Here is a 72,089-nt window from a genome sequence, read left to right as displayed (position 1 = left end):
TTTTCTGGTATCAAAATGATACTAACAGGGTCTTGTAGGCAATTGATAAGGCTTTAATTTTTAATTATAAAATTAAATTGAAGTGACCTTGAAATGCATTTGACCTTGAATTAAAACGTAAAAATTTAAATAGCAAAAAACACGTCACCTTCGATTCGGGTAATTTTTACATATTATGTCCGTCACAATGTTCCTAACCATCTGTGAAAAAATTGGAGTGGGCCATTCATAACTCTCGCGGCAAACGCCGTTTTCATGCATCAACATCACGCAACCGCGCGTGACCTTGAAAGAGAGTCAAGACATGCTTGCTTGTGTACACTTTCTGAAATGAATGATTGCTGATTAGTGATATCCCAAACTCTGCGAGAATGGAAATACATAGTCATCGTAGTCAAACATTCATGTTCCATAGTAAAAGTATCTGAGGCAAACGGTATTTTGCGGTGAATTTTGAGCCGTATGGAAATGCATCATGAAGCCAAAAATTCAACGAAAACATTATCACGCAACGATATCTTCACGTCTTTTTATCTTCACTATACAAAAGAATATACATTTTTGAGTATGTATGGGGAATTTCTAGTTAATCCAATAATAAATATGGCAGTTAGAGACCTGCTAAGAGTAACATGTCGCGGGCTGAGGCGGGATCGGCCGACGCGGGAAACGCAGCAATCACAATTTTGTGTTTACACGTTCATATTTCAATTGTTTACCAACCGATTTTCAAAATTCTTACACCATAATATTGCCTGTACATTTCTTAGTCTTCTCACAAAATTTGACGCGAATCGAACGTAATCAGCGGTAAGGAGCGCGATGTAAAGACGGAACCGTTCCGTTCCGTCCCGGCACAGTCTACAATTCAGGCGGCGGCTAGCGGTCGGCGCCGGCTGCCGAGGACAGGATGTTCACTTTACACCGCTATTACTAGACCAGTTGTGAACCGATTTTCTTCTTGCTTGCACGATGAGATGTGCAATTCAATTTTGGACAGGTAGCTATAATTAATTTCGCATTAATACTATGAGATATTGGCGAAAAACAGGAGGGGTGGGGCGAAGTTCACTCTTCCCCCTCCACTGCGCGTGCTAACATACGTTTGCATATGTGCCATTTTCTTCAAAACTTATGAATGGCCCACTCTAATTTTTTCAGAGGTTGTTAAGAATATGGTAGGCAATAAAATATATGAAAATTAGCCAAATCGAAGGTGACGCGTTTTTTGCTATTTCAATTTTTGTGCTTAAGAATAGAGTTAAGCAAATTTCAAGGTCATATATTTAAGTGGGTGCAATTCTAAACAAATGCTTAAGAAATTACCTAAACAGTAAGGTTTATTTCATTCAAATCAAACAAGTACAACCAAAGTTATGGTCGTTCAAAAATATAAAGATGCAACATTTTGTAAAAATTCGATGCCCTATATTTAGAAGACCTGTGGTCAGAATGTGCAAAAAAACATCAATGTAATGTTCGGGGCGACACAGGAACTCGCTCACAAATTTATAATGAAATCGCTGATGGTAAGGTGCAAAACAGCCGATTTTTGTTCGATTTGACGTGGAATGCCCCTCATGGTAATAGGAAGCAACACTGTCCATAATATGCTCATAAAAGGCCGTGTTATTGTAGATGGGTGTGCTTCAAATGGTCCTCACTTACCTAGACATGTAACGTCTCATCTCGATGTGTCCGCAAACACGAGTATTGAAAAATGAAATATTTATGTGGGCGAGTGGGCGATAAAGTATTTAGGACATACCTAATCCGACTTGAATTTTAATGCCGACTTTGTCATTAAATATAGTTGTTGAAAAATTTCCTAGCACCCCAAGACACCGTGGGATGGAAGTCTTTTGATATTATTGCACTGCTCGTCGTGCACCTTTTTTTATTATCTGAGTTGAACGGCACATTTAAATGTTATGTGATGCTTATTTGGCATCTCGGGTTAGGTGAGATGCGTTATTGTCAATAGGAATGTGAATAAGTGTTAAAGGGGTGACCCCACTCCAGTGGAAAGTATTCGGGGAGGTGGGGCAGGGATGGGGAGGGGCTGTTCCCGGACCACGGCCTTGGTCGGGGCCGGTCATTGAGCACCCCTTCCCCTTCACCCCGTCTCCCGCGCCGGAAATGCCCCACTGGCCGTTGAAAAGCGCGCGCCGGGTAACGAGTAGCGGGATTCGTACGATGCACAGCAGCTGGCCACGAGCCGGCCGGGCTGAGAGTGGGACAGGGACGGGCTAGAGATGAAACAGGAGGACGAGAATGGGACAGGAACAAGGACAAGGATGAAAGACAGGACAATGATCAGGATGAAAGAATAGGCATGAAAAAAGAATAGGCAATGATGAAAAAGGACGGGATCGGGGATATGGACAGGGAGGGAGAGGAAGAGAAAGAAATGGGGCAAGACAGGACAAAATGAGACTTGTCGATACGAGATTTATTTGTTGTATTTGTGCAATAAATGAAAAAGTCAGTAAAAAAAGACACAGGAAGCGACGGGAAAAGATGAGACAGGATGAGCCAGGGCGAGGCGATGACGGTATAGGAAGGGACAGGGGAGGGATAGGGGATGGGACACTGGACAGCACAGGAACGGAACTAAGGACGAGCCAGCAACGAAACAAGGGTGGGACAGGATAAAGACGAGACATGACCGGCACAGGGACGGGACAGCTAAGGACAGGGAAGGGACATGGGAAAGGGACAGGAACGGAACAGGGACGGGACGATACTAGGTCGAGATAGGGACGGGACAGAGACTGGACAGAGACGGGACAGGGCATAAGGACAAGAGCAAGACAATGGCAATGCTATTGAGGAAAGACTGAATGGTGCGGAATCAGGAACGGGACAGGAATGGGATTTGGACAGGACAGGACTGAGTCTTCAAAATGAGTTTAAAGCAGAACGAACGAACTGATCTTTCCATAAAAATTGCTCATCATTTTCTTCCCATTCCTTTTAACCTAATTTTAAACCGACGGCTTTTGTTGCCTTGTCGCATATATTTACATAGCGATAAGCAAAAACGATGCGTATTTTACGGCATCAAAAACAAACTTCTGCGTTTTGCATGCAGATGAAGACAATTGGACAATTATCCCATCATTGCACCTTACTTCCACCTCCACTCTTCTTGCAGTGTGGTCTGCACTCTGCATGCCAGTTTTAACCTTATATTCTGGTCAGTTTGCCCTAAACTAACTCCTACCAGTCGCCCCCGTCTACCTACACACCTACAGTTACCATCTCTCGTCAGTTTGATCCTGTCTGACCACAGATAGTCCAGTTCACCCTGGTCTTTACAGTCTGATCAGCCCGCCCAAGTCTAACCTTTCAGTAGAGCCTGTTCGCCAGGGTTTGGCCCTGTCAACACCGGAGCCTTTCCCGCTGGCACCCGTTTCACAAGACGCTCCGTCCAGTATTAAATATCACGGCAATCGAGGCGGCCATCAGACCAATGTTTTCGGTGGACCGATCCGACCGAAGCGGAATTTATTCGACATTGGCAAGCATTTTTCACACTGACATGACTTCGAGTTGGATTGCTGGAAACCAAAAGGCCGTTGCTATGCTGATGGGCATCAGCGCGATGTTAGTACATTGGCCCCATAGGCATTGATGCTCCTTTTACGCGATAGGTAGAGGAAAATATGCAAGTGCTAAGTAGCTAACTGCTGTAACGTTAGGTGCCTTTACACCCGCGGGCCCGGGAGGGGGGTTTCGTCCCCCCTGGCGAATATTTGCGATAGCTCCCGAACGCTTAGGGATAGGAAAGCAAAACTTTCAGTGCCTTTTCCCCCATCAATATAACATCCTCTACAAAAAAAAAATTGAACTTACCCCTTCATGAAGTCACAGGGTCAATTTTTTAGACCACTTCACGGGAAACTTCGGCGACAGAGACGTTAAGTTCAAATAGCTGTCAAAAATAGAGTTTTAGAGATAAAAACAAATTACGAGCACGGTTGTGTAGCGTTTGACCTAGTGCAAAATGCCAAAACAATTTTGGTGACATGTGGTAAAAGGTCCGGTCAACGACAGCGAGCTGGGATATTAGTTTTTTTTGCAAATAACTTCAACAACTATGGTCCCAAATGGTCCTAGAGCTACGACAGTAGTACCACCGCATTCGTCTTGTCAAGCCGCGTCGAATGACATATTTTTTCTTAAGAAAGGGTGAAGTTTAATGTTGAGCGCATGTGACCTCGAATGGCCTTTGGTTGACCTCGACACATGAAAGGTCGTATATGATGGATTCGTAGCCGCTGATCACGAATATTACATTTATTTTGCGGTTAACGATACCCTCTTGCATCTGCCAGTGTTTATTTAGGAAATATATACGACGAAAATGTTTGATTATGGTCTATTGTAATTTTTAAGCGTCATGCTTTTGGTACGATGATTTTTGTTATTTCTCAAATCGCTTGCGAAAAAGTTTTCTACAATAAAAGCAGCCAAAGTCCTATTAAAATTTACATTTGAAAAGCATGCGCATGGCGGTACAAGACATATTGGAAGACCGGCTGCCTTCTTTCAGAATTAGATCAAAATCGGGTGATTGTTCTTGCAGACTGAAGCCGCCACCAATCCACTCGGAGACTTTCATGAGCCGATGTTGATCCGTGATTCCTTCACAATACAATTAATAAGAGAGAGATGATGTGCAACTTCACTGATAATTCTTTACATCCACTAAGGCCGCTCGGGTCGCAGCACGCGCCCTCAGGCGATTTGTGACGTCACTAGGTCACGTGACCGGCGCCGGAGGCGGTGCCAGCAGTCGGGTCGAGGCGAGCCGCTGTGCCGGGTCGGTTCCAGCGAGGGTCAGGGAGGTCACTATTGCACCGGCAGCGTTCAGGGTGGGGTCGGCACGGGTCAGTGCGAGGGCGGCAAACGTTTGATGTTGCCGGACAGTGTTGCCGGGTGGTGTTGTCGCGGAGCAGAACGCTCGCTGTCCGGGGAAGCGGCGGCGCTTTTCGCAGTAGTGCGGATCGATGAGAACTGCGCCAGTCGAGCTGAGAGCTGTGAGCTGAGCTGCATGGAGCGGCGCGGGCTGGACGAAAATAATCAGCGGATTAGCTTCGACAGGTGAGTACCCATTGTTGCCATTTTTAGAATGATGCATAAATGAAATAATTCCTTGCCTAGTTACTATTGTTACGGATTATTTACGGGCCTATAAGTTATATTTATGTTGCTCGTTGCAGTGGCGGCGGAACACCGTCACTTAAGGGGGACACTGCCGACTTTTGGTCCCATTCTTTCCATGCAACGCCCATGGGGCTAATGTTAAAATGCCAACAACAAAGGGGCACGGTGCCCCCCCCCCGTTCCGCCGCCTATGGCTCGTTGTTTATAAGATAGGTATGTGTTTGCTTTCTGCGCAACGTAGGTATTCTGAATTCTGAGGTTCCGCAATGCCCATTTAATTTCCGCGCACTGTATGCACGTCAAATTGTTTATGCTCTGACGTTTGAAATTGTTTTTTTTTTATTAACCAAGGCTACCAAATAAGTGTCAAAATGAGCCGTCTTGAGAGATGTGCAAAACCATGAGATACCATTTCAGTAGGTGGAACTATGGTCATGAGTACCCAAATATAGGAACGTTCCCATTTTTGGGAACGGAGTTCCCAAATATGGGAACGGGCGTTCCCATTTATGAGAACGGAAGGTAATTTTTTGGCCGTTCGCCCACTAAAACTCATTAGTGCATCACGTCTCAAAAAAGTGCACGCTAATTTAAGTTGAAGTATCTACTAAGTCTCTATAAAATATCTTTAATCTGACCATTGAACAAGGAAATTGACCGTCGAATGATATTTTTAATGATTTTTTGAAATGTCGGAATGGTGAAAACATGGGTTACACTACATTTAACATGCAATTTTAAGGAAAATGAAGCGTTTTTTACATTTTGAGGTCAAGTATAATAATTTTCGCCTGGTTATGAAGTTTCATACTAGCGACATCCGATGCTGACACATGGAAGCGAACACGTGGACAGTCCCGAGGTAATATCAATATTGTTGACATTTGGTGTCGAGGCGGACGACCGCGAAGAACGTGCGTGATTTTACCGAACTGGAACTACTGTTGTAAACTCAGTTTAAGTGGTCGAAAATTATTCAGCTGTATTTTATCAGCCCGGAAAGACATATTTTATTTGGATGCTAGCTGTTTAGCGTTGTTTTATAAGGAGCGTCATGAGCGTGGTTTTTGTCTTCCGTGTTTCTAAGCATGATCGTTTTGGGGGAATTTCTCTTATATAGGTCACTCTGTGTGGCTTATTTATAATTTCTATGCTGATTTCGATCATTCCTCGTGCCCATCCTACCAGGCCTCTTGCCACTTACACTCATTAAGAAAGGAAAAAACTAGATTTTCACTGGGACTAGGTGTTTTGAGGGTGTAACATATTCAGCGTTCCCATTTTTGGATACTTCCTTGTACTCGTCAACTATCGGTGATAAACAGACAGGTGCTTGACATGTCTCCACCCTCGGCACGGACGGTGGATATAGGTATGGAAGACCTTGTTGAACATCGCTGAGCGTTGTGAATTACGTAATCCTGCAGAGGGGGGCGTGCCCGCTGCGAGATCGACGGGAATAAAAGCGCAGAAGACCGGGCGAAACATGCGACGGTCTTACCGGAAAGGTCATCTGATGATTGTTGCGTTAACAATAATTTGCGGCGTTGGACGTGATGCTTGTTAATGAAAAGAGCCCCTGAAAGGCGTCGGTGAAATCGTTCCCAATTTTGGGTACGCCGTTCCCATAATAAGGAACGCTTGCAGCGCCAGTGTACGAGAGCGTTCCCAAATTTGGGCTCGCGGTCCGGATGATGGACTGCTTTAGAAATAGGGGAACGATTTGAAACTACGAAGGGCCTTACAATATCAAACTCTTTCCCAACAATATTGAGACAAATATCAGGCGGTTCACGATCGTTTTATATTTTTTTGGACGTCATTTCGCGGTTCTTTTTCTTGTTTTAAATAATGCCTACATGGCGTTCCCATATTTGGGTTTATCGTTCCCAAACATGGGAACGAAAATGCGTTCCCGAAAATGGGTACGCTTGACCATAGTTCCGCCTACTGATTTCTGTGACTTTAAGTTCTGTGTTCGATTTATTCAATTCGTCTGACGAATGTCCTTACGTTGCCATTCCTAAGTAAATATTACCGTTTTACAATCAATGCTTAACAGCTTTGCAAAATACTGCAATTGATTCATCGGGATGCAAACTTTTAAACGCTTTATCTACTTTGATTATTTGTTGTCACAACGCGACGCCTAAATTAGTGCAAGCCCTCGAATGTGACATCAAGAGCAAGACCCCAAACTGATTGTTTTCGAAATATTATCTGCTACCTACCGTTACTCGATCACTTGATCCGTCTTTCCTCCAGATAGGTTGGGTAACAATTGAGCGGCGCAAAGCTCCGGCTGTGCTCCGTGTTGCTGAACTGTTGGTAACGCACTCGCTAAGCCGTCCCCCAACTGTCTGTAATCCGTGACATTTTATGTGGGTGGATTTGGTAGTCGGTTTATCAAGATAAGTGCGATATTGAAACTGGACTGATCTGACTCATGTGCAGTGTGCGTACACGTTATGCAGTATTTTGTTCTTTGGCAAGGACAGTGATGACTATGGGCCTTGGACAATGGAGACACCTACAAGTCACGTCACAAGGAAACCCATCATTCATCATCCCGGTGGCTCGTTTGTTTCTCGATTTTCTCAGTTGCTATCTCGAGCCTGTCTCGAGTCTCTGTATTTCTCGAGTCTCTCTCAAGACTCTCTCTCTCTCTCTCTCTCTCTCTCTCTCTCTCTCTCTCTCTCTCTCTCTCTCTCTCTCTCTCTCTCTCTCTCTCTCTCTCTCTCTCTCTCTCTCTCTCTCTCTCTCTCTCTCTCTCTCTCTCTCTCTCTCTCTCTCTCTCTCTCTCTCTCTCTCTCTCTCTCTCTCTCTCTCTCTCTCTCTCTCTCTCTCTCTCTCTCTCTCTCTCTCTCTCTCTCTCTCTCTCTCTCTCTCTCTCTCTCTCTCTCTCTCTCTCTCTCTCTCTCTCTCTCTCTCTCTCTCTCTCTCTCTCTCTCTCTCTCTCTCTCTCTCTCTCTCTCTCTCTCTCTCTCTCTCTCTCTCTCTCTCTCTCTCTCTCTCTCTCTCTCTCTCTCTCTCTCTCTCTCTCTCTCTCTCTCTCTCTCTCTCTCTCTCTCTCTCTCTCTCTCTCTCTCTCTCTCTCTCTCTCTCTCTCTCTCTCTCTCTCTCTCTCTCTCTCTCTCTCTCTCTCTCTCTCTCCCTATATCCCCTATAGTGCATGTATGCAGACTCTGACGGGGCACCGAATAATACCTGCCTGTGAATACGTGGCAATGGTGAAGGTAGGGGAGAGGTAGGGCGGCGGGGACGCTGGGTACCCGAAGGTCGCTGACTCCTCCCGACAGGGGAGAGGGACGGAGGGAGGGAGAGGACAGAGGGGTGGGGAGGGTCATGGTAGAGCCGAATAATGGCTGCTGGGAAGGAAACGGGGCCTGGAGAACTCCATTCCCCTCACTCGCAGACCACCGCACCCTGCACGTTTTGTTGTGGTGCTGCAAAGGCTGCCAATGTCAAGCAGTGCTTCTCCAACAAAATGCTTCCCTCTTCGCACGTCTCTCGCTTTTCTTCTCTTCGATTTTGTATAAGATGCCCGTAAATCATCTGAAATATAAGTAAACATTTTCGTAAAATAAAGTTTTAGGAGCCAGGCTGTTTTTTATCTTCCGAGAAAAACAAAGATCATATTTCATTTAATTTGGTAGCTCGTAACGTTACGCCTCATGCTCACTCACTTGAGAAACATAACCAGTCCACACGCATTTATGGATATTCATGATAGTATATACGCAGCCGTTCACCAAACCATCTCAACTTGAATTTATCAGTTACGTTTTAGGAGGGTATTCCATGACCCATGGGCAGATTCACCAGCTTTGGCGTCTCTACAAACCGTCTCTTTTTATGCTATCCGAGAAAGGCCTTATTGGGCCGCCTGAATTGGCGAGAGTTTGATCATCAAACGCACGGCCGTCGGCTGCACATCGTTGTCCACTGTCCAGCTCTGAATACGATGGTCATCGGCCTTCTGCATCAGTCTTCTGTGACATCACTCTCATTCGTGGCGTTATTACCATCTCCCCGTCCACTACTGATCGTTCCTCGTTCGTGACGTTGGTTTGCTGCCTACTGACGCAGCCCCACGGCGTCCAAAGCTGGCCGGCAGTCCTGTTTTCCCGCATTTCCCGGCCTCCCTCCCCCTCCCCACCTGTCCTTGTTATGCGTCCCTGCGTGGTGCCCCTCTCCCTCCCTCCCCACGCACAGCAGTGGGTCAGCTGGTATGGAGGACGCTCCCCTTCCCTCTCGCTCCCCCCTCTGCCCACGCACCCTCCCTCGCTCTGCCTTCGCACCCCTCCTCGGCGCACTGCGTGTAAACAACTAGGCGCAACGACCCCTCGGTTCGGCCGTCCATGGGAGCAGCCGCCGGCAGTGCGTACTACCGCCCGCGTGGGCTCGGTGCGTACGAGCCGGTGGGGTCACTGACCTGGCGGGCGCCGGCGCCGGCCGGTAGCGCCCTCTGTGGCGCCCGAGAGCAGAGGACGCCCCGGTGTCAGAGAGCTGCTGGAGAGCCTCGGAGGACCGCCGAGAGAGGAATGAGGAATGAGGGGAGATGGGGACTAGACTGTGGAGGACAGAAGTCACAGTTTGAGGACGTGGCGGCAGCGTCACGATGTGATTGACGGTGACTAAGCTCACCGGAAGTTGGGGAGGCAGGATATGAGGGCGTGTGAACGTGGAGAGCCTGTAGTTTATCCACGATAGAGAAACTTTAAGGAACTTTCTGAACTCTGAAGATAGTTAAACGTCACGAGCAAAAAGCAGACGAAGCCTTCCTGGACATGCGTCCGGTTTTGTGACTCTGTTCCCCTTTGAAAGCAGCTTGAAATCGACCGGGCCTTTACCTACTTTCGTTACGGAATTATCCCTGCCGACTGCAGAGCCTGCATGGATCAAGCCAGAAAAGGTGACCCATCGCCCACTTGAGTAATATCGGGTGCGTGCGCCGTGCAGTCTTAGCATCTCTATCACTATCTTTCCAAAATGTCAAATTGACATCTAAGTGCTAGTTTTCTCCGAATGTAGGGGCTCCGGTTAAATGGCAAACGTCATAAAATGTTACATGAGTTGACTGCGTTGCGAATGCAACGCATTGAAATTTCGTTGATAAGAAATAGATGTTAATACACAAGGAAATGAGGATTGTAAGAGTCCACAAGCTATGGCGTGCAACTGATGCCCATAGGCACCTTCCTTAGTGCGTATGGTACCGTATCCATTACTTACCTACACATACTTTCGAAACGTTTCAACGCTTGTGGAGCTAACTGAGTCCCCGAGTTTAGTGGAAGCTGGTGTCCTGTTCTTTGAGAGGCTGAGAGAAGTTAGGTTACTATTAGGAGCAGTGAGCAGGGGCCCTAGTCTTTTATATGATCAATTAATCTGGTAAATATCTCTTTTTATTTCAAGCGCACAACTGGCGCCAAAAGAAAAGGCTAACAATGCCAAAAACTTTTTTTCTTTATATTGTGGTTTGGTCTTGGGGCTATCAAACAGGGACAACAGAGAATTTCATCCTCACAATTTGATGACGTTCCTGCGTACATGCCTCCAGGCACTCATGGTGTGACGTCTGTTCTTCACCGTGTGATCGAATTGATCGGATATCGATATTGAGCTTCTGGCTGGCTGCTACTGGCCGGCCAGTATTCGGCGTGTGTTCACCATTCCAGCTCGCTGGAGCGGCGCCTACCGGGCCATTTCTACCAGTAGCTGGCCCTGAACAGCACATGACTATAACTCAGATATGACATGCCTATGTCGTGTTAGACAATGGCAAAGCAATGTGTTAAGTATGCAATATTCAGCGGGGTCACGGAACTCTTGCCCGTTTTGCGGCGGTGCTCGCTCGGCTCTGAATCGGCAAGTGCTTCTGTGAGGGCCACTGAAGGGCAGCGCTCGGAGTCGAGGCTGGTTTGGTGTACCCCTCCCCCTCCCCTCTCAGCACTTCCCTCGGAATGTCGTACACTACGAGTGCGCAGAGTGCGTAATCTCCGTGTCAACGGCAGCAGGCCGAGAGGTGTCGGGGGTCGTTCACCCCGACGCAAAAATGTCGACCGACTGGAAATGCGCAACTTGTTTCGAAATCACGCCCACCGGAAGGAGCAGTGACTTCGGAGGAATTTATTGGTGGTCGCCGACCTCAGACGAGAGGCGGTAGCGCTTGCTTATTTACCAATTGCCGTTTTTGTTTTTCGGGCCAAAGGTCTGCTTTTATGATTTTATTTCTGTGTGTATAAAATATAAATACATTTGATTGTTCCCCATAAATGCAAATTTGAGAATGGATGATTATGTGCTGCTAGTACTGCTCACTTTCTTCTATAAATGCCATTCAAATGATATAATGTTAAATAAGCAACATCTTTGCATGTCACGAAATTTCGAGCTTTCAGAAAACGTTTAACAAATTTCGAGACTTTGATTTGAGGACCTATAAAAGGTCCTCAAATCCACAAAGCTTGGTTGTAGAGAGAGAAAAAAGAACGGAAAATTCCAGACATGTTATGGGAGAGGCGTCTATGCACTTATTCGGTCATGTTTCACGATTACCGCCCTTCTATCATTCAAACCGCTGCACCTCAACCCAATGCTCCGATGTTGGCCTGAGGCTTTTTGTTTTTCCTTTATTCGTGTATGGCGGATCGAAGCCTCCTTGCCACGCATCGAGCAGTGAGGGGGAGGCGGAGGGGAGGTCGGTTCCTACTGCGCCGTGCCGAGCCGACGAGGGGCAGCCCCGAACGACGACCCTGGCCGGCCGGCCGGTCCCGCGGCGGCACGCCGCCGCTGCCGCCACCCGTCCCGGCCCCGTCCAAAATGGCGGCCGCCGGGGAGGACCGCGCGCCGCCGCCGCACAGCCGATCGGTCTATGGGTGGTGGGGAGGGAATTGAGGGAAACTGGGGCAAACTGTATATACCAGACAGAGCCGCTGGTGGGGATTCGGGTGGCCAGGGAATGGGAACGGGCTGGGAGATTGGGGCGGTAAGGAAAATGAAAAGAGCAATTGACTGTGGGGACGGGTGGAGAGCTCGAATTTGGATAACATCGGCGGGGGGGGGGGGGTTTCAAACCGAATCGGTTGAAATTCACCAATGAAATTCACCACCAATGCAACACATACATTTTGATGCACTTGAACACTTTTCGACGGGTATTTTGATCAGATAGGTCCAGAAGACTAGTGTAACCACTAACCAGCATATACCTGTATGTTTTATGCGCAGTTCCATAACGTTTTTTCCCCTATCACATTGCAGTGCGCCAGCAGATGAATTGGCAAGACGTGCATATTGAAGGATCCTCACCAACTCTTTCGTGGTTGTTATTAACAATCAGCATGTCGGGAGAACATGCATAACAAAATCGCGTGTGCACAAGTGTTAATTAAATGAGTGTGACGAGAACGGGAAACTGCGGATGATTTAGAATATAAAATAGAACTTGGAAAATGTGTACTTGAATTTCATTTGCATATCATTCATGGCGCGGTCGGTGGAAGAAAATGAAATGAACCCACCACAAAACACACAGAATCCTGTTCTAATTACTCTCACCGAACTGCAGTTTCGTGCTCTCCTGACGAGAGAAAACTCGACAGCAACACCACGGGCATGCCGCCCGACGGTAGCCTTGGATGCCAGTGACGAAGACTGGAGATTGTTTCTCTTTCAATGGGAAAGATACAAGACAGTCGCTGGACTTGTTAGAGAGGAAGCCATCAGACACGAGCTCCTATCGGCATGCAGCCCGGAGTTGGAAAGACAGTTGTTCCACTTGCGAGGAACAACTCTAAGTCAGTCGAATGAGGCCGATCTTCTCTCTCAGATAAAGGCGGTGGCAGTTCGTGGCCTGCATACTGCGGTTCATCGGAGCCAGTTCCACGCACTTCGACAGGCCCAAGGTGAGGATATCACGCATTTCGTAGCGCGGCTACGTTCCAAAGCCGCTCTCTGCGACTTCTCAGTAACTGCGCATAGACCTCACGCAGAAAGATGCCGCTTCCAGCCGTCGAGGAAAACAGGGAGAAGTTAGAGCACTGGATCAGAGACCATTTTGCCAGCAGCGCATTCAATACCTGCGAGCACCAGCCACTCCAGGAGATGACGGGCACACCACTAGATATCCAGTTCAAGGCCGATGCAACACCGACGGCTGTTCATACGCCCATTCCAGTCCCCCACCACTGGAAAAGACAGGTAAAGGCCGGTCTGGACCAAGACGTACGTCTTGGCATAATTGAGCCGGTGCCACAGGGAACCCCGACACGCTGGTGTTCGAGGATGGTGGTCGCAGCGAAAAAGGATGGCTCTCCTCGTCGGACAGTAGACCTCCAGCGGGTGAACGAGGCCACCCTCCGAGAGACTCACCATACGCCCAGTCCCTTCAATCTCGTCGCTAGCGTGCCACCCGGGACAAAGAAGACTACCCTGGACGCATGGAATGGCTACCATAGCCTATCACTGGCCGAGAACGCGAGAGAAGCGACAACCTTCATAACTGAGTGGGGAAGGTATCGCTACAAGCGCGCACCTCAGGGATTTCACGCCTCCGGTGACGGCTATACACGCCGCATGGATGACATCACTGCAGGGACGGAGCGTCTTAGAAGGTGTGTCGACGACTCTTTGCTCTGGGACGGATCACTGGAGGAGGCCTTTTGGCACACCGTGCACTACATCACGCTCTGTGGGGAACACGGCGTCGTGTTCAACCCTTCTAAATTCTCTTTCGGGGCGGACACCGTTGACTTCGCTGGTTTCACAGTCACTGCTGACGGGTACAAACCAACGGGACGGCTTCTCGACGCCATCCGTAACTTTCCGACGCCATCCAACCTCACAGGAGTCAGAAGCTGGTTCGGGCTGGTTAACCAAGTCTCCTACGCGTTTGCCCAGTCTGAGGTCATGTCACCCTTCAGAGAACTGCTCAAAACTAAAGGCAACAGCAAGTTTTACTGGGACGAGACTCTTGACCGACTGTTCCAGCAATCCAAAGATACCATTGCCAAGCGCGTGGCTGAAGGTGTGCGAGCATTTGAGACTGATCGGCCAACCTGCCTCTCAACAGACTGGAGCAGACATGGACTCGGCTTCATCCTCCAGCAAAAACACTGCCAGTGTGGCATGGAAAAGGCACCATACTGTGGGCCAGATCACTGGAAACTCGTATTCGCCGGGAGTCGCTTCACCACAGATGCCGAGTCTCGGTATGCCCCAGTGGAGGGAGAGGCTCTCGCTCTCGTCTACGGACTTCAGCAGTGTCGCATGTTTGTACTGGGATGTCCGAATCTCACCGTAGCAGTTGATCATAAGCCACTGGTAAAACTATTCTCAGACCAGTCGCTGGAGAACATAAAAAACCCACGGCTGTTCAGCTTGAAGGAGGAAAACGCTCATGTACCGCTTCACAATCAAGCACGTCCCGGGGAAAGAGCATGTGGGTCCAGATGCTGCTTCCAGATATCCAGCCTCCAGCAGTGCAGCCACGCCCACACAGCTGAACGACTCGCTGAGCGGCTTTGCAGTCATGAGAGCTGAGCCGGCCCACACAGATACTGAACACGCACGAAGCATCCATGAAGCCATGGTGGCCGTTGCTGAGCTGGCAGCCTCCTCGGCCGGCTCGGACGGATTTCGAGCGATCACTTGGGAGCTGGTGAAGGAGGAGTGCATGGTAGACGCCACCAGCATCGACCTAGCGGCAATGATCTGCCGCGGCTTCCCCGAGACGCGTTCCGACGTCCCGGACCACCTCAAAGTCTTCTGGCCGATGAGACACGACCTGCATGAGCTCGAAGGCGTCCCATTCCACGGCCAGAAAATGTACATTCCACAGTCACTTCGAGTGGAATTACTGGAATGTCTTCACTCAGCTCATCAGGGCGAAGTGGGCATGAAAAACAGCGCTCGGAACCGATTTTTCTGGCCTGGGATGGATGCAGCAATAACACAGAAGCGAGCACAGTGTAAAACATGCCAAAGGATGGCCCCGTCACAGCCAAGCGAACCAGCGCTGGAACCGCCGTGCCCCGATTTTCCCTTCGAGATAGTCTGCACAGACTACTTCCAGCTGGCAGGCTACTTCTACCTGGTGTACGTGGACCGCTATTCAGGATGGTTGAACATCAGTCAAATGTCAGATGGCAAGATCTCGACCCTGGTCTCCGAGCTACGCAAGTATTTTGCGCACTGGGGCGTACCCGCCACCATTGAGTCTGACGGTGGACCGCCATTTAACAGCGAGGAATTCAAACAATTCCTCCAACAGTGGGGCATCAAGCACAGGCTCTCCTCTGCGCATTACCCCCAGAGCAATGGCCGTGCCGAAGTCGCTGTCAAAGCAGCGAAACGGCTTCTACAAGACAACACGAGCAGGTGCGGCCAGCTCAACACGGATCAAGTGACACGAGCGCTTCTTCAGTTCCGTAACACACCTGGGCGCGACGGTACGCGCGAGTCACCAGCACAGATCCTCTTCGGACGGCAGCTACGTGATGGACTCCCGACGCCGCACTTTGTTCGTCCCGAATGGGGGAAATTGAGGGAGCTCCGGGAACGTGGGTACGCTCAGCTGCACGGAAAGAACATCGACAAACGCTGCCTTGAGCCACTTGGCGTTGGGGACATAGTACAAGTACAGAACCAGCAAGGATCTCAGCCGACTCGCTGGGACCGCACCGGTATGGTCGTAGAAACACTGGGTAACCGTCAATACAGCGTCAAGATGCATGGCAGTGGCCGGCTCACCCTGCGAAACCGCCGCTTCCTCAGGAAGATACAGTCTCTGAACCCTGCCAATCATCAACCAATGAACCACACCACGGTCTACCAACGAGATCGCCCGCTCCTGCGCCCCAATGGACCGTCCGGAGCCCCCGTCCCGCCGGTCTTCAGTGCTGCGTCGCCGCCGGCCCCGGCGCCATTGCAGCCCGCCACCATCCATAGGCCGATTCCAGCATCAACAGCAAAGGCGACTGCCCGTGCGCCTCGGGCTGCCTCCTTAGCCCCACCATCAGTCATCCCACCAGCCAGCACTGATCCAGGGCAGCCGCTTGTCCAGCTACAAGCACCTTCGGCAGTTCAGCAAGATCCGCCACGCCGGAGCACACGGACGCGAGTCCCTACTAGGCGCCTGTCCATGACTCCACGTGGGCAGTCATACACAGAGATATCTGCCTGCTCCTCATCATTCAGATGGTGACATTTTCGACCACATACCCATGTCTGTGGTCGCGTTGGGGGGAGGGCATGAAGGATCCTCACCAACTCTTTCGTGGTTGTTATTAACAATCAGCATGTCGGGAGAACATGCATAACAAAATCGCGTGTGCACAAGTGTTAATTAAATGAGTGTGACGAGAACGGGAAACTGCGGATGATTTAGAATATAAAATAGAACTTGGAAAATGTGTACTTGAATTTCATTTGCATATCATTCACATATCAATCAACCTCTTGAGCCAAGTTCAATGTAATTCAAGAGACCATACGGCTAAATTTAAAACGGTTGTGAGTAGCGGTCAATCCACATTAATTGGATTGTTTTTAAATCTCACACATTGCTAACTTAGCTGAGTCTCTAACGATCAATTGGATTAACTTGTTACTACAAAATTCGCATGAAAATTGTCAGTTTAACGCGTGGGACTAAATCAAGTTATGTATATCGACATGCCGATATGTTTACTGATTAAGCGCGTTTGGTGCAATTTTTAAATTGAATTTATCTATTTTTACAAGGAGAGGAAGAGATTGGGCGAAGGAACTGCTTTGTTCAGCTGCACAAAGTTCGTTCCTTCAATTTCATAGTTACGGTCTACGGGTGTGCTACGGATCCAGCTACAAGTGCCGATGGAAAATACCGTTTCTAGATTTGTGCGACGCTCGTTATTGGGTGATAAGTTCAGTTAGGCACTGAGGAACTTCCTGGATTGCCTCTGAAATTGATAATGAACTGATATACTCTTACTATGCCAAGAACTTCTGCTGGGAAAGTGATTTCCTTCAGCTAAAAGTTGTAATACATTTAAACATAGAGGCATGATGCCTTTTCACTTTTTTTCACAAATTGAATGCTATATCAATATGATGGACATTAAAGCTTTTGCACTTCAAAAGTAATTCATCTGCCAATACAAGGTGCTGTGCGTAGTTTTTGTTCGTGGCGACTATGAATTCGTATAAAATCAGAAATACCCCATGTTGTTGGTTTGCAACGTTCACTAACCTGCTGGATGCAAAGATAGATTCACTAATTAGGGTGGGAAGGTGGCGCACGCGCCAGGCGTTCACCTGTATGCTGCTGCATACACAAAGCAGTCTGTCAAATTTTTAGGCTGCAGAAGTTTTTCGGCGACTGTATAAACGTTAACTGTCCCCTCTATGCCCTGTCCTGCCTTCCACGGGCCGCACCTCTCGGGGGCGGCTGTCGCACTTCCGGCGCCATTGGGTCGCGTCGGCCATCGATCGCCGTTGGCCACTGCCGGCCAGCTCTGTTGTCGCTCTGCCGCCGGCCGCGCGGCCTAATGGGGTGGCGAGTGACACCTGTGACCCCGCCGACGCCCGGGGCCCGCCCGGAGCCTCGCCCGGGGCCCACCCGGCCCAACTCAGAGTGACCCCCACCCGCAACGCAGTGCTCTGGAAGCTTGAGCAATGAACAGTTCTTTTCTGTTCTTGAGGGAGGATAGGCGGGCGGTGCGATGCCTCGCTACGAAAAGCCTTTTTTCTTCTGGAGCTGTAACATGGAAATGTCTCCTGAAGCTCAGAGCTGTTCCCTGGAAATGTCCCGTGACACTGTCTTGTGGCATTGTCCTCTAACCCTGGAGCCGACCCCAGACCCGTCCTCTGTATCAGTCCCTCTCCCTAGAGCTGTCCCTCGAGTCGTCCCTTGACCCTGGAGTCGTTCCCTGAAGCCGCCTCTGGTCTCCTTACCCCTGCCATGCCCGATTCCATCCGCCAGCGCTCTGAAATCTGAAGCTGCCCCACGCCACGGCCCCACCGGCTGCTTTTTCTGCTCTGTCTGGATTTTTTTTTCAGCCGATTGGCGGCCTCTTTTCTGTGTGGCGGTCGGTCTGAATGTGTCTGGCACGGTGGCGCGGCCTTGGTTGGTCCCTGCCTCCCCTGTCTGCCGTCCTTCCCCGTCCCGCTCCCCTATCGGCTCCCCTCTCTCCCCTCGCTCGCTCCATTCTCTCCCTCTCTCCTCTCGGCGCACGCGGGAGGCCGTTACCCTCCGGAGCAGGGACCCGGGCCGCGGCTGGACCGCGGACGAAGGTTCACGTCCACCATGGGGTGGCACGTGCTGAGGGCCGGCACGACCTGACGTTACTGACAATGATTGAAGTAAGCTTTTGAAGTGTATTTTGAAGAAACTAAGAAATGTGCGGCCTGGGTAACAGCCAACAGGCAACAGCCGTTCGACCTTTGCAGCCTGCACCGGTAGAGCGCCTGAGATCTTACTCCGATACCCCATCGATCATGTCACGACCCTCTGTGCAGTGGTGCTGTCCGTAAGCGGCGTGTTGTCGCCTTGTCTGTCATGGGTCACCCAGGCTGGTGGACCGCTCGGCCTTGACATTTACGGCGCAGGGACCGGGAGAGCTGTGGCGGCGGCGGCGGCGGTGGCGGAGGCCTTTCCCACGTCCTGCGGCCGGTTTTTGTTCACCGCTGTGTCCCTCTGTGTCGGCACACCCAGCGAGCCGGGCAAAAAAGGGCACCCCGGCCGCCAGATGGGCCAACCGGCCCGCCGGCGGCCCTCGGTCCGGCGCCGCGTGCTCGGCGGGAAGGGTCGGGCCCGGCCCGGAGCTGGGCGCCCCTGGCCGGCGCGAGGTGGACGGGGTTTTACCCCGATCATTGTGTCCTGAATCCTGATACTCGTGGTGGCCATCAAAGCAGCCCATAGGACCTGTGCTACTCCAGTGCGGGTCTTCCGCGCTGCCTCAAACGCCGGCAGTAAGTTCTCGAGTCGCAGCGACCAGGCATAAAGCTCTCAATTAGTCAATTAGCACATCGGCGACTGGATTGTGCGAATTTCGATTATGCTCAAGTGAGTTATATTCCTAATCCTGCACAAAGGCCTGAGCGTCAAATTCGGTGTAAAATTTGGATTTTCTTAGCATTTCTGAACATCTGAACATCTGAACGTTCTTGAAGTCGCGAAATTCCACAAATGTATCCATAAATGCTTTTTTTGCGAAATATCAAATATGTTAACATGAAGACAGTGCAGTTTTCGGGAAATCGTTTAGCTAGATCAGTTCACTTTCTTTAAAATAAGATAAAATAGATTAAAAACTTATGAACTTAAATCAAACGGCGCTCGAAATGTGAGGCATAGCTTTCACTTTCTGGGTTAAAGACGCTCAATCATATAAGACCGTTTTCTTATTTTGGTGATTTAACCCTATTAGTGGCAGGCTCCTGGCTACCCCATATTAGTGGCAGGGGGGGGGGCTGTTTACGACCCCCCCTTGATATCTCGAGATCTAACCGGCCGATTTTCAAAATTCAAACGGCATTCGATTTGGCTCAACGAGATCTACATTTCTAAAAAAATAAAATTAAAAAATGTCAATAGGGGGTAGAGGGGGGGGGGGGTAAAAACGGGCAAATTGCAGATACATTTTAGACTGTTTATCACGGCCAGGTTTCTGAACCAATCTTAACGCAACTTTTGCCGATCGATACAGAATGAACCAGGAATTCACATGGATCCAAAAAATATGCATTTTCAAAAATCATAGGCGGATACAGATCATTGAGATTGGGGGTACACAAAAAGTATAGTAAATAAGGTTTTTCTTGGTACTGTTTCTAAAAAGGGTGGCAATGGTCTTGTTATGTTACAATTTTCTTATGAGAGAACGACTAAAATTGTATTGGTCATGCATAGGCGGTGTCAGGGCACCTATGTTGGGAGGTAAAAAATAACCCCCCTTTTTGGACGCCTGGATCCGCCTATTATAACAAAAACGTGTCAAAAGAGGATGCACAATAACTTTGTATATGTTATCACATGATACCTTTCATTCACTGTTCGTAAAACTGGTGCAGCATCGTGATCTTCGCCCAAATGACTCGCTTCACGAATAGGACCCCCAATTCCCAGTGCTCTGGAGCCGCCCCTGGTAAAGTTATGAACTTGAAATTTTCAGGGAATGTGCCCAATTTAGTTTTAGGAAAAGTCAGAAAATTTCAGCATCGTAGCTTCAGCGGTTTCGGAGATATCCCGAAAAACCTGAGGGGTGGATAAAAACAACCCCCCCCCCCTGCCACTAATAGGGTTAAGAAACTAGAGCAAACAACCGAACAGGCAATTAACCCGCGCATGATCTTGGGGACTTAACCCGCGCACAGAGCTCTACAGCTCTACACGCTCTACAGAGCCTCATCCAGTTTTTTTTCTGAAATATCTTCTAACCGCTTGACGCATCGACACGAAACTTTAAGTATCTTTGTCTGCATCAATTTAACACCAGGTGTCCAAAGAAAAACTTAGTAGCTACCATAGGTTGCCCGGAAATGACGTCGGAGTGATGCCATGTTTGGCCGACTTTATGCATACATTGACCTACGGAAATCGCTCTCAAGACCCTAGTTTATAGGCTGGTTTGCACCAATTTCTTTATATCAGACGACTCACAAGACACAGGCTACCAAACCGTCACAGCGGATTTTCAAAATTGTAAAAATGTTAAAAATTATACGTAACGATTCCAAGTTAATTTTTTCCAATGCCTTTTTTTTTAATTCTTCAGCAAAAAAACAGGCATATGTTAATGTGACAGAAGAGATACCCAAGAACTACTCTAGCAAGTTTTAGCCCGATATCTTAAAAATGGCAAAGATGTCGGCTTTTACATTTTACTGTAGTAAACAATTTATCATTGTCAATAACAGGGGCTGAGGGGCAGATTCAAGGGAGGAGCTTTGAGGGCTAAGTAGAGCCCCTAGCCGAAAAAAAAAATATACCGCGCTACGGACTGACAAATCATGGCGCCGTAACGCTAAATATCAAAATATCCATAAACAACATCAGAAGAAGGGACAGAGACGGAGGAAGTTGTCTTAGTTTTCACTAAAGGCGTCCCAGTCGAATCGCACGTTTTGGCGCCCTGTAAGGTGACAAACATGGCGTCTCGTCCTCATGCTATTGGGCCATGGCCGAAGAAAAACTTCACTTCAAAATTTGACTTTTTATCTCATGGTGACCTGATGTTCGTCAAATTCAGCTTAATATGGCTTCGGATGACACAAACGAAACTAATTTCGAAATTTTTAGACGATATGGCCCATAAAACATGAGTCACGTTAAGTATTAGGTATATAGCCAAAATGTTGATATTTGAGCCAAAATGATAATTCGTACTTTGACTTGGCCGGTGAAGTCATCGGTAACCTACAGAGTACAGATTAATGTAAATAGGTTTCGTCTGACAGTTTTTCCAGGGCAATCAACACCGTTCGAATTTTCACAATCGGACCAGTGGTTTTGAAGATAAGAGGCTCTTCATCTATCACAAAAGGTTTCCCATTCACTCGCGTTATGGAATACTCGTATACCCCAGTCATGCGCGGGTTGCCTTTAAACGTTTCCTCTCACTTCTTGGTTTGAATTGTGTTCCGCCATCTCCTAAACACTACTGGATTAGGAAATGAGTATTGAACTTGGAGTGAAGCATCTTTGGCTAAGATGTTTATCCGTTTGATTTCGTTTAGAGAGTTTAATTATATTTCTGTTTCATTAGATTAATTTCGAGTTTAAAACCATGTCATAATCTCAAACTTCTTTAGTGCGTTTCTGCAGAGGTGGAGAGCTCAGGTGCAAAATTTCCTGCTCGCACATTTTTCGTGTATTTTGGGAAAACCATGGAAAATTTCTTCAGATAAGTTAATGTGACTGCATTACGTTTTTCTTCTGATGGCTACAAAAGCAGCCATAGAGGTGTACCTACCCAAAACTACAAGGCTGTGCCATATGTGATTGCGATTATGATCAAGAAATACCTCCAGCGTTTTACACCGACCGGTTGTAAAGTCCATTGTATGGCGTGCCGGCGATCGTGATATTACACGCTACTACGACGAAAGTATCGTCGTGATTGATGATAGCAGAACATGTCATGTGCCTGTTCTTACCTGCTGACTGCCACAATTCAATGGCAGAGGGATTTCACGCTAATATGCGCGGGGGAGCTTAGAGGGTTGTGAAGGAAGTGCGATCGGAAAATGTGTAGATTTGATGCCGCTTCTTCGGGCATAATTAGCTGGCGGTATCAAAAGAATGTTTTTTTTTTCAGGTTGGTTGGAAGCATTGATATTTGTTTATTTAAAGGGACCCTCCCACCTTAACATTAGATTTGAGTTGAGATAGCCAAAATGGGGTCCCTGGCTCACAATTACCGGTTTTGGCACTCACAACATCCAGAAATGCCTTAAATCGGAAATATTGAATTTCAAAATTGCAGCATTTTGATTCAGAGGGGCTAATGCTTAGGAATACCCCTCTGAATGTGTGACGTCAGCGCAAATATCTAACGATTTTTAAATGTTTGACTAAAACGTATTGTAGCACGCGGTGGTATATGCTATTTGCGCGCAATATCTGCCGCAAACGCCGCACTTCTAAAATAAAGTCGCTAGAAACAGCGGAGATGCCAAAAAAGTAAACAAAAGTAAAAGTATAATATCTTGAAAACCGGTGAATATTTTTCGGTGAAATTTGGTAGATATTCGTTTTCGCTCTTTCTGAACCGAGCGACATCACTTTCATGCCAATTCATAAACTTTTTTGAAGGTGGGAGGGTCCCTTTAAAGGTTGCCTCGTGCTCTACATTTCCCATCAACGAACCTTCTTTCCTTCGGACAAACACCCATCGAAAGTCTGCAGAATTTCTTTCTCGCCAGCATATGTTTTAGATTATATATTTTCCTATTAGTAAATTATCAACTCTCTAATCTGTATGCGTTCACGTCATACGTGCCTACCTGTTGTTAACGATCGGGGCTTCTCCTTTAGTGCGCATTTAAAGTTTTTAAGCGATGCCCTGTAGATCCCACGTGTTTGCATTTCATCATATACAAGATGTCCACGTGTAAGCGGCCCCAACTTTGTTATACGGTTTGGTGACTTTTGAGTCTATCTATGATCTTGTAAACGTTTTATCAGAGTGTGAGGTTGCACCGTTTTAAATATTTTACTGTAAAAGAAGTCTGTGATCCCATTATGGTACAATGTCGAAACATGAGACCCGAATGGCGCTGTTACAGGTGTTCAGTCCCTGTCACACTGGATTTTGCATTTGCGGGTATCCCATAGGCAACATGCGAGTGACAGCATTATTGTAAATTTTAGGCTAGGGGAGGGGGGGAGCAGACTACCTGTGCTGCGTGGCTGGCGCGTTGCGGGAGAGCTTATCTGGAACTTTAGGTATGAACTTCGTTAAGTTGCAATAGCCCACGCCTGGGCGGCTGCTCCATTCGTAATAGGTCGAGTTCATAGAGTTGGGGAAGGGGTCTTATGCCCGTTTTAACTTGCATGCTGCTGGGCATGAAACAGCATCCTAGTGGGCGGCTTTGAAGCGCGTCAAAACTCCTTAAGAAATTTCTTTTTTCCGTCTGGTGTACGTTCACATCACCAAAGATCATAAGGCACACCGCACGCATTATCCCGTTACTAGCGCTTTGGGAGATTTTTTTTTTATATCGTCAACGATTGTTAAATCATGGCCAAAAAACATTCCGACATTTTTTAACATGGCTGCCTGAGGGTGTATGGACTATGAAGTCCTCCCCCATGACAGCTTTCTCGCGATTGCTCAGATGGCGTTAGCGATAGAGAACTAAGTTGGTGTACGTGACCTGTGATTAAAGTCAGATCTTGCGGCACGAGCCGCACTTCAAGGTCAGACCACGTAACTGACCTATGACATGACGTCATACGTGAAATGCACGGTAAAAAAGTGGCAACAGCGCAATGCCTTCAGTGCCCCCCTCCCCCGGCTATAGCCTCATGGCTTGCCGGGAGGACAAAAAAAAAATGCCAGGGAAACTGTCGCAGAAATATAACTTATAGGAAGAAGTAACCTCCCGAGTCCTCGCAGCTTTTATAGCTCGGATTTTTTTTAAGGGTTAACTGAGGTCAGGCTGGTCACGTGACCTCACCTGCATATAGGTGAGCCATAAAGGAACTACGGAAACTGTTATGTTTACGCCGCAAATGATCTTATACTATCTAAGGCATATTCAACCCGCGCCCCGTAGGAATATTGACGCACCCTGCCACCCGTTGAGGGGGGGGGGGAGTCGTTCCCCCCCCCCTAAGATCTCTGGAGAGCTACCGACCGATTTCAAAATTCAGACGGCGTTCAATATCCCCACCGGGGAACTACCTTGTGACCCAATTCCATTGACCTGGGTGCAACCGATAACGTCACAGGTAAGGTTAATGGTTGCATTTTTGACCGTTTAGACCTAAGAAAAGCGTTATGATATAGAGTTAAAGGCTTGCTATTGAAAATCACCGATAGGACAATGGCTGCCTAATACATATGTTGCTAAGGGAGGTCACTGATGCCAGGTCAGGTCGCAGAGGTCAGGTCACCAAGAGTCGCAATATGAACCGAACTATGCTAGGCTAGTGTGATATACGTTTTATGGCCAGTTGTTTTTCTTCTGCTGTGACAGCTCTTCTCGTTAAACTTGATTTGGTCGAAATTGGCAGAACGTGACGTCACTCTGACGTCATCTGTGGCCAACCGTATCATAGGCTCTGACTTTTTTGTCACATGGTGTAAAATTGATGCCCGGAGAGGTCCTGAAAGTTTGGTGACGATATCTACAATACTTTAGGAGATATCTACTGAAAATGAGTGAGGGGGGGGGGCGTTTCGCCGTCTCCTCCAACCGGGCGCGGGTCAATCGTGATTGCAAGCACTCCGTTTAAGATCGGATGCTGTTGCATTGTGTGCTTCAGTTGACGTCGCGCATGACGTCACTAAGGTCGCTTGAGCCTTGAGGTCAACGGCATTCTTCGTCAATAACTCTCCTTAAAACTGAGCTAGCGAGTCTGGAAGGCCACCAGTGGACTCAGGAAGACCTGTCGAATTGAATGATATGCAATACGACCTTCTTCGACCACCTTTTGTGAGCTGACCGGCTTTAAAGGTAGTGTGCCAGCTTTCCTGGACCGTATGGAGTTAATGGCCCAGATAAGGAGAACCGGATTTTTAGAACTTATCCATACCTTCAAAACTCATGGAAACGTCTTAAATTCTTCAAATTTTGAGTACCCCAGTGCGAAATTCGCCCCGACGGGTTGTCGGTCGTACCCCAACCACATTTCACACCACTATGAACAATAAATGCACACACTGAAATCGCTATTACCGATATGCTCATACAATCAAGCTTCGATAAACCCGTTCATCATCATCTCCTGCGGTTTCGAACACGCCTGTTAGGTGGTGCGGTAGACCGCGCCCAAAGCCAGGGCCCCGGTAACGTGAGGTAGTCGAGTCGGGGCAGCGTGCGCTGACCCAAGCCGGGGCCGCGCGTCCTCCCGGTGTCATGTGATAGCCCGGGGCTGCCCGCGGGGATGCGGTAGACCGCGCCCAAAGCTGCGGCCCCGGCTTGGGTCAGCGTACGCTGCCCCGACTCGGCTACCTCACGTTACCGGGGCCCTGGCTTTGGGCGCGGCTTCTGCTCATACTTTGTGGTGCGGTGGTGGTGCGTCGGGCCGCGCGCTCTGGCTTCGGCCAAGAAAAATGCGTCAGCTGATCATTGTCATTTCTGCCACTTGCGTGTGGTGAAATGGGGTCATAACTAAGAGACTGCTTTTTCATATAAATTATTTTACATAAAATCATATTTCAAACCATAAATAATGTTCGACAGCCAAATAAAAGAAACAATACCACCAGTATAGCGCCTTTTGGGGCGACTAACGGAGCGAGCGAGGGGGTGAGTCTTGCACGTGCGAAATTTCGAGGGGGTACCTCCAACTGACTTTTTTTTTTTTTTTTTTTTGAATTTTGCATCCCCGCTAGCACAAGGCTATAGCAGGGGAAGGGAAGTTACTTGCTGGCAATTAGCCAGATCTTTTGTTTTACGTTAAGTTAATTGCCGGCTATTTTATTCCGGCCCAAGAGGCAAAGCAAAGACAAACTTTACGTTAGACCGGCTCATGTGGCGTCCGGTGGGTTGCAAAACAAAGGGAAGGCCGAAAAGGTGCCAGATAGGCGAGACCGATAAATTTGGTTGTGCACGGCACCCTACTGACCGGTTTCTAGCGATGTGCCAAATTTGAGCACAATCGGCCTAGCCGTTCTCGAGATCTGGGAGCGGCACCCTGCACGTGCGCACGTGCAAAATGGGTCCCAACTGACTTGTGCATGGCACCCTACTAACTGGTCCCTAACCGTGTACCAAATTTGAGCGCAATCGGTCGAGCCGTTCTCGAGATCTGGAAACGACCCCTGCACGTGCGCACGTGCAGCAGCACCCCAACTCTGGCACATGGATATGCAGTGCTTAGTGGGTGCCTACCTACATGCCAACTTTCAGCGCAATCGGCCAAGTAGTTACCGAGATATTGCAACAATTACAAAACTGACACCTCTTCGTTTTGCACGTGGCACGTGCATAAGGGGTCACCCAAATGCATCGGGAATAGTCCAATACTTGGTAGAAGGAATGAAGCTACCCTACAAAAATTACCGCATGTAAATCGGTCAAGTGGTTGCTGAGATATAAGCCTCGCAAAAGCGTCCGCACGGCCGGCCGGCCGGCCGGCCGGCCGCTCATACTCAGAAATTTCCGTTAATCTAAGGAAAGACTACGCTCGCTTCGCTCGCTCCGTAAATACAGGCTTACAGTTTAAGGCTCGACATTGTGTTGTCTACGATTAGACAGCTGATACCTCATTCCCGTACGTCGTAACTCTATAATGACCTTTGCTTATTGTCACATGTGCGCCGCATTCGCGATTGTTGCCGACGCCTGTTTGCAGGTGAGCCCACTACAGTTGTTATACATATCGAAAAACCTATAAAAGGTGCAATTTTATCGCCGACTCTGGCCAATGTCTTCCTCTTCCCTCTAGTTGAAGCTCTTGACGATAGCGGCCGCGGGGCCTATCTGCACGGACTGCATGTGCCTGCCGCCTGCTACGCTGACGACCTCCTGTTACTGTCTACCAACGCGCGTGACCTGGATGGTTTATTACAGTTAGTGGGAGAATTTGCCGCCAGTTGGCGTCTCGACTTTACACATCACGACCCAGACAGGACCAAAAGCCACTGCATCATATTCGGACGTCATCTCCTCGCAAGTACACCATCGTGGACTCTATCAGGACAGGTACTGCAAGTCCGGCAGACGTCCGAGCACCTTGGTGTAGTGCTTGACGAGAAGTTCCGCGCGGAGCACCACGTAGCTCAACGGGTCAGGCGCGCTGGCGCTGCTTTTTATGGCCTCACTCCATTAGGGCTACTGACCAACCGTCTGTCTGCCGCCGACAAGGTCTTCCTCTGGAAGTCGGTCGTGTTTCCAGCACTGGTGTTCGGATGTGAGACCGCCCCTCTCAGCCCCTCGGACATTGACCGTCTAGATGCACGACAGGCAGCGTGGATCAAAGCAGCGCTTGGTTTGCCCCGTTCCTCGCACCACACTGCTCTTCTACGTACCACTGGTACTCCTCGGATCGCGGAAGTGCTCCGCCGCAAGGCGTTCCATGCATTTTCAAGCATTTTCCGCTCGGATCACCGTCTCCATCTTGCCTATATCTCAGGCCTGGCTAAGTTGGCTGTGTTCCCAAACGAACTGGATGGCTCATTCCTGGCCCAGCTGTTCGCTATGTGCGGGGGCGACTTTGGGGCTCTTATGAGGATTGCTGCAGGAGAGCTGAATGAGGACATGGTGACGGCACCGCTCGTGGATGATGGCCTTGTTGACAGCATACGGCTAGTGTTAGCTGGAAACTGCCAAGCCTCAAGGCGTCTGTTGAGACTACTTGTTTGTTGATTGTGGGTATTGTGGGATGTTCTCTGCATGCATTGTCGCTTGTCGATGCTTAATACATTGATTGATTGATTGATTGATAAACTTTTAGGCGAAAAAGGCACTATTCCAGGCCCATTTTTGATTTTTTTGCGATATTAGGTAAAAACAGAAGCTTCTTATCCTAGGAAAAATAAAATCGGAAATCTTTCAAAGGTGGCACACTACCTTTAACCTAACTCTGGTCTAAGATCAACAATTCTAAAAAAAATACTTTGTCTTTTTGGAGCATACTCGTATGTGTATCTCAACAACTTTGATAGCATGCCAATAAATTTCAAAATTGGACGACTGCGGATGAAACGTTTCCGCATTACTTTGCATCGGATAGAGCTATTCTATCCTGCCTGGTGCCTAGGAAAGTCATTGAACGGCGCAATGGGCCAGTAGGCATATCGTGCTGGCTATGACGGGCGACCGTGTGAATAATCAATAAGGACATGCCAAGTAATTATTTTGGGTGCAAGCGCTAACGCTTCAGACAGCCTTCTTGGTAGGTACTGTTAAGAGTGACGCCAACAAAAAGTTGGTCATTCCATGAATGTTGCCTTTTCTGCATTCGTGCTGGTGGGTAGTACAAGGAGGCAGTGTGCCCTAGTTCGACTATTTCGGCGTACGCAGTGCAGTGACCATCACTTCTCAATGCAATGCAATACAATACAATACAATATATTTATGCATTGGTTAAGTTACGCCTGTTGATGAGTTTTCATCATTGACATGGGTTTATGTTCAGGTCATCCCCTCCCCCCCCCCCACACACAGTTCTCATTATATGGATTGTAGATGGATTGGTCTCATAGTGTTGTGCTCTCCCGCGGTCGCTATCTCGCTTAGTTGCGTGAAGTGGACGCCACAGCGACTTGGGTCGCCGCGCTGGTATCTCGTCCCTGTGTGTCAGCGAGTATGCGTCCTCGTGCCCTCCCGCGCTGCCCCACTGTCCGGTGACCAGCGTCCACTGCCGGCTGCCCCCATTCCACCGTCCCACGCCGCCGCTCTCTGCGCCTACTGCGCAGTTGGAAGTGCGGCCTTCGCACGCCTGCCTCCCCTCCCACACCCCGCCCCGCTCACGCACACAGCGCCTTTCTCCGTGCGCCGGTGTGCGGGGCTCCTCGGGGTGCTCTGCCCGTCCCGGTCCCGTCCCACTCTGTCCCGGGTCCCACTGGCGCCGCGTCCCAGCGCCGGGTGCGTGGTGGGGCGCCGCGCGCGCGTCCCCTGCCCAGCCGACTGCCGCAGTCTTCTGTCAGCTGTAGTGCGTGAAGGGGAGGACCCGCCCGGCCGCAGCAGGCGCCGCGCCCGGCCGACCGACCGGCCGGCCGGCCGGAGAGTGACGTCACGACACTGGGTGTGTGTGAGCCGAGCTGCCGGTCGGGTCAGGTCGCCGCTGTGACCTGCCGTGACCCAGGGTCAGTGAAGGAGGTGGACGAGAGTGCTGGACGTGCCAGTGACTGGTCTTGCTCTTTGTTTTCCGGTGACAGCTTCCGGGGCGGCCAAAGCTTCGAGCGTTGAGATTCTTCAGTCTGCTTTCTGGACGGCCACATCAGCTTTAGCCCCCAGCGTCTTGAACTTTCATCAACATCAGCTTCCGTGGTCCTCCCCAGCTTCAACGGCGCTATCACCTTCAGCTTCAACAGACGGCTTTCACAGCGCTTCACCGGCCAGTTTCTGCATCTTCAGCAGCGAAATTTCTCAGCTCGAAGACGTCTGCTACTTAGCAACACACGCTAACAAAGGTAAGTTGATATTTGGGATTGTTGAGCAAGGAGGCATCTGTTTACTTCTTGCTCTATTATCTATACCTCTTACCGTTCTGCCATGATCTTTGCGTGAGCCTGCCTTTCTTCAGTGACGAAAAAGGGCATGATTTTCAAATGTCGCCAGGAAAGAACCATCTGTCCTTTGAGGAAAAATGCAGGAAGAAAGGCAACGTTACCGATAATCGATCTCGATCAGTAATTCTATAAAGAATTTGAAGTTACTGGCAGTCAACAGACATGAAACAGGATTGTCTAGTGTTGCGGAAGTGGACATGTCACCCGATGCTGGCCTCCAATTTCGGCTTGAAAGAAATATTCGTGTCCAGATTTGGTTTTGCTGAACATGTGCATTTTAGGATGGTCAATGACCAAGGTGAAGGTGACCTTTTAGGGAGGAAAGCCTATTGGGTACAAAATCATACTGCTGCAGTACAGTTGTGAACATATCCTTTTTGTTACGGTTTTACTGCAGATACGAGAATGAGGATACGAGAATGAGGATATGGTGAGATTTGTCCTTGCGTCCCTCTTCTATAACCCTCGTGTCTAGGAAGCCTCATTGGACGTGCGCGATTGAATGCTGCTGCTGTTATCTGCTTACTGCATTGTGTATATTATCCGTTGTTTTCCGTAGATGTAGTCTTCTTAGCGTTCCGGCTCTGGATACGTCTTTCGGTGGACTCCAGGTTCGCCACCAGGCCTCCATTCCGGTCCTCTAATGTCTAGTAGATCTGGATGCTGCCTAGGATCCGGAGCCTGATTCTCTTGGAAACTGAGAAGGTTAGCAGAATTTGCTCGGTGTGTTCGTTTCTTCTCTGAAGCTGACGCACAATTCCTGTCGTTCCTGCAAGTTCATGCTACGTAGACTGCGAAGTGCAGCTGCTGGACGTTTACTGCAGTATTCTGAAGTTACTGCAGTATTCCGAAGCGTGTACCCCTGAACTCTGAAGTGGAGTGGTTATTCTTCCCTCAGTACCCGGTGCCACCCGCCAGTCTGGCACTAAGTGGCCTCTGGATGATGCCAGGGACGCTGCTTGGTATAGTGTCCGGGTTGGGCATCAACCAGATCTTATTGAAAGAAGAGCTCCGCCTTCTCACTGCCTTCCAGCTCACAGTTGACCGTGAGCCGCTGGAGGTGCACTGTCTGGCTTTGCCTCTCGCAGGGTCACCACTCTTCAGCTAGATATTCCTGTATTGCGGTGCCCATGGGTGGAAGACCTGTTCAACATGCTTGTCTGCATTTCTTGCCGCTGCTGAATTTTAACACCATAGTGATCTTTTCTATCAATCGTACGTACCTTGGCAGCTCGCCGCTTCCGAACTGCCTTGATTTATCGATCCTGTTAATTAAATTGCATTGATATTTATATCGAAAATGTCACGAGATTTCGTGATCGCTTGCAACAGAACCAGGATATTTTTATGTCGTAAGCTTTCTATCTAAGTGCATGTCGTAATCATTCCTTCAAGCGGAGGGCGGTATACATAGTATAGAAACAAAGATGCGATAGGTATAAACAAAAGATAAAGTAAAGAAGCTCACTCTCTGGCTTATGCACCATGTAAATTGAGCCTGCAGTGCAAGTTACCCAGCTTAGGGCCGAGCCTATAGCTTGCAGAGGACTCCCGCTGGGCCTGTTAGGCGCTGCGTGCCCCCTGGTGCGTGTGCAAAGCACTGCGCTCCGTGCCTGTGCACAGTGCACAGGCCCGTGATTGTGCATGGTGGTGTGTGCGTGTGCACACTGTGCAAAACGTAGCAGCTCATTTCTTGCGACTAGAAGAGGGATGTTGTATTATGGTCCAGCCCCCGCACGGCTGCTGGCCGCGCCTGCGCGCGCCCCTGCCGCCGCCGCCGCTGGCCGCCCCGGCTCCGTACCTGTGAGCGCCTCTGCCGCCGCCAGCTGACGGTGCGCGCCGAGCGGCATGACTGGCGCGGGCGACTAGGTGCGGCGCTCGCCAGACTTGTTATTTTTTGGATTCTTTCGGCCTGAACGTATCACAGTATAATAAATCGCGTTTTTCATTGATTGTGTGCTCTTTCACTCAAACGAACCAAAACATAACATGGCGCGGTCGGTTTTGTAATTATGTGATTGAGCTTACAGCGCGATGACTAAAATTATCATTCAAGAACTGACGGCACTGCTGGAGAGGCAAGTGAAGAGAGCCGCCGACGCCGACAAGCGCCTGGAGCGCTTGGAGAGGCTGCTATACAGAGAGCCCTCCGCGGGGACCGGGACGGGCACGACGGCCGGAGTGTCAGAGTCGGGGGCTGAGCGAGGCGCTGAGGGATCCGTTGGACCAGCTGCCGCCGCCCGCCGGACTGTCTGCCTGCCGGCGTCGGCGACCCCGGCCCCGCACCTGAAGTCGGCCTCGACGTGCAAAGCCAGTGTCGAGTGCAGTGTGTGCGACAGTGAGACAGGAGCGGTGAGCAGGCTGGAGGACTCTGAGCCGACGCTCAGACACGCCGTGACAGTGGGGGAAACGTGGAGTGCCCATGTCACGTGCCAAGACCTCTGCGGCACCAAGGGACATTTCGTGGCCCACCTGCCGGCCTACAAGAGGGACCGCAGGCGGCCGAGTGTCGCCCATGCCGCCGCCGAAACATCTCGTCAGTTTCTTGAGCGTTGCCCTACCTGTGGTCGTCGCCAGCACGCCGGCGGAGACACGTGTCGCGCCGCTGGCGCCATCTGTCGTGCGTGTGGCGAACCAGGACATTTTGAGGTGGTGTGCCACCAGAGGGCCAGCACCACAGCGGTGGTGCCATCTGCAGTGACAACAGTACGCGACTCTCTGGGGGTGGCGCTAGTAGCGGTAGCCGCCGGCACCGCCGTGTCACCGCCGCCGGCGGACACGGGCCAAGCCGGGCACACTGCGCTGCAGCCCACGGAGCTGAGTGACGCTGCTGACGTCCACGGAGCCTCGCCGCCGCCGGCGGGGGGCTGGCCAACGCAGACCACGGACAGTAATGAAGCCCCGGACAACGCCGTGTCACCGCCGCCGGCGGACACGGGCCGAATCGGATGTGCTGCGGCGCAGCCCACAGAGCCGGACGGAGCTACGGACGCTTACGGAGCCTCGCCGCCGCCGGCGGGAGGCATTCCAACGTGCAGCACGGACCGAGTGTATGGAGCCTCGCCGCCGCCGGCGGGAGGCCAATCGGTTGCCACCGGCGCCGCCGTGTCGGTGCCGCCGGCAGACACGGGCCGAGGAGCCGGCCGTACCGCGGCGCAGCCCACCGAGCCGGCTGGCGCGCGCGGAGCCTGCCCGCCGTCGGCGGGAGGCTGGCCAGCGCAGACTATGGAGGCAGCCCCCGGCGTGTCACCGCCGCAGGCGGACACGGACCGAGCTGAATGTACCGCGGCGCAGCCCACCGAGCCGGCTGGCGCCCACGGAGCTTTGCCGTCGCCGACGGGAAGCCTTCCAACGCGGACCAGCCATGGAAACGAAGCCGCTGGTGACGCCGTGTTGCCGCTGCCGGCCGACACGGGCCAGCCCGGGGCCACTGCGGTGCAGCCTACAGAGCCGAATGGAGCTGCTGTAGCTTACGGAGCCTCGCCGCCGCCGGCGGGAGGCCTACAAACGCTGAGCACGGGCCGAGGTGCAGCTGCCGGCCCCGCCGTGTCACCGCCGCCGGCGGACACTGGCCAGATTGGGTGCACCGCGGCGCAGCCTACCAGGCCGGCTGACGCCTACGGAGCCTCGCCGCCGCCGGCGGGAGGCTTGCCAATGCGGACCAGGGACGGAGGTACGGCCGCCGGCTACGCCGTGTCGCCGCTGCCGGGGGACACCAGTCAAGCCGACTGTTGTGCGGCACAGCCCACCGAGCTGAGTGAGACTACTGACGTCTACGGAGCCTCGCCGCCGCCGGCGGGAGGCATGCCAACTCGAAGCACGGATGGAGGCCCAGCCGCCAGCACCGCCGAGTCGCCGCCGCCGGCGGGCACCGGCCAAGCCGGCTGTAGTCATGCGGCGCAGCCTACCGAGCTGGCTGACGCCTACGGAGCCTCGCCGCCGCTGGCGGGAGGCCTGCCAGTACGGAGTGGGGACGGAGACCCGCCCGAACAAATGGTAGCGGCTCACGCCGCCGCGCTCCTCCGTACGCCGCAGGGATGCGTGTCCGCCGGTGACAAGTCCGACGGCGCGCGCGGAGCCTGCCCGCCGTCGGCGGGAGGCTGGCCAGCGCAGACTATGGAGGCAGCCCCCGGCGTGTCACCGCCGCAGGCGGACACGGACCGAGCTGAATGTACCGCGGCGCAGCCCACCGAGCCGGCTGGCGCCCACGGAGCTTTGCCGTCGCCGACGGGAAGCCTTCCAACGCGGACCAGCCATGGAAACGAAGCCGCTGGTGACGCCGTGTTGCCGCTGCCGGCCGACACGGGCCAGCCCGGGGCCACTGCGGTGCAGCCTACAGAGCCGAATGGAGCTGCTGTAGCTTACGGAGCCTCGCCGCCGCCGGCGGGAGGCCTACAAACGCTGAGCACGGGCCGAGGTGCAGCTGCCGGCCCCGCCGTGTCACCGCCGCCGGCGGACACTGGCCAGATTGGGTGCACCGCGGCGCAGCCTACCAGGCCGGCTGACGCCTACGGAGCCTCGCCGCCGCCGGCGGGAGGCTTGCCAATGCGGACCAGGGACGGAGGTACGGCCGCCGGCTACGCCGTGTCGCCGCTGCCGGGGGACACCAGTCAAGCCGACTGTTGTGCGGCACAGCCCACCGAGCTGAGTGAGACTACTGACGTCTACGGAGCCTCGCCGCCGCCGGCGGGAGGCATGCCAACTCGAAGCACGGATGGAGGCCCAGCCGCCAGCACCGCCGAGTCGCCGCCGCCGGCGGGCACCGGCCAAGCCGGCTGTAGTCATGCGGCGCAGCCTACCGAGCTGGCTGACGCCTACGGAGCCTCGCCGCCGCTGGCGGGAGGCCTGCCAGTACGGAGTGGGGACGGAGACCCGCCCGAACAAATGGTAGCGGCTCACGCCGCCGCGCTCCTCCGTACGCCGCAGGGATGCGTGTCCGCCGGTGACAAGTCCGACCGGCGCGGTGACACGAACCTCGGTGACACCACCCTCCACTCGGTCGAGGTGGTGGATGACCTGCTCGGTCCGACCGTCGATGACGAGGTGTGGGAGGACGCTGAGGACCCGCTTCACGCAGCTGCCGTCGCAGCTATGCTCGCTGAGCGGGATACGGAGTGCGACGCGCGTCTGCCGCCGCTCATGGACCCGAGTCTAGGGGTGACCAGAGCTGCCGCTGACCGCGACCCGTGGCCGCCACCGACACCGGAGCGACGCCTGCCGCGGACCTCCCCGTGCGACGGCGGGCGCGTCCGCTGCAAGAAGCGCCCGATACGCCGCGGAAGAGAGCGCAGGCGCCGCCGTCTGCACTGCGCTGCGGTGGCCTTGTGCGCCCGGACCCCGGAGGGTCCGCTGTGGCGCCTTGGAGTGAAGACGATGTGATCGTCTTGGGGGGGAGGTGTTGTATTATGGTCCAGCCCCCGCACGGCTGCTGGCCGCGCCTGCGCGCGCCCCTGCCGCCGCCGCCGCTGGCCGCCCCGGCTCCGTACCTGTGAGCGCCTCTGCCGCCGCCAGCTGACGGTGCGCGCCGAGCGGCATGACTGGCGCGGGCGACTAGGTGCGGCGCTCGCCAGACTTGTTATTTTTTGGATTCTTTCGGCCTGAACGTATCACAGTATAATAAATCGCGTTTTTCATTGATTGTGTGCTCTTTCACTCAAACGAACCAAAACATAACAAGGGAGGAGGCTGATGCAGAGTGACAAGAAAAAAATGTTTAAGGAACATTCATGTATATGGGACAACCAGCATAGCCTAATGAGGGATGAAGGGAAAATCGACCATGTGAGACATTTCCAGCACCCACTTCGGCACTTATCAAAGTTCAAGAAAACCGACCAATTCAAGAAGCTCACAGTTTTGCCATTTCTCGACAGTATGGGAAGCATGTCTTTCATTACTACTGAACTATGAGCATCAAATCGCGTTATAGAATGTACATAATTCACTCACCCTCATTAGTGGAGCGTCAGTACAATCCTCCTGACCGTCTTAGTACGGCCTGATGCTAACGAAATTGCTCAATCATTCTGCGTTGTGTCTAGCGCGAGACATTTGGGGTTGTCCCTCTATTTTTATTACCACAAAAGCACGGCTCTCCAGCAAAAGAGTTTTGGTCAGCCAATGTGTTTTCGTATAATAACGTTGAATGAATGACAGAAACTCTAGTCAAATGACTCAATTCAATTGAGTAGGGGCTTCGTGCGGATACCTTGGCAGTGTTTTGTTAATTTCTTGAATGTACCCCATAGGCTTACTCATCAATGCAGATCGATTATTGCGAGTTGCAGCCAACCACTTTCTACTTGAAGGCAGGGTTGCGAAGTTGATGGATTTTCGGTGACCCCGACTCCGACCCGGGCCTCCAAAAATCGATTTTCTCCGGTAAGAACTATCCTTGACCGACTCCAACTCCGACTCCGCAGCCCTGGCAAAGTGGCAAGTATGTGGAGTCGATGTGTTTTCGGTAACTCCGAATTCGACTCAAGACTCCGGGTTCCAGAATTGACTTCGACTCCGACTACAGTCAGAAAAGTCGACTCTAACAGACTCCGACTCAGACTCCTACTCCCTAGCCCGACTACAGGGCCGTACACATGCGTAAAATATTTAATTCCTCCAGCCAGGTATTCCCTACGAGGGATAAAAGGCGCCAAACATTTATCGAATTTAATCACACTGTAGCAGTCTCGATTCAGTGGGTTGATTGGCGTGAGGACTCTAGGAAACAGCCTGTGTAACGCTTAACTACCCCAACAAGTTTGCACGAGATGTTGTATTAGAAACGAAATAGTTTCAGGCCAAAGACGTATAGTACAACTGAAGGAATCTGAGCAACTGGCGTGTGGTGCGCATTATGTTGTTACATGTTCTTCTACTTTTGCCCGTCATCTGGGGATACGAGCTAAGATGAAGCTTGATATTCAAAATATAAATCAGGGTGCAAAATGGTTTGCAAGAGTTAAAACATTTCTGAGCTCGTTTTCTCTCACTCTTCAATATTCAGTGAGCGAACCGGACTTCATCCAGCCTTACGGACTGCCCTTTTCACCTTTCTCTAAAGTCTGATCTAATAAATGGAACATGAATAATCATTTAACGAATAAAACTTTGGAGATGTTTTAATCGATTTACCATAAGCGGACTGTTACTCACTGGCAATCGCAGAAAACCGGCTGACAGCAAAAGAAACACGTACGGGTATGTGGCGTGAGTTTTGCACATGTCTCTGCTATTACGAGCCACTGAGGTGAAGTGTTCCACTAAGTGGGCTCTAAGTCGCCGGCTATTGGCCGTAACCTTCCCGCGTACGGCCATCCGGCAGCGGCTCAACCAACACGGCGGCCCGACCGTGCTGTGGACGAGTTATGGGGCTGGTGGCCCCGAACTTGGATAATATCGAGTTAGGGAGCATCATGTCGTCCAATGTTGACAAAAAAGAAATTGACAAGTGCCATTCGATCGATCACTTCCTTGCCTCGTTTCTCTTCTTTTCCTTGTTTTATTTACACATTGAAAAATGTAAAAATGCAGGTTTCAAATGCAAACTGCAAATGCAAATTGTAAAATGCGAATTGAAAATTGAAAGCAAAGCAGTCGTTTTCACTTGTGCTTTTCGTAAAAAACGTGCAATAATTACTGCATATTCTTGTCTCACTCGCTACTTCGAATCGAATGCGATTAAAATCCATCGTATTGTCGGCGTTTGCTAATGCATTGGTGTTCCACAAATCACATCAACTTGAGCGGGTTGTGAAAACTTCGTCTAGCTATTTCGCATGACTTTTTATTTTCACCGCGCTAAACGCCAGTTGGGAGGTTTCTTAGACGGGCAAGGGACACTATCATTGGATGAACCATTTCATAGAGTTGAGCATAGCTCCAATAAAACTTGGCAGGGTTTCATTCACATGCTTATTTTCCTTTTTCTTTTTTGTTGGAGACTGGTGCCAGTTTCGTTTTATTCATTTTGCTCGTTTTGCTGATCTGAATGTAGCGTCGAGTGTCGACAAATAACGCTATTGTTGCTTGTGTTTGCTGAATGGTTATAAAGATAATCAAATTTTGTATGATCAGGGTCGTCCATCATTTAGTTTATTGTTGACTGTGCAGCGTTCAATCTGCTTTGTTTTGACTTTTGGACCGCAGCTCTTTGTACCCAGTCTTGATTTGCCAGCATGGACTTCTTTATCGTGGACTTTGCCAGCAGCAAAGAATCCTCCCAGATAACTCGTTAGAAAATGTCTGAATTTATGTCTGCATGTAACGCTTTCAATCCCCTTGCTTTGGGTAGCTTGTTTGGACCAGGGATGAGTTTTTTTTTACCAGAACGGGGGCGTGTGCCATGTGCAATAATGAAGCTTCCAAAGCACTAGGTAAGCTCAACCATTTATAAAATCTACGTGAGCATGAAGGAACCTCATAATTGGCGTAGACTTTATTAGTTGGATGCCTTTCTTCACATGCACGTTGAACACAATCCACTAATGGAAGAAGCAGAAAAAATAATCCAGTAATTTTGATAATTTGATGGTTCACAGATGAATTGTTCGTGTGAAGCTGTTAAGTTTACTTGCCTAGCCCTGGCCTTTTTTCTCAGTAACTTTATTCTCTTTTCTTCTTCTATCCTACTTAATTTCTTGCTCTGTGCTCTCTGCTCTCCACTTTTCTCTTTCGCTTTCCTTTCTCTCTTTCTCTCTCTCTCTCTCTCTCTCTCTCTCTCTCTCTCTCTCTCTCTCTCTCTCTCTCTCTCTCTCTCTCTCTCCCTCTCTCTCTCTCTGTCTCTCTCTCAGAGTCTAGCTCTCTTTCTTTCTTTCTTTAACTCTCTCTCATGCTCTCCCTTTTTCTCCATCTCTTCGTCCATGTTCTTTGAATCTCCATCACCCTTCCGGTGTCTCTGTTTTCATGGCGTAGCAGTTTTTGTTTTCGTCCGCTCATTTTTATTAGGATAATGCATTTACAATCGTTCTTGTGAGCATGTTTCTGCTGGGCTGAATAATGTCTTATTTACATACGCAACTCTTGACATTTGCTCACAAGGACATTGATTCAGTATTGCAGAAAAAAAAACTTTTTTTCGCATTTGCTGTTGCCTACAAAAAGTTTTGGGTGTAGTTGCATGTGAGCCGTGAGGCGAACTAGCTTAGCTCCCGACGTCTTCGTTTCTCTGTCTAGTCAAGGCTTCTTTTGCAAATGTTTTTGTCGATTGGCGTCTTTCGAGGAGCATCTGATCGTAATTCAATTTCTGTTGCTTCCAGAGCTTATACACTATTCACTTTTTCCTCGACTCGAAGATTATGAATGTTTATTGCACCGAAAAGAGTTTGAAGGGGATATCGATCAGTTTCTCCTGAACAGCACATTTCTCCAAAACATTAAAAGTATTTTGAAACGCCTCAATTCACGCCGACCTAGAAACCAAAAATAGGAAGCGGTCCCATTCGGTACATGAAGGATTTAAGTCCTGGACTAACTCATGAAAGTACGCTCAGGATTCATCAGCGGTCACTGCTCATTGTTCATTCCAATTAATGTTCAAAGTGCTCATCGCTGCGGTTCCATTCGCTCCACTTTGCTCCAGTGCAGTGCGTGACCCATCCCCCCACTCTCAATGCTGCCGACACGCCTGTCGTTTGGTGGCTGGTGCAATCATATGCTAGAGTGGGCGTCCTAGTCAGCGCTGCGCTCATACTCCAGTGGTCGTGTGAGTCTGCGCTGTGTCGGTTTGGTGCGTGTCGCTCTGCTCAGTCAGTTGACCAGCGCCCTGCACCGGCCGTCCAGCAGCCCAGCGCCGCCAGCTTCCGTCCCAGTTGGTCGGGATCGCTGACCTTCCTGTGCGACCTGCGCCGACGCACTACGCACCGAGCGTCATATCCTGTTGGGCGTGCGACTGGGCCGTTCGCTGTGCGCTGAGCAGTGGGCAGAGAGCCATTCGCTGTGCGCTGAGCAGTGAGCGAGCGGTGGTGAAGTGCAACCAAACACGCGTGTGTAGGTGAGAGGCTCGCCGTTCTACAGATCAGATGCCGGGCGTAAGACGGCAAATTTTGTCGGTGCGGCCGTTCAGGTTCGTAGCTCGACGGGGCTGGCCGGACTGGTGTCAGAAAATGTGCTGGTGCGTGCGAAGTTCGGTGCCAGTGTGTCAGTGTCAGTGACGCTGTGTCAGTGGACACTGTCGAGCGGACGGCGGTGGCGGCGATACCCCAGGCCAAGTCCGCTCGCCGCTGCTGTCTCCGTCGCTCTGGAGACTCGGCCGAGGCGACCGCCGAGACGGCGTAGTGGACGGCGTACTACGCGTATTGATTTCGCCTCGCGGGCCGCGCGCCTTTGCTGCGCCACGCCACGCCGCAGCCGCGCCGCTCCACGCCGCTGGCATTTTCAAACGGCGGCGAACGGGCCGCGCGTTGAGCGCGAAACACGGAGCGTCGCGCGCTGGAGCGCGGAATTTTTACGGCGGGAAGCCGCAGTGTAGTAGTAACCTTGACGTAGCCGCCAGAATGGATGAGCGACGCTTCTGATTGGTGGGTCACTTCCATGGCTGCGGCGGCAGCCAATGGGAGGGCCGGGCGGCGGTTGACTCCGCCCCCGGCTGCCGCTCGCCGCCCGGGCGGAGCGGGGCGCAGAGCGAGAGGAACTGGCGACACGGGGTGGCCGCGCTGTGTGGGGCGCCGATTCGGCGAGAATCGCTGTGCTGCGCTTCGCTTGCGGCGCCCACGTGCCCAGTGAGTGGGTGGCCGACGGTGGACAGCCGCCTGCTGATGGTGAGTAGCTCGGGAGGTTCGTGTGTGAGTGATATACCCGCAGTTCATCCGACAGGCATGGCTTCCGGTCGACCGGCGGACGCCGCTTGTGACGTGCGCTACAATTGTCTTCATTGTGTATTTGTCTCGGTTTCTCCGTCTCTGCAACTGCGCGCACGTCGTTTTTTGATGTTATTCGCGATGCTGTGCACGTTACGTGATAGCGCCAGGTTCGAGCAGCGTGTCAGTGCCGTTTTCTGTAGGGGAGGGGATGTAGCCGTCGCCGGGTGCGCCGGCAGGGGGCGTCTTCGGGCGGCAGCGGCGGCGTCCGGCAGTGGTGTCACGCGGCGTCCCTCGCTCCCCTCGCCCCCACGGCGACCGGCCCGCTCGTCTCCGCTCTGCCTGCTCGTCTCGTTGAGATGTGTCGGGGGCTGTGCGGGCTCGCCCTCGCCCTCGCCCTGTAGGTGAGGCGCTACCGTCTCAGCGTCGGGGGCCGGGGCGCGGCGGCGTGGCTCCCCGGCCCGCGCCCGGCGCCCCGTCGCTGCCGATATCGGATTTTGCCGCCCGTAGGTCGATGTTCCCGTCGCGCATGCGCAGTGAGGGCGGCCGCCGCCTGCGGAGGTTTGCCACGGGGAGCCTCCTATCGGGCGCGGGGAGGAGGGGAGGGGAGGGAACGTGCTCCTATTTCATTGTAGAGGGAAAAACACGAAAGGCGAATGGAAATGGCCCGTGGGTGCGAGGCGGGGCCTGCCGTTTGAAAGTCGCCATCGAATATTTGGGAACGGGTGGGATCGAATGCATAGCTAATTAGGCTATATCAGCTTCTTTCAGAAGAGAAGGCTGGTAAAGATATTCCGGTGCAAGGAATGTGATGTCTGCTGAAGCACGATGTTGCTGCCACGTTGAGTGGCTCTGATTTACAAGGAAAGGGATATTTTTTTTTAATGGAGATTTTAAAGAAAATTTTGACCACTACGACCAATAGTTGGCCGCTTAAGTCAGCTTAGGATTAAATAATTTTTGGGGGTATTCTATCGTTTCTTGCTTTGTTTCTATTTTTATCCATGCTGCCCGACTAATTGGCTTCTCCCTTCTCTTTCCAACGCATCTCAACCAGTAATCAATCAACGCATTCTAATGGCGAAATGCTCAAAATTGCGAATTCTTCAAGCCATTCATGTCGCCAACTCAAGAAGATTGGAGTCACTGGACTGCCCACTGTGCGTAGTCGAGCGATGTACTGAATTCATTGTCAGGTTCATGCGGCCTAAATAAATTATTGGTTTATTTATTTGAAACATTCTTTATTTAACACCTGCCTGCTTGATAACGTTAAAATTTGCTATTGATGTAGGGTAGACCGGGGCAAGTCGCCCCGCCGAGGTAAAACGCCTCACCGATGTTTCTCGGAACTGGCAAGGTTCTGGGGAAACATCCTCTCTTCTATAAAACGTGCACTATACGATCATTATATGAGCAGACTGGAAAGAAATTGTGATGACGCTTTAGGGAGATATAGCCAAAAATGTGTTTTTTGAGTGATTTTTATGTTTTGTTGTCAGATTATGCATCATGGCGTTCTTTTATCGTCCACATCAGGTTAACGACTTTTATGTATTTTGAACGACTATTGTCTAACGCTTATAATGCCGGGTTGGTTCGTGTTAAATTGTGTCTTCCTGGAGTGCAAGGCGTTGTTCTCTGACCGTACTACGTGATGGGGTAAAACGCCCCAGTAGGTCGCGGGGCAAAAAGCCCCATGGGGCGTTTTACCTCATGTGTTGTTCGGACTACCCACTTCCTAATGTTCGGTAGCTGGCGAACGGCATGTTTCTTTGCATTTATATGTACTTTTCTCAGCAACTGGATGGCAAAGGAAGTATTTTGTTAACATTTGCATTGCAATAATTTATTATTTGGCCTTCTGAGGCAGGTGAAAAAACTGCTCACACAATAGTGTCGTAGCTGAACACCTGATAGGATGGAAGGTGCTAACTTCAGTGCCGTGCCTCCCAAGGTCTAACGGACCTCTCATATAAGATTTATTCAACTAGCATGTTTAATCTTTAATCTAGAGTATGGGGCTTCTTGCCCCAGGCCGTGGGGCGTTTTGCCCTGGGGTTGGGGCAAAACGCCCTATTTGCAGTTGCTTCACAAATCACTTCCTAGCTGGGAGTCCGATCATAAGTGAATGAATTTGAGGGGTGGAATTTAAAGTAAAATGTCCAAAGAACGCATTGAGCACAAATTTGACCTTCCAGGTGATGTGGGACAAAAGTTATGTAGCAAAATAAATTATCTGGGGCGTCTTGCCCCAGGCTACCCTATTGCATATACGTTAGCCTCATGTCGTTTTTCCACGTCCCAATTTGACCCTTGTCTTTCAGTAGGTTTTCTGTTAACCACGTCAGAAAAGCTCGATATGTTACATGATATGATGTGGAGCTCGAAAATTCCACTGGAATAATTACTGTTTAAACACTCGTTGAGAGAATTGAGAGGATCATTAGAGGGTTTGCTCTTTAGTCTGTCACCGACATTTTGGCAGGCAATAATCATTTTATGCGTCTCGATAAAATTAAACATTTTGTTTATAAGCATTTGACTGAATTAATGCTCCGTGTGACTGATATGGGAAAAATTGAAGTCCACCATTTCATATTGTGATGAGCTGGAGTTTTCTCAGCTACCTGTGCGGATAAATTATTAGTTAATTACTTTTGTGGAAGTGGATAACGCAGCGATATTATTCGATCTCGAATGTTTCTCTCACGATAATCAGTGAAAGGACGGTGCTTTGCTCGTTTAGTCGTATCGCCCAAACCAAATGAAGTCGAACATCACAAGTTAATTGGAATCTGATATTGGTCATAACTATCAAGCGATTGGCTTCGCTACCACAATTGGTGAAAATTTGTGCAATGAAATCGACCTGTTCTGTTAATGTGACTGAACATCTCACAAACTGCAAAACTTGGGACAACAAATATCTGTCGAATGATTTCTGTCCCCTGATTTCTGATAAAAGTGGTGCTCAGTCAGAAAAAGGCATTGTTCTAGCGATAAACTGTTTGACTGTTCCTGTTGTGTTTTTTTTTTTCGTGCTAGAAAAGGCAGCAGGCTTTGGACAACATTAAACGATCACTGCTAAACCTCAGCATTTTTATCACAGTTTTGTATAGCATTGATTGGCGAATAGAAGGCGCAGCTAAACTCTCTATATGATAAACACTTTTTGGTACAAAATAGTTCATAAAAGCAATTTAAATGATCGTGCTGGGTGTTGATTATTGCGTAGTTTTCGACATACATATTTGTACAAATGGCTGGCTTCAACATATTTGGACGGGGAGTCGACGAAAATGCATGACATTGGACGGACATTGGACATGCATTTTCTGCAACTGACATCACTTGTAGGTATACCACTTTTAACATGGAGTTTTGAACTGGAATGGCAGTTTTGTAGCTTGGGCTGAGACTATATAGCACATCAGAAGCTTTTACTGCCCGACGATTACCCTATGGGCAAATATATTCCATTTATCTTTCCGAAATCAGTGCCTTGCCTTACGCAGGAATTTAGTGCCTTACGGAAGAATGCCAAGAATGCAGCCACCTGTCGAAGAGGGCAACGTCAGCCAATCAGCATGCAGTTGGTTTTGAACCACGCAGTCACGGTGACTATCACGCAGTATGATGGGTCAACGCGTAATAAGCTTCCACCGCAAACGCTATTTAGCCTCTACCAAAGATGGAATATGCGTCCTCCTTTATGAAAATAATTAAAAAAAACCTTTTCTTCATATTACTTTCTGTTTTAATCATTTTAAGCATAAAAAAAATAAAAAGAACATTAGCCAAAATCTCATTTGCAGAAAGTAGTATATTTCCTTGAAGACTAGTTATGTTTCAAGTCCCATTTGGATATAGGTATCTGTAAATCATATCTACTGAGACGAAATTGACTATGATGGTAGCCATTCGTCGTGACTATTTGAAGGCGTGCGATTATGGGCGATGGCCGTCAGAATCGTCAGTGAGGTCTAGAATCTTTGAACCCTTCAGCCAGGTCAGCCTTCGTGAATTTGCCGGCGAGGTTTTTACGCTCCGCCAGGCGTTCGGCCATTATGTCATGCCATGGAAAACTGGTCTACGAGGATTCGCGTGTGAAGCACGTGGCCGCCCAGGTCGCTAAGCCTCTGCGGATGGAAAAATACACTGCGGTTCTTGTACATATTACTGTAGCGAATATGTTAAATTTGGATGAGGTAGCTTTTCTGTCTACGACGCAATAACTTCAGGAAACCTTGGCTGCTTTCGGTATTGCTGGTACGCCGATAATAGCCAACAAGAAGCGTCCTTTCTCATGAGAATGATCGATTAAGGCAGCACTAAAATAGATGAAAAGTGGTACGACTTAGATGAAGCAGAAGCAGAAGCAACAGTTGAAGTCGTATGCAAATAACAACATCGGTAACTGCGTAAGTTACTAGTCGCAGCGTCAGGCGACTGCTGCTGCTGCTGCTGTGCTGGGCAGGAATAGCAGCCAGTGCCAGGAGCGGTGCTGGGTGAATACCTTGATAGCACTGGTGGCAGTGGCTGCTGCGGTGCCGGGCGGCCGCTGCGGTGGCGACTGACCGCTCCACCAGCGCCGGCGGCGGTCATCCACTGCATGCCGGAGCGGCGCGTTTTCTCGGCTGGAATGCGCCGCATTGCGGTACCGGCGGCTGCGCCGCGCCACACCATGCCGCCACTGCGCCGGCTGTGTCTGATAGCTGCGCTTCCATCGGTGAGCAAGCGGCTGTGGTGAGCTGAGGCAATGGAGACAATTGGCAGTCCTGTGGGATGTGGAGGCTTGGGAGTTCGGCTCGTTTCCCTTCAGGGCTGGATGTCACTTACAGCAAGCGGGAAGAAGGACCGGTTTGAAGCTCTACAGGAGTTACCGTCAGAGTTCACTTGGCAGTGATGTATCTGTTATGTAATCTTGGATTTTCACTTGAAATGCTCGAACTTTGTATTTCCGTCTCCACACCGTTTGATCGACCAGCGCTCACGTGACTGCTCGTGTGAGTCGGTTATCCGACCACGTGGTCCGGCGATGGCTCCGAGCGCGCTCCCTCCAGCAGAGGTGGCGGCATGGTCGGCTTCAGTTGGCCGGCAGTAATGGACTCCCACCGACAGCACGCGGGCGGCGTGTGATGGGACTGTTGGCCGCAATGCTATCTGCGCAGAGCGTCCTAGGTCACATCCGGCGCTACTGGGCGGCTGCTGAACAGCAGGACTGCTGCTGAACGACTGCTGGACGGGTGGGGCAGCTGGACGGCTGGGCTGCTAGATGGTTGCTGGATGGCTTATGTTGTAGGGGTAAATTATCAAGTGGTTGGTTCAGTGACTGCCTATGGGGTTGATACTGATTACCGGGTGCTGCGTTGCTGGTCAGCTGTATGGCTGACTGATGATCGTAGGAATCGAACTTGACTGCTAGTTCGAATGCTGCACGGACGCTTTATCAGTATTGAGTTCCGACTGACACCCTACCGGTTACTCCAACCCCTCTCGGTAATCTGTGAGCTTCATGTTCATGGTACATTCGATAGTCCCCACTGGCAATCCATTCGTGGAACACTTCATTTATATCGGCTTATTCCACTACTCTTGTACGCCGAGTTAATGGCGCGTGGAGCTGCAATCGACGATTTGAGCCTGCACCTCAAAATAGAGCGCCATCAATCTCCGCTCCTTCCGGCGATCGGCCTTCGAGGGCGATGTCGGCGCGCCGCCGGCGACGCTAGCGACGCTGCTCATCACGGGGCGTCCTGAGACGACACGGGCGCGGCCCTGCCGCCACCTGCCGGACGCAGACGCAGACGCACTGCGTCGGGCGTCCCGCTCCGTTCGTCCGTCTACCTCGCTGGGCGTTGGTGGAGAGGGCAGCGGCCCCGAGCGCTGGGCCACAGCCCGGCCAGCCACCCCGACCGGCCGCTGCGGGAAGGAATGGCCCCGGTAGGGTGAGGGCGCAGGCCCGGGCGGCGGCGGCGGGGGCGGCAGGCCAGGACAGGTGGGGCGGCAGCTGCCCCGGTCCCCTCCCGGACCGCGCCGTCCTTGGCTGCCAGGTGCTGGGACCGCGCTGTTCCGACCGACCAGGGGGGAGCGCGTCCTGCCCTCTAGACTGGGACAAATACAGGTCTGGAGCGCTGCTAGGGGAGGGTCTGTGGGCTAGGGCAAGTCGAATGTGGAATGTTGATGGCTCAAATAACCATGAAATTGGATTTGTACCTGAAAGTCACATGATGAAAGGACATTCAGAACAAACATAGAATGTCACTCTCTGCCATGCTGTGTGGCCAATGGCCATGCACGGTATGTGACACTCGATTGGAGCTGCCGTTAGCTGGGTGCTTACTGCTCTGTCTTATTGCCCCGTGTGGTGCTGGGACTGGCAGCGGGCTGCGGGCTCGGCGGCTACTGCTGGCACCAGGCGGCCGCTGCAGAGCGGTTGGAGCGTGTGAGTGAAGAGTGGCCGCTTCCGGTGGAAGCCGGCTCGCGCCTCACCTGGTCGGGTGCAGGGCCGCATATTTACGTCTGGACAACGAGTTGCGTTGGAGAGGCCGGAAATAGTGGCGATTTCAGGACCGCAAGAATGGACCGTCATTGGAATGATTCTTTTTTAAACCGTTGACTGTTTTCGGCCGGAATTTAATAGTTGCTACAAAATATTTTTTTATTACGTTTCCACCAAGAATGAATGCCATCAGGGCTAAATTTTTACTTCTATTGCATTTTGTCAAGAAGCATATAGTGCTGTTATATTGCAGTTTTAGCGCGTTTGTTACAAAATATGAAGCGAATAAGCGTCAGTGTAATTCATCAGTGCCAGGCTAATTGCTCTTGTCGATCCACTAAAATTTATTAAATATTTTGCTTTGTGTATTCCAAAAGGAGAGGGAACTATTTCATGTGTGCCTTCATGTCAGAATTGAAGGTGGATCATTAAATTTTCAACGCAGTTTACAAACAAGCATTTGGTCTTTCTCGTGTAAGCAGTGGGCAGTGGCTAAGAAAAGGTTGATCAATCCTGAAGTTCAGTCATCGTACCTCAACTTGGCAGCAAGATCCCCCAAGGACAGAGGATATATTGTATACATGTCCTGTAAATCAATACAAACAAGCATGTGGTCTTTCTCGTATATAAGCAGTGGCTAAGAAAAGGTTGATCAATCCTGAAGTTAAGTCATTGTACCTCAACTTGGCAGCAAGATCCCCCAAGGACAGAGGATATATTGTATACCTGTCCTGTTAATCAAAACATTTTTGTGCCTGCAAAGGCTTAAGTTATCTGTGGTGTGTCGGAGTTAGGCCATATGGCTATTTTTGTTGTATGTTTATGTGGAGATTGAATATAACTGTGACCCTGTGCTTGTTTGTATACTTACTATGGTCAAACAGGGAACAGCACATTTCACCTAGCTCCTAACTCATAGCTGTACCCTGCAGGATCTGTACTTGTTCATGTCTCGAGCATTCACAAAGCACTAAAGTAGCTTAGTAATCATTTCCCACATTTTCTGAGCATCTAACATGACATACAGTAGTGCAGAGCAGCTTCAGAGAAGAAACACTTTAAATGCACAGACTCACACCAGCCACCCAATGAGCCAGTTCCTCAGTTGACTGTTGCCCTGGATGCAGCTTGGCAAGGTGAGCTAACTATTGGCAAGTTGAAGGTTAGCAGGTAAGACTGAGTTAGGGTGAGTACCTACCTATAACTGGGTGCTACTGCTATGCAGGTCTTGGATAGGCTGCAAATATGTGTGATGATTGAGGTTAGGTCAGCTGTCATGTTAGTCAGGTAGCTCATTGCTCAGGTCACATTTTTATGGACACTGGCAAATTAAAAAAACTAACATAATCTAATCTAAGCTAACCCGACTAAACATACACAACTACTGACTATAGGAACTAAGCACCTACCTACTTGTGCCTACATCTCATACCATGTCAAAGTAGAGTTCCTTGGTGGAAGATTACCCTCAGTACTTTTTATCCCAGCCCTGTGAAGAAAACTAATACTTCTAAGCTCTGAGTCACTGCTGGCCATCCACAGGAAAAAACGCTGAGACTGAGAGCTTTGCCATTGTGTATTGGACCAATAATCACTATCACGATTCACGAATGACTATGAACACATTATATCATCACATCGTTGCATGGATTGTCACATTGACAATTCTACTACAATCCTTTTTTTCAGGAAATACAGTGATGATTAACATCAAAATCAACATAAAGTGGATTTAGTGATCCAAGCTTTCTCCTCCAGTAGCAATGGAATGATCACATGTTTCATTTGCCAGACACTGAGTACCTGATGCACGTTACAATCTGCATAGCATGAAGCATCTAAGCTGCCCAAGTCCATTCATTCTAGATTTTTAACTTGAAAGTTAACACTAATTTATCTTGCTGTTGTAAGTTATCATTCAATATCCATACCAATACATCAATATACGCTCATCAGTCAACATTTTCTGACATGATCCTGCTCAGCGTGCTCTTCAGTAGGTATTGCTCCAAGGTCTGCAATATTATATCTTGTTTTTGGCCAATAAGCTCTTTTAATTTTACTTTTTATTGCTGATATAATGAGCCCGATCACCTTGCGTTTATCAACCAAAATTTCATAACTTGTTCAACTTGATATTGATATTGCTCAGGAGTCAGGACCTCTGGATACTTCGGATTGTTTTCAGTCAACATGCTATATGATATGATATGATATAAGTCAATATTCAAAACATCCAACAAAACGACGTACAAGAGTAAAAAAACCACCAGATAAACTAAAAAATGTCCTTGGAACAGAGCCAAGTGGTGCTCCATTTGTTTGTTTACAATGATTGTAGTGCTGATGTATTTTTAGGACTCTGAACGTCGGCTTATAAAAAATGAAACGTTTTTACAAAAGTTGTAAGGCAAGTAATATTTATCTGAAAGAACTAAAATATTCAAAAGCCAAACACTATGAAATACATGAATCGGAACGAAAAAGTAACCCAAAAATCTAGCCTAATCACCGGCTCCTAAAATGCAACAAAATCAGCACTTTTCCCCGCAACTCGTTGTCCAGACGTAAATATGCTGCAGGGCCGCGCTTCTGAGAAGGCGCCGCCGCCGGCGGCCACCGCGGCTCTGCACCGCCGGGCCCGTGCGCGCCGCAAACCGGCAGCTCTAGCGGCGGCGGGCCGGACACGGCGGCAGCGACCGGCAGCTCTAGCGGCCTCTGTTTACAGGAGAGGCCGCCCGCTGGATGGGGCGGACGGAGACCACGGCGGCGGGGGCGGCTGACCGGCGCCAGGGCGTCGGCCCCGGCGGCCCGCCCCGCGCGCTGTTTACATGCGTGCCCGGTGCGTGCTGCGTGCTCGGGCGTCCCGCGGCTGAGTGGGACGGTAGAGGCGATAGGGCCGCTCTCGCCGGGCCGGCAGATAGTGGCGCTGGCGGTCGGAGCGAGGCCTCGAGCGGCCACTGTGAACGAATGGCGGCGCGCCGGCCACGTGAGAAAAGCAAACAGCACCTCTTATCGGGTACTCACCGTCACGTGGCTCTTCGGAATCTCGAACGCCCGGCCTGTTTTCCTTTCCGAGTTATGAACAACCTACTTTGAAATCATCCGGATGTTGGCTTCAATCGACTTCGACGTCTGTTGAAGCCGCCGCCAAAGTTTCAATAAATACTCTTTTACTAGGCTGATATTGTGCGAAAATACGACTTCTGTTCATTATTCAAATTTGTAAGTAAACGTATGCCTTTGACCCCGGCAAGTTCCTCCATTGTCTTCAGTTCGAATCCATTGATTGGCGATTCCCCGGCCGACTGCGCTGGTCTTTCTCACGGTTTCTGGGACCGCTCCGGTGGCGGCGGTACGGGCCGCGCGTGCTGCTTCCGGCGGCGGCCGCCATTGGCAGCGGACGCCGGAAATCGGCGGTGGGTCGCCTGGGAACCGATGGAGATCCGTGAGACCCTCCAACGTTCGGCTCGCCGCGGCGGCGGTCAGCTTCCGGTGGTGCCGGGTTTGGAGACCTCGGCAGTGTGGTCCATCACCGTGCAGTCGTCCAGCCTCAAGGGAGCGGGGCTAGGTCACCAGACTGACCCTCGATGGGTCGGGTCAGTCTCGTTAGGCCTGGGCCGCTTAGGGACTATAGGAAACAGGAAATCGGTGACCTAGGTTCTCTAAGGTCCAGTTTGGTGACCCGGCCCTTCAAGGTTTAGTCCATGATGTGGTCCTATTCATACACCGGCAACCGATACATAGAATGAGAAATTGGTCCCAATGGCTATTGTGTTGTCAATTGAAGAAAAAATGGAAACCGATACCAAACCAAATACCACCCAAAACAATGGGAACATACCGAAAATCAAACCAGTCTGTAAAACTGACCAAAATATTAACTTTTTTGCCACATTTTATAACAGCTAGCGTTCTTACAAAGTTGCGAAGTAATATCCCATGATGAAATCTTCATTTTGTTATTATTTTTTATTGAACGATTGATCAGACCGACAGCAAATAAACCCACACAACTCTTCTCTGCTACGTCAAAGAACGGTCCCCCGCCCGCTACCGCGCCGCGCTCGTCCCCCGCGCGGCGCGTTTTGCCAACGCGGCGCGGTCGTTCGCCTCCCTCGGGACTATTTCCATCCTGTGCGCCGTTTTTGTCGCCCGCGCGTCTCCCCCGCCGCCGGAACCGCGCCGTTTCCGGCGCAGATGCGGTGCGTACACGGGAAGGAGGGGGGGGGGGGGAGGGAGGGAGGGCCTCGGACCTTCAGTCGCTGTGTCGAGGGACGAATGTGGACGATAGTTTGCGATTAATTGGTGTCCGTCTTTAATTTTGCCTTTATTAAGTCGTTCTTTCCGATCATTGGAATGATTGCTTGATTGGCCGTCGAGCCGACAAGTATTTTCTGTTTCGTAGACTATTTTGATATGATCCTTCTTAGTCATATGGTGTAAGATGACCATTGACCACCTCGAAGAGTGTCCGGCATGTTGGTTCGTCATTATGTAGACAGTATGAAAACGTTTCTTTCGAATTTCGTGCTTAGGTAAAAACTGCCGATTTTCTTTGCTCCGCCCACTACATAGTAATCATTCATATATCCAAATGATCCACTGTTTCATTATCTACTACATGTAGGCTAGTGATGTTAAATATTTGAAACCGATACCAAATCAAATATCAACTGAAACGATAGCAAAGTCCCGACTCCCGAAAGATACAATTTCTTTTGAATGTTTTGAAACCGATACCAAATCAAATACGAACTGAAACAATAGAAAAGTCCCGAAAGCATACAATTTCTCTCTCGATCTGTTCAACTAAGAAATTAAATAAGATAGTCCTTCAACCTTCATAAAAGGACAGCAAAAACTTCAGCAAACTCCAATTCGGACTTTCTGCAGAACATGAAAATATTTATTTCTTATTCCTCCAAAATCTTTCGCAGTACAGTAACGGAGCAAGGTGGTATCAGCAGCCAGCACTCAGCAGTCGTCGCGTCCTAAATTTCTTATGCCATGACCAAGCAGCATGCATAATACATTTTTGCAATGTGTAATTAATTGCTAACCTAGACTTTATTTTCATTCTCAATTTCACATGGAACGTTTGAGAACTTATGTGAGACAAGGGACGTTATTTGACATTTAATCACTGAACAAATCCACCGCGGTAAAAACTGAACTCTTTAAGAAATAACTTCAAGGGATCTAACGTTTTCAGGTTATTTGTTTACGATACCTTTGTGTACACATTTCTGATCCGAGTGATAGATCGATGGCCTCTGTGGATCTCAAAGCAAACGATAAGCTAGGATCTATGATCCCACTGGATCCCATTAAAAATATATGACTTCAAAGGATCTGAGTTAGGACAAACCAAGAAAGAACAGGGATCCATGATCCCAGTGAATCCCCTCATATGCAACCTGTGAGATAGAACGTTTCCTTGCGAGTTCATGTCGATAAGTGCCACAAAACTGGTTTATGATGTGTAATCACATAATATCCCTGAAATAGAATAATAGCGCATTGCAACCAGTGCTCCTTTGTCGACAAAAAGTAAGGATTAATGATCTCACCGAATCTCCAGGCAATAAATATGTTCGTGATCCCAGTGAATCTATCGACAAGAGAGCCGGATATATGACCCCATTGGATCAAAAATCCAGATACGTGGGATCAAATCCTAGATAATTTTCCTGGATCCGTGCGCATGTCTAGCAATCTACGTGCCTCTCCAATGTTCTCGTTTTGTTACTATTAAGTACTCCCCAAGGGCCGGAGCTGATCCCCTTCAAGTGCCTGAGTGCGCCCCTGCACGCTGGCGCCCCTGGGCCGGACGAACGCCTCTGCTGGGCCGCCATTTTGAAGTGGTACAGCGTGCGGAGAGACTCGTGCGCCCCGGGGGAGGGGGCAGAGCAACGATAACCGACCTGGCCTACATTGCGAATGACTTTTGAATAGCCGTGCGCTGTGAAGTCGTCAAAAATAGGTATGGCGTAGGTATACCGCGGGAAAATGTTTCAAAGATATTAGTGAATTTTAGGTGTCCGTCTGGTATTCTGTGGTGGCAGCCGAACCCCGGGATCACTGGCCACCATGGGGTGACCGCGTGATGCCTGTGAATATGATCTGCCCGCCATGCGGTGGGTGCCACTCGCATGGTAACTGGGGCGGCGCCGGCAGGGTATTACGCTGCGGCGGCAGCCACAACAGCGACCGGCGGCTGAGCACGACTGGCCCACAGACCCCCTCGCCCCCCCCCCCCACCCCCGGTGACGTCATGCCGCGCCGGGTCATGTGACGCAGCGGCGGCCGGCGCGTCACAGCGTCAGCGGCCGTCTCGGCCGGCAACCAGCCTCGCCCCGGTCAGCGGCGGGGCTCTCCAGTCCGATCCGCCGTCGGAGGGGCGGCCTGGACCGACGGACGACCCCAGCCCGCCGTGCCGTGCCCCGCCGTCGGCCGACCGGCCAGGCGGCAGCGGCGGCGGCGGCGGCGGGCGCCGCTCGCCACGGGCGCCGGCGCATGCTTGAGGTTTTGTGATCGGACGCCAGGCGGCAGCACCGTGCGGCTGCCGCCAGCCGGCCGCAGCGTAGTAAGGCATCGGGGAATGGGAGCGGGGCGAGGGATGGAGGGAGGGGGACTGCCGGCCGGGTGGGCGTCCGCCCGGGCATGACCGGCCCCTGGACAAACGGCGATAGGGGGAAATGGTAGGAACTCTATGGGTGAAACGTGCTACCCTCTGCACCCTCATCCCTCAGTGTCCATCATGTGATGGAACGAGAGCCGAGAGCGGGAGCCGCCGCGGTGGCGTCGGCGGCGCTGCCGGCCGATGGCGCATTGCCGGCGGTGGGGCCCGCCGGTGGTACTCGACACCCGTGTTTGAATTTGAAGGGCGCGCGACGGCGGCCAGCCGCGTGGCCGCCTTGCCAGGGCCGTGAACGCCAGGGCCCACTCGTTCCGTTTGAATATTAGGAATCGTTGCAGTCTTCGGTAGCCTTTCTGCACGGAATATTCGCTCTTTTTTGGTACAAGAAGTTTAAATAGAGGGTTGGTGTTACTGTCCCTTTTAGCGTGTATGCTATTCTTAGAATTCCAGTTTATGGCCGTTATATCTGATCGTCAATGCTGTGCCTTTGCTGAGAATCAGCAGGAAACATTTGTCAGTAGAGATTTGTTAGGGGGAGGATTCAGTTGTTTTATTATTACCTTGTTCTTGCTGTCCCTGCTGTATCCTTTTTGACCATAAAATGCATGGCTCTATTGCTGCAGTTTTAACGTCAATACTGCCAAAGGTGGTGCCGACCAAATGCCCAATTAAGGCTTTAGAATGGGCTCTCTGCAATGTGTGGTCACGGGTCGTGACAATTCTTTCTCTTTTGCAGGTGTGCTCTGCTCTCGCTTCCACTTCGCATTGATGTTCGACCGTGATGAGATTCAAACTTCAAGGTATGTTCTTCATTCGCTCGGGACTTCCGGGACGAAAAAAATGCGAGTGTACAACTTCGGAATTTACCTAAAATGAACGTATGAACACGAAAGGTGATAGATAAAGAAGTAAGAACTGATTCAACCAAGCGGGCACTTTTGTCTTAAAACTTCATCCGCAGTTTATACACATTCTTATGAGAAGATAATTGCATCGTTTTAGTGCTGTGTGCAGGCAGATGAAAGTAAAACTCGTGTATTTTGTTCTTAAAATGGGTGCAAATGATAAGTTTAGAAAAGACGAGAGGCGCCCACCGCAGCATGAATTGTTCATTTATGAGTTTGTTTCGTGTTTGAATGTGTGATTGACACAGCTTGGATAATGTGTAGCCGATCCGATGGGCACTATCTCGTTATTTAGCTCAATCCCTCAGTCTAGTTCTTATGAGCGGCCTGAAAATGCACAAGCCTAGATAGTTTTCTTAATAGGACATTGAGTCTGAATAGTCGACTAATGGATGGTAAGGGCCCGGATGTATGCGAAGTAGGGCTCAGTGCGTAGGTCAAGCAAATAACAACGCACCCTCTCTCGACATCAGACTGGCTTGGTCTCGCCTGAGTAAGGTTACCGTCATGCTAAAAATAGATAGGCCGAACCCCGTGGATCAAAACAGTCTGTTAATCAAATTTCCTCTTGCAGTTGCCGAACAATGCACACATTTTGTGAGGAGAGTCTGCATTTAAGCCTCAAACTACATGTCGTGCCACTTTTTAAATATTGGTCAATTACCAATTCGGAAATGACCAATGGTCCACTTACAGATGAGTAAAACTGACTCGAAATAAAGTTGAAACATTCGTCATCTAAAAATGTTTAAATTAAGTCTGACTAATCGAACTTGGCTGCAGAGAAGTTCAGACTTCTGCTTTTGGTAAATACTATCTCAAACAAATCGAGATATTCCTCGTGATCTGCGCATATTGTACGGTGGTGCATCTTACGAATAAAATAATTTAAAACGATTTTCTAAACATTCATTTTTACCAGTCATAGTGGTAGCACTGCAACAGTGCGTTCCCTGTCAACATCAATAGATCAACGGAAGGAAGCTAAAAATGTTTGTTCACCTCTGCTAAGATCGTTGACATGACAGCATGTCCAACTGGGCACGAGTACCCGACTACCTCTACCGGTACCAGCTATAGGCTGTCCCACCCCCTCGTACATACACACGAACGCGGGGCGGTCGTTGTACGGGTGCGCATGGCTGGTCCTCCCCCGTCAGCCGCTACCCCCCCCCCCCGGTATCAGCTGGTGTGCGTGCGGGGGTGGCCGGTCCCGTATTGATCGAGCGACGACGCGCCGCGCAGATCCACGCACAGGCGGCGTGAGCCGCGCCGGACCCCAGGCTCCTGCACTGGGTGTGAGCTGGACGGCGCGCTGCTACACGCAGGAGCCGGCTCCCGTCCGGCTGTCCTGAGTTCGTAAAACACGGAACAAATATTGCATGTCCTGTCCGAACTTGTCCTGTCCATGTCCTGAACAAATAATGCAGTGAACATGTCCTGAGTTCGTCTCCCGTCCGGCTGTACTCTGGAGCAACTATCCTCTTCTGAGCTCTACTACTGTACGACTGGCTGGTTCTTCTATCCGTGTCCGGCTGTCCTCGGCTCCTGTCCTTGTCCGGCTGTACTGTCCTCAGGAGCTCGGCTTCCGTCCGGCCGTCCCTTGAGCTAGGCTTCCGTCCGGTTGTTCTCCAGAATTCTGCCCCTCCGACTGTCCTCTAGAGGAGCTCTCCTCTTGTAAGGCTGTCCTCCGAAGTTCTGTTTCCGTTCGGCTGTTCTCCAGAACTCTGCCCCTCTGGACTCCAGCGACTGTTCTCTGGATGAGCTCTCCTCTGTCATAATGTGCTCCGGAGCTCTGTTCCTATGCGGCTGTCCCCTGGAAAAGAGCTCTCTTCTGTCCAGCTGTCCTCGGCTCGTCGATGTGTCACGCGGACGGAGCACCAATCAGTCAGAGTCGAATCGAAACTGGGCGCCAAAGGAGCATCGGCCGAGCGAGGTCATTTGGCGCCGCGCGGTCCGCCAGCGAGACCACGTGGCCGCTGGAGGAGGAGCCTCTCCGCGCAGAGGTCGGCCTGTGCGTCACGCAGCGCGCGCACATCCGACTGCAAGGCCGTGACGGCGCAAAAACGCGCCAACGACTCGCCACGCGCAAGCTGAGTGCGTCTTGGATCGGTCTGATGTTTACCCCCTCCCTCGGCCCCCTGTCCCCTGAGCTGAAGGCCGGCTTTGTGCGCCGCGCGCACTCGAAGGCCGGCGGCGGCGCAGCTGGCGCGCTGCCGAATGCCGCCATGTTCTGTCGCCGGATGGCGCGCTGAGCCGTGTTTTGGCGCGCCGACGGGCGCCGCGCGCGAAGCCGACAGCTGGAGCGCGCGCACTGACGGATGGACGCTGCGGGCGGGAGTGACGCGCGGCTCGCGGGGGCTGCAGGGCGTGACCACGCAGCAGCGCAACCGATCCGGACACCACGAACTTCTGATCAGCGGCGCTGTTTCCTTAAACTTTGGTCGAAAGAGGTTTGTTTCGATACTGCAGATAAAGGCATGTTCACGTGACCACTGAAGTTTATAAGGAGGTTGGAACGGAAGCGGCTGTGAGATCTCCTCCCTCGCACAATCACAAAGCTGCTATCCTCTCGGCGGTGTGCGCTAGTTTCCGGCGGGATCCGGCAGTTCAGGGCCCTGCCGCGGGCCGAGGGTAGGGACCTGCTCGGCAGAGGTCAAGGCCGGACAGCGGACACTGAACCGACCGGCGCAGTGGCGACTGGCGACCGATCCCGGGAAACGAGCTGGCAGCCGGCGCGCCGGTCGCTGCAGAGCTCCGCTGAGTTGGCGCGCGGCCGGGGTGTCCTCACCCGTGCCGGTCCTGCCGGAGGGGCACCAGCCGCTGCTGCTGAGGCGTCACCGTGATGCGCTTCATGATCTCCTGAGTGAACTAGCCTGTGAAGTCAGTGACGGCATCGGATGGATAAATTCCACGATAAATGTAAACTGGTGGTACCCAGGAGAAAACTCTTTCCGTTACTGTTTGATCGGATTTTTGTTTCCTGCTAGCATCCCTTCATTACGGTCGATCCTGATCTCGACCTGCGCTCTCGCTTCCCACCGGGTGCACAGCGTGGAGCTGTATTCCAGAAAGAAAACCCTGTGAATAGAAAGGGGGCAGGGCAGCCCCGGAACATCGGAACACCGGGGACACTGGACAGAGGGGACCCACTTACGGTAGGGACCCGGTGAATAGCGAAAGGCAGCTCCCGAACAGGACTGACAGGGAACAGCTCCGAGATGAGATTGCTGGACAGCCTCCGATTGGAAGCAGCCCGCGAACTTGATTCGATTCGACGTCCCCGATCAGGGAGCGCGTGGACAGCGTGGAGCGGCCCTTGGAGAGGGAGGGCTGCGCCTGGTGGGCCCCGGAGCGGATATACATCCAGCTCAGGACAGGGCTGCTGGACCCCGGAACGGGTGTCGTCCCCGGCGGCTCCAGCTGTACCGGCGCCGGGCCGGGCAGATCGATAGCGTGCGTAGTGGCGTCGTGGCCGATGGGCCGGGGCCGGGCCCGGAGAGGAGGGCGGGCGGTGCGCGCGCGCGCGCGGATCTCCCTCTGTGTGCCGCGCTCGATCGATCGATGGGAGCCGCTCGTGGACGGGCGGCAGGCCCACAGCGCCGCCGGACGGCAGGGAGGACGGGGCGACTGACCCGTGCGGGTGCTCAGTCGGTCTCTGGACGGCCGAGGGACAACACGGTCTGGGAATGCTGCAAAAATGTGCCAGGGCTCAGACTGGACGATTGATTCTATTAGCTCTGCGCACTAGTACTCTGATTCAAACATCCATGGAGTTTGAATTCAATGATGATTTGGTAATATTGGAAACTGCATTTTATTTGGAACATGAGTCGAGTTCGTTGGGAAGTCTTACAACTGCTGGGAGCGTTGCATTCATATGTAACGCAGCGTCATTCTTAGTCGGTACGGTGCTTATCGAACAATAGTGAAACCGTCGAATCCAAGTCCCGTGAACGACCTGTTTGACCACATGTGGAGAACGTTTGACAGTACCTGGTATTCGGTATCCTGATTCAAGCATGTGTCACCAATCCTCAATCGTGAGAACTATGAATTGGAAATGCCTTTCTGTGAGTAAGACGGCCAACGTCAGCGTTCCTGGCGCCATAATGGCGCGCGCGCGCGCTCAGTCATCTCGCGCAGGCCGGCCGAGCTGAGGGTGTTGCCACAGCACGCGGCGCCAGCGCATTCATCCGGCCGAAGCGAGAGGGCATCCGCCTTTTTGCGAGCTGACTGAGCTCCGAGTCACCGTGTTTGCGACACCCCGGAAAAGCTGCGTCATCACACACCTCTGGGGATGGCAGCGTTCGGTGGGGGACGAGATCGGAAGGGAGTGGGGGGGGGGGGAGGTCCGGATGGCAAGGAAACTGGATATGACCAGTCGTATCTAACAAGGTCAGCAGGATGTGAAAGAAAACTTAAACATTGATAAAGATATCGGCGAATCTAGAAAGGAAACAATGGAAGCCGTGGGCACACCATATCTAATAAAAACTGAACATAAGAAATTGTCCAATTTTGACGCTGTGTGGGGTACTGGTTGGTTAAATTTAAACCTTTTCATATGAAAGCTTGATGGTATAATCATTTTCTTCTTGTTTTCCCTCCTTCACTTATCTCATCGGTTGAGATGAGATAGCAAGAAAATGTGTCTGATACACAACTTATGAATTATGATTATATTATTATAGTACTTTATCAGATCTGGTCAATGCGCATCTGGTCACATACGAAGATTTCTTTAAAAAAAGAAATTGTCTTAAATAACGGGTTTACCAGAAAAACTCATTCGCTCAGGAAAAAGGCCTTCTTTCGCCAGATGTTAATCGTGAGTCTTTGACGTGCTTTCGCTTTTTTAAAGAGAGAAATGGATAGCTACCAGTGCTGGTGGATCCAGGGGGAGGCACTTGTCCCTCCTGCAGCGTCCGAGCTTGGCAAAATTGCGTGGTCTATTTATTAATGCATAGAAAGAAAATTAGACAATTTAATTTGAAAAAGTTCAAGCTGCAGAGCGGGGCACATGGAAGCGAACTCCAAGGAGTTGTTGAAAATGGGAAACATTTGGGGAATATGCACCCCATCCGCCCCCGTAGCATGCAATGCCACTTTTCTGGATCCGCCAGTGTGGATACCAGACATCGGTAGCCACCATATTCCTATTCAGTTATGTGAAGACGTCGCCACCTCCAGCGCATTTGCGAAGGGAAAATCTTCGAGTCCCTGGTAACGCTTTTTTATATTTTTAACCTTTAACCATTCCTTTCTATACTAACACTGCTGCGTATATTCCCTATCCCTCTCCCTCACAGCTTAAAAGATTCCACTGAACAATGACGCTCGGTCAAGTGGAGATTGCGATGGAAGACCATGCCCCCCCCCCCCATCTTCAGTGCCCGTTCGCCCGAACTGTCAAACGGTTCCATTGTCCAATGTCCATAGTCATATTACCGAGAATCCGAGAGGCGCGAGCTGACCGGCATCCCATAAATGTCACCCTGATCCTCCTCCAGTGGCCTTGTCGTCCTTCCAGGTACTGTGCCTGAGTGACCCTGCCTTCCAAGAGTTGCGTAAAGCCAATCGCCGCGCAAAGATTGCCACACACTCTGGAATGCGAGCTGGGGTCGTTTTGCTGTCAGTGGTGTGCTGGACACTGGGGGTCGCCGGGTACGCGCCGCCCGTGCACCATCCTTTCCCGCCCCCTCCCCTCCCCCTCCCCGTGCGGCTGTTCGCTCCCCACGTGTCCCTCTCCCTCCCCGCCGCGCCGACCCGACCGCGTGGTCGGCGCCCCCCCCCCCCCTCCCTCCCCCCGCCCAGTGCGTGCTCTCCCGTCCCCGGTATCAAGGCCGCCCAGCCGCCGGCAGTCCACTATTACAGCTGATGACGTCACTGGTGTGACCGGTGTGACGTCACTGGTGGGTACCTCTGCCAGCAGCAAAAAGTGCAGAGAGGAATGCGCCCGATAGGGTGTTTGTGCTCGACGCAGAGCTTGCCGGCGGTGCGATAGCATATCGTCCTGTGTCAGAGTTGGTACGGGCGCGCTTTACCAAACTTCTGAAGGGCAGAAGTCCATCGGGATCACGCCAATCAGCCAGTCTTGTCTCCTGTTCTCTTTTGTCAAGTGCCTTCTCCTGTCTCCCCTCTCGATCTACCCAGCGATGTTTTTGTCGACTGACCTACGGTCTGCTGGAAGGGGATCCCAGTGTCCCGCGCCCAGCCTTTGTCCACCGGCCACGGCAGAAAAACGCCGACCTCGCCACGCTATGTTTTACACCGCCCAGGCGATGAGTGATGAAGCCAAAGGGCAGCTATGATGGCTGGTCTTTGGATGGGTGCGGTGGATGGCAACCGAGGATGTGTTTCAATCAGAGTATTTGGTCGGGCTCCATTGTGTGCAATGAGGATCATTATCCATATAAAGAAATTGTTTCAATCTTTCTTCCCTGAACTTTACATTAGTATAGTACTATTGATAATTTCTTTCATCAAGAAGTGATGCGCCAAAAGGGCAGATAAGAAACGCTGCAACGACTTCAATGCACAATTTTATCATGTTTGGCGTTTGCTTCTAGGAAGAGAATGAGCAATCATTGGAGGTTTGTCGCTGCTTTGGAAAATTCAGCCACATAAATTTTGCCACAACCACAGTCACAGGCACAACCCTTCAAAATTGGCATTCGTTCAACTCCTTTTATTGCGCACCAATTAGTAGACGCCAATTTCTGTTATACTAGTTCATTGGTGGATCCAGGAAGATCGTATGAGACGTTGAAGGGGAGTCCTTCCATAAAGGGTTTTTGAATTCCCTTCCCTAAAAACAAACAGGCTTATTTTGCTTTTCTATGCGTTGATGTGCCTTTTTAAAAATATACTTTACTAAAGCCGCTCGGTGCCAAAATGTCTGGTAAGATTGCTGCGTTATGGGAAAGTGTCCCAATTGGCCACCCCTTCTTCTCCCTAGAATCCGCCTGTACCAAAGTCGGCATACAAATGCAGGATGTGTTTTTTTAGCACGCGAAATTCTCCATGTTTTGCTGGTTCCGAAAAAAAATCACTGCTGCACAATGGGAAGTATATCTAAACAATCAGACTTCCCGAGGGTTGGTCTGTTTTTTCACCCTCGACCTCTGCTCACCTTGGTAACACGACCGGGAGGCGGCGCCCTGGGGTTGACCCCCTGACCCCTCCGGCGGCGGGCCCCCCCCCCCCCCTCCTCCCGGGCGCCTGGGCCATTTTTAACTGCCGCCAGCCGCCTCCGCACCGGGCCGCTGTTTTGACGACTGCTAAACATGCGGCCATCGCTATTAATATCTGGACTGCCGGCGGCTATTTCTGCTATAAGCAGCCATTTTGTTGCACATGCCGGCGGCCGTGCAGTGGCCACACCTGTCGGCGGCTCGGCGGGCGGCCGAGCCGGCCGCTCATTGGTCGCCCGCCGGCCGGCTGACCAATGAGCGCCCGCCGCCGCTCATGGCCGCCGCCTCCCTCATGACTCTGCAATGTTGCAAGTCGGCGGCCGGCAAAATGGCCGCCTGCGGGGTAAAATGGCGGGCGGTGGATGAGCCAAGTGCGGACTGAGGAAGGCTAAGGCGGGGCAGTAGGCCGTCGCTGGCCCTGGAGAGCGCTCCGGGCCGCGGAAAAAGAAAACTTCCGGTGTGCGCTGGCGGCAGTCTGTGATGTGACACTTGTGAAACGCCGCCGCCTACCATGACGTGTTTATTTTCTGCCGTCAGGTGTTTGTCAGCGGAGGTTGACGTACTTTTCTTCTTGTTTCAGGTTCCAGTGATGTTCATCCGTTCTGAGCAACGGCGGGGACGGACTGTGATGTAATTAATTAGGCAGTCACGTGACCACCCCGGGATGACGTCATAATCGCTCATGGCGACGTTCAAAGTATCAGCTGAACGATCTTCAGAAGCAGAAAGATTGCGCTGAAGCAGCGCAGCTCGCGTTCGGAACTACCAGAAAACATCACATCATTATGCGTCACTTTGGGAGTGAAAGACATGGGTAGTGAGATGTGAGATTGTCGACCTCTCACTACTTTGTCTTCCGCTTTCTCTGTGACACAATCTCCGAGACTGCGAGGACTGTTCGGCGGACCAGGGCCGACTGCTGGCTCACCTAGGGGGGCTCACTTGCCATCAGGTTGCGCTGTCATACGATTTCGAGTTATCACAGCCAGCTTTGATGAGCAAGTGCGCCTCTCCACGTCATCACTGCGCCATCGCTCGTCTCAGCGCGTCACCTTCGTGTCTGATGCACCACCACCACCGCCGCCGCCGTCCTTTGAGTGTTGCCTGGCCATCAAAATGGCTGTGAAGACGTATGTCGAATCGTATCACAGCCATGTTTGATGAGCTGGGCTGCATTTGCCTCGCTGCACGCCGGCTCAACTACCTCTGCAATTTAATGACGTCATTTGTTTTAGATATTGTGCTAGCAGTGTATCATAGACCGCAATGCAACTAAGCGGGACACCTCCAAGACTCTGAATACGTCTCCGAGTGCGCGGATGATACATCGGTTCGGTTTCTCGCGCGCTGCTGGCGATATATGCCAGCAGAGTCAGCTCGTATCTATTTCTCCCTGTCCTGCCCGTCAAGGTGGCTGCTGATTGGCTTTATGGAGGGTCCTATCACAGCCAGTTTGACGAGTAGGTTGGCTCTCGACGGTAAGCAAGATCGGCTAGGTGTTTGGGCGTAAGGAACCTTATGTGGTGGTGGCGTTTGGGGATGGGGGGTAATTTGGTCGGTGTCCTCTCGAAGTGTGACAAGATTACCGGAGTTTTCTATTATCTGTGGTTCTCTTTCACCGAAGTCTGCTATGAAAGGACAACTAGGTCAGGTGTGAAAACTAGCGTCGAAAAGTTAGACCAGTGCGCTGTCGCACCATTGGACGATCAGATAATTAAACCGGTGCTATGTGCCATACTACCTGTAAGCTTTTTGATTATGTAGTCAGTTGTACCTATGTTGCACATATTGGTATTTTTTATGAAATAAATATTAGATACGAAAGCATGGGATTTCTCTCATTTTCAGAGGAATCTAAGCTCAGTGCAAACATACATCGTACAGGACGAGCCTGAGAAGCATCACCGCATGACCCGCAACACACGCACTATACTGGCGTTTCCTAAAGTTAGGTATTGGTGTGAGAAGGCAGAATTTATTTCTGAAAATTATGAAGGTTCTCCTTCTCAGTACATAATTGCTTGTAAATAAATTCAACGGGCGCAACATTCAAATTTGAAGCCCGAAAGGCCTTGTTCAGATGCTGAAACATGCCCTGAATTGTTTTTGGTCTTCGTCTTTTTGAACGACGACGACTTCGCCACGTCAGCACGGAACAGCACTGCTCACGGCAAACCTTTTGGAAGGTCTTATTCTTGGGACTGTTTTAATATGCATTAATGCATTCCAAACTAAATATAGGTGCAAAAATACCGTTTAGTCGTACATTCAAACATTAATAATAGACATTTCGTCGACTATCGTCTGTTCAATATTTTAGGCGATGCTCATCGACTCCGGACGCGCGGTGTCCAATTCATGCGAGACTCACCCTGAGTGTAGAGGCCCCAAGCGGTCTCTGATTCGCGATGACGCGCCACAACTAAGTCCCGCCTCTATGACATTGACCTGCGGCGATTTCGGTCTGGTGCCCGGTCACTCGCGCTGTGGCGGGGAGCGGAGGTCAAAGCTGCAGGAAGTCGCGGCGTTGAGTGCAACGCCTTGTTCGATCGCGTCCAAAGGACTCGAGGCGAATCTCGAGACACCAACTGCATTTCCAGGTAAGGTCAAGTCATTGACATATGACATGACGTCATGAGTGAACCTCTGCGCTGTCCTAAATTGCTGCAAATTCGGAACGCCTTCAGTGTCAGGGTATGCTATGTTGGAGGGCCATAAACCCTGCTGTAGGTAAGCTTGTAAATCCCGAGCCCCGCTGGGTGATGCAGCCATACGCGCGCCCGACTGGATGGGTGATTCTGCTCCCTTTTCTAACTTTCGAAAGGATGGTCGCAGAAAGATGAAGAAAACGACAATCCAAAACTCTCCTTAACCCTCGCCCGCACATGCCATTCTCCCATCCTAGAACGCACATGGGGGGGGGGAGTGGTTGCCACCCCCCCCCCGCGCCATTTCGTTCCTGTTGGATTGGGAAGAGACGAATCCAATGATACCCAGTTTTATCTTCTCAGGTCAGTCATTGACCTTCCAGGTCAGGTTAAACTAAAGAATGTTGCTATTTTGGGTCAACGTTGGATATCAAGTGCGCTGCTTACCATATACCGATGACGATGCTGTTTTCTGGTGCCAAGCCAGCTAGAACCTCTTTGTCACACTACCCGACCAGATTTTTGCTGCTGAGGTCATGTCAGGTCAAGTTAGGTCAAGGTCAATAATATGTGTTTGTATGTCTGTTTGTGTCTGTGTGTATACTTATGTGTGCACCGATTGTTTTTGTGTCCATATTACATGAAATCATGATCTGAGAAGCTTTTACCAAAAATGTAGTCAAAAAACTTGACAAAAAGTAATTTCCGCTTACCTAAAACGCAATTATCTTAGATGACCTAGGTTGACCTTGACCTTGACCTTGACATCTGTACATCGTCGAACAACATGTTCCATGATAGTTGGGAGGTAAGACTGGCAAAAAAGGCCGAAATCAAGGTGTCAAAAGCTCACAAGGCCCATAGCCAGCGCAAGATGTTGAGAATTGGCCATTTGGGTCATGACATGACCTGAAAAACAAGGTCATATCTCCGAAACCAAAAATCACAGAAACTTGAAATTTTCAGTGGACATCAAGAAAGGATAGAGGAGCAGTTATACGAAAAATCAGCCTTCTAGCTCTAAAAATGTCGAGTGCAGAGCAGAAAGACTACCTGGGGGGGGTGGCAACCACCCCCCCCCCCCCATGTGCGGGCGAGGGTTAAGGCGAGCCTATAGGTCAGGCTAAGGTTAGGTCAAAGTGAAAACTGCAAGAAAGTTGAAATGTAGGTGCGCAGACCGTACTTTTCTTATATCGAATTGTTTGATTAACTCAAAGTTTAGAATTTTATAACGCTTTTCCAACAAACGATCACTGGAAAATTTTATCAATAGGTCGCAGGTCAGTTCAAAGTAAAAACTGCAACACAGTTAAAATGTAGATGCACAGACTGTAGGTAGTTTTCTAACATCGGATTGTTTAATAAAATCAAAGATATGAATTTTGTAAAGCTTTTTTCCAACAACAACAAAAAACAGTCCAGAAAATGTGATCAAAATTCACAATTTTCCTCTCAAGGTTTCCTCTAAAGTTCACATGAAGTCAGGTCTGTCACGTGACCTGACAATTGAAGGACGATTGGAGAAGCATTGAAACTGTTACTTCGGCGGCAGAAATGCGTCATGACTTTAGCAAGTACGCGAGCTGAGAGTCCATACACTCCTTGCAAGATCTGATGCATAACTTTTGCCTTGAGGTCTTGCGTGACGTCAGATGTGTCATGAAGGTAAGGTCATCGGAGTTTTTTTGACGGTAATTTCCGATTGAATTGAACTATCCGCTAGCAAGTCGGGAAAGCCACCATACTAAGATACTTGCTGAATCGAAACATGCAAAATGGACTCTTTCCACCAACAAGTTCGTGACCTGAGCGGCCTAAACCTGACCTTGGCCTGAGGTCGACACCTTATCTGGATATTTCTCAGGCAAAAAGCATGTCATTGGCGAACCTAAACATAGGCGGCGGAACGGGGGGCACCCTTTTGATTTTGGCATTTTAACATTAGCCCTATGGGCGTTGCATGGAAAGAATGGGACCAAAAGTCGGCAGTGCCCCCCCCCCCCTTAATTGAAGGTGTTCCGCCGCTTACTGCACCTTAACATGACGAAGACGATGGTCATACAATCGGCAACCATTTTTGGTAACGCAAGCTGTTCACAAAAAAGAACTGATCCCTGCCTTGAGGGCATATGACCGGACTTCAGAGGTTTCTAATTGACCTGGTTTCTGGATATCGATTATTAGTTCCTGAGCCTTACACACGGTTGTTTTTTTTTTCGCGAAGCTTTAGCGCAATTAGAGGTGAAACGGCGATGAGTGTTTGGACGGGGTAGGTAAAGAACTGGGAGCCGGGAGGGATAATTTTTCGATGTCATAGACGGTCACGGTCAGTGACCTGACCTGACACGGAAATGGCAAAAGATCCAGCTGAAGCAGGCTTGCCAAATTTCGGCTATCTGAAAGACCTTAAAAAAGTCCGAAAAACGGCAGGAGCGTTCCAAGGTCCGAGGAGACAAGTTTATTGTTATTGATGTTCATATGCATATACACTGCAATTACCATGCCGCTTATGTATACCTACTCGTCTCGTATGTACTGCGATCTTTTCTTTGGGTACCAACTACCACCCTATGAAGTCATGGCCAACAGTTGCTAAATTGTGCCTTTCCCTCGCCCTGACCTGAACCATTGCCTGAGGACCCCTGTCTCCTACCCTTCCCCTCCCTCGGACCCTGGCACGTGCCTGAGGCAGACAAAGCCAGCGCTGTGGACACGAACTCCCTCCCCCTCGACGGCCCCTCCCCCGCGGCACAAAGGCACCTCCCCGCCGCCATCGATTTAGCACGGGGCCGTGTGCTGGGCCTGTGTGCATGTGTTTGTATGTGTGTGTGCGCGCGTGAGCCTACGACTAAACAATGGCGCATATTTCGGCCAGATAAAACCACAGAGATGAAACCATGCCGGTACCTCCACTTGCCTTTATCACACACCTCACTATCATTAACCCTCGTCGGCACAGGGGGGGTTGATGCAACCCCCCTAAGGTTTTTCGCGAATAACTCGCGTAAAAAGCGGCTGATCGCAACGAAATTTTCAGTACCCTCGCATTGATCAATTATACACCTACTCTGAAAATTTCATGACCCTGACCCAAATGACCTTTGACCTGTGGCCTCTTTTCCGAGACCATGTTTGGCCAGAATCGCGATTCGGCGTATGTCGGCTCGCATTAGCCGCGCGTTTGCAAGCTTTTCGTGGTTTCAAACGTTCAAACATGTGATTTGATGTTGCTCCCATACATTAGGGTGGGTGTCAAGGTCACCTGAAGGTCAGGTCAGGTCATTGACCTTTGGTGACCTCGGGTGACATCGGTTCACTTTTTCGAGTTTTACATGTTTCTAGGCTAGTTTTTGAAGCTGAATTCGAATTTAGCAACCATTTGAACATTTACGAAGTAGTTTTGGTGCCTTCGTAACATGTTACGAAGCTGTCAGAGGCGGTTGACACGTATTACGAATACCCGTCACAACCCCTACCGGTTGACCTGACCTGACCTGAACCGATCTGGTCTAAATGCTTAAAGACATCATCTCTGATCAACACTAACACGATATTCGTGATCAGCACCCCGGAAAACCACATAGCAGCCACACTTTTCGACTTTCTTAACAGGTCCCGATTTTCCCGGTTTTCGGGTCATTGACCTGACCTGGAAGGTCACCCGATGACCTAGGACCTTAAAATTGGGTATCATCGGCTTCCTCTCGTGACGGGCAACACGCTCGTTTTTTCCGCGAAGCTCTAGCTCGATCAGGGGCCAAACGCGAGGGGGGTCGTACCAACCCCCCCCCCCCCCCTTGTGCCGTCGAAGGACGCAAAATGGCCTCTCAGAAAGCTACAATTTTGACTTTTTCCATAAAGTTCGTAAGTTCGCTGGGACTTAAAATGTGTTTATCCACATCTTGTCAGCAGTCCTATTATCAAATCTAATCGGTCATACCAAATCGCTCAGATTGAGTGGCAGATACATTGCGAGAGATCCGATGAACTAACAAACTTTGTTGAACAGTCTATTTTGCTGTGTTCCATACTTCAAGATATGTTTTATCTCCCTTCAGCGGTGTCGATTCATGAAAATGGTTGGGGGGGGGGGTGGCGGGGGCAGCACTGGCAGATCTCGCCAGCCTCTCCTACCCCTATTTTCTCTCCTCGGATTTCGGCCACTTTATTTGAGATACAGGAAAAAAATGTGAAAAATACTATGAAATAAGACAAAAGACGTTAATATGTAAAGCCTCTGCACAGGCCACCTAAATATAATTTCTGAGCTATATTCGTAACATCTGTACATATACCGTAATCAGATATGAAACACGGTCATTCAGCTTCAGCTGTTAACACCGAATGGCACATACATTAATTATGTTCAAATGATATGTCTCCGGACTCCGCGCCAGTGTTAGGCACTGACGGCAGCACCTGTCAAAAAAAAAAAATATCAGAACAAAGAACACCTACCAAAGTGCCCCATCGCCATTTCTGTCCATCCCCGGCCAGTCCCGGCGTCCAGATGCGGCGTCCAAATCAAAACATTTTCGACCTCCCACAGAACTCCAAGCAGAACTATGGCTCGACGCGGTATCGCACTTCGCTAAATTCGCCGCGTGTTATGGTAATCCGTAGTAAAATAACTGATACCAGATCGAGGAAAACTTGACGAACATGTGATTTAACGTACTCGTATTTCGAAGCACGAAGCCACTGAAAGCAAGAATCTCTAACGTTGCATGGATATGTAGGTATTGCTTAAGTGCGAAAATCTGAGAAAAACGTGGGGGCGAGAGCAGCATTGCGGGGGGGGGGGCAAACTCAGCATGGGGTCAGGCTGAGGATCACATATGAGATCCGAAATTACCGAAAGGATGAAAAAACATTTTCAATGCTGCTTGCAACATTTGGCCGACATGACATTTTTAAAGGTTTAAGCTGTCTGCCTGGTAGCTATGCAATTATAGCCCTATAATATAACGCTGGTCCATTGGTGAAACAGCTTTAGACTGTTCTTTTTTACACTATTTTCTACTGTTGGCTAGCAGGGCTTCGTTTTATCTTTGCATTTGGCCAAAATAGTAATATTCAGTTGTTCATTTCGTTTAATGATCGACAATTAACAACGTGATACTTTGTGGGAGGGGGCATGTTTAGTTGTTTTACTAGCAGATAGCGAAATGTGGCAATGGTGTTTCGCGGCTTGTGAAGACAGGCTGACTGGGTTCGCTTTTCTGATCTCCGGGTATAATTTGCGATACCTATCTGCAACGCACGCATAACGCCTCCCTACTGCAACCCGGAGCTGCTTCGGAATCAGAAACCCTCAGTGGTCTCACCACGTGGCGCCCTGACTCCTCAACCCCCCCCCCCCTCAACCATCCCACACGCAGGTCCGCCGCCTTGACTTCCGAGAACGTTCACCGTGTTCCTGAATCACTGTCCGGTACAGAGAACGGCCGCCCCCTCCTCCGCCCCCCCCCCCCCCCGGCGCGTGGAATGCGTCGGCGGAGGCGTGGGAAGAGCAGTCCCGCCATTTTCCGATGTCGCGCGCTGACTAAATTTGGCGCCAGGACACGTGGCGTCGTGATAGTGCCATCACACCGGCGAGGAAAATGTTCGATTGGACGGCTGGGAATGGAGATTGAGGCGCGCGTTGTGAGTGCGAGAATCAGATATGTTTCCGACACATGTATGTCGCATACCTCAATCGGACATGAAGCTTCATATGAATGCGTGGAATTTGAATCGAACGGAATCGTGCGTGGATCTCGCTTCTGGCTCGAGAAACTGAAGAATTATTTTTCACCAGTTCTGAACAGCGAGCACGTTTTAAATGTGACAAAAATATTGAAAAACTGCTTTTGAAGCGCTAATTCTGGAGCAGTGACATAAGACTCGAAGCAGTTTTCTTCTTTCAATGATATTTATAATTTTCGTTTATACTAGCGAAGTCGTTCAATGATACTCGTATAAGCCTTTTTACAGTAATCGCCCACTCATAGCTACATATTACAATATACGCACATTCAAGCTTCGCAGGAATTGTGCTTCACCTTTCCCTGACCTTTTTCCTTCTAACATCTCCAGGAAAACCCTGATCACATCGATAAGTAATGCCTACAAATGGCGAAACCTTGCCCTCCGAGTGTTTCTCAACGCGCTGTTTGATGTTTTTGACAGCCGGAAATGACGTCATGAAATTCCTCTGTGACGTCGCTGCGCGTTCCTCCGCAGCCGAGCCCGTCGCCAACTCAAAGATAACAGGTCTCTCTAATCCGTGCACACGCACACTCACGCGTCTTTCGTGGAATGCGCCCCGATATGGAGATCGGATAAGGGGCATAGCGAGACCTGCACTACTGGTACCTGCAGCGATATTTTCTAGCTATTTTACACCATGTTCTTAGACCGCAAGAGCAATCCAAAAAACAATGGCGTGACAAGGAAGTTGTAGGCATCGCTTTGACTGATAAAGCCAAATTGTGCTTTACCGTGTGCATTTTTGGAGCTCCTTTCAGACAGTGACCCCCCGCCCCCGTAGCGTCCGAAGATTGTTTATCATCCCGTGTTGTCCGTATCGTCCCGTGTAACACGTGGATGTTATTTAGAGAATGAAATAAGACACGACATTTGCGAAACATTTTGTTTGTCCATCAACTAGTGGGGGTTCTTAAACATGGCTCTCGAAACGATTACCTCTTCAAATATGACCCTGCACATCACGCGAAGACAACCTACAAATCCCCCCGCGCGCGCGTGTTTTGCGAGCCGGTGCCGCCGGCCCGCCACTTTCGAGTGATGCTATTTCCAGCCTGGTGTTTGGTAGTGCGGGGAGAGCACTCTGCTGTCGTTCGCGGCTGTGTGTGGCGCTTGTGTGCGTCTGGGGTCGAATGGCGTGAGGTGAGAGCCACTTTAGCAGGGACCAGCTGTGAGCGTCAATTCTATCGTGCCGTCCATTGGACAGGTTAGAGACGCGATCCGTCTTTAGTGGGGTTAATGGGATCTACATACTGGAGTGAAGTAAAGTGGTAGGTAAATGTTGAGACGGATAAAACTCGGTTTTCGGCGCGTCATGCTGCGTTTCTTTGCTGTAAAACAGCATTGAAATTAAGGTCTTTGGTAGAAATTGACTTGATAAATGCAGGAGCGTCGGTTTTGGGGGGTTTTCACTTCGTTGACTTCTTATGACAGCAGGATATACATATACGGGAGACTGACACCTTCAAACACCTAAACTGCTTCGTAACGCGTGTTGTGGTTGTTTTTAAGGGGTTAGAGTATGATATTATTGGTATGACAAACGTCTCGAGTTAGTTAATCATTTGTGAAGACGATTTGTTTTT

At 50.5% G+C, this 72,089-nt stretch overlaps 1 long non-coding RNA gene across 1 annotated transcript; it reads left to right on the top strand.

Annotated features, from left to right (window-relative positions):
• Positions 1 to 40,564: 40,564 nt before the first annotated feature.
• LOC122381021 lies at positions 40,565 to 63,917 on the top strand. The gene is made up of 3 exons (XR_006256450.1): positions 40,565 to 40,819; positions 54,743 to 54,806; positions 62,688 to 63,917. It is a non-coding gene; the product is annotated as an uncharacterized LOC122381021 (long non-coding RNA).
• Positions 63,918 to 72,089: the final 8,172 nt, after the last annotated feature.

Source organism: Amphibalanus amphitrite, unplaced genomic scaffold (assembly GCF_019059575.1).
Source record: "Amphibalanus amphitrite isolate SeventyFive unplaced genomic scaffold, NRLGWU_Aamphi_draft 000111F_arrow, whole genome shotgun sequence".
NCBI classification, from domain to species: Eukaryota; Metazoa; Arthropoda; class Thecostraca; order Balanomorpha; family Balanidae; genus Amphibalanus; species Amphibalanus amphitrite.
The sequence above is the reverse complement of the archived record's forward strand: the minus strand, read 5'-3'. Positions and strand labels throughout refer to the sequence as shown.